This window comes from Ornithorhynchus anatinus, chromosome 16, assembly GCF_004115215.2.
Source record: "Ornithorhynchus anatinus isolate Pmale09 chromosome 16, mOrnAna1.pri.v4, whole genome shotgun sequence".
In the NCBI taxonomy this organism is placed as follows: domain Eukaryota; kingdom Metazoa; phylum Chordata; class Mammalia; order Monotremata; family Ornithorhynchidae; genus Ornithorhynchus; species Ornithorhynchus anatinus.
Window position 1 is genome coordinate 44,652,942 of NC_041743.1, and position 67,870 is coordinate 44,720,811.

The 67,870-nt window shown below is 57.9% G+C and overlaps 3 protein-coding genes across 3 annotated transcripts in view; 1 reads left to right on the top strand and 2 right to left on the bottom strand.

Annotated features, from left to right (window-relative positions):
- KDF1 (keratinocyte differentiation factor 1) overlaps window positions 1-1,979 on the bottom strand; it is a gene marked incomplete at its 5' end in the record, with an annotated part of 3,503 nt that extends 1,524 nt beyond the window's left edge. Inside the window, one exon of the mRNA XM_029080300.2 lies at window positions 1,052-1,979. Within this exon, the coding sequence (XP_028936133.2) occupies window positions 1,052-1,979 (928 nt within the window). The remainder of the gene's footprint in view (window positions 1-1,051) is intronic.
- A 23,852-nt stretch (window positions 1,980-25,831) lies between these two features.
- Window positions 25,832-27,993, top strand: TRNP1 (TMF1 regulated nuclear protein 1). Its single transcript, XM_029080301.2, has one exon. It carries the CDS (start codon window positions 25,832-25,834, stop codon window positions 26,495-26,497), a length of 666 nt encoding a protein of 221 aa, XP_028936134.1. The 3' UTR covers window positions 26,498-27,993.
- Window positions 27,994-48,193: 20,200 nt separating this feature from the next.
- On the bottom strand, window positions 48,194-51,421 carry TENT5B (terminal nucleotidyltransferase 5B). Its single transcript, XM_029080855.2, has 2 exons — window positions 51,073-51,421; window positions 48,194-49,504 (listed from the first exon to the last, which is right to left on the bottom strand). The coding sequence occupies exons 1-2, from the start codon at window positions 51,265-51,267 to the stop codon at window positions 48,485-48,487; spliced, it is 1,215 nt and encodes a 404-aa protein (XP_028936688.1). The 5' UTR covers window positions 51,268-51,421; the 3' UTR covers window positions 48,194-48,484.
- Window positions 51,422-67,870: the final 16,449 nt, after the last annotated feature.

The window sequence follows — 67,870 nt, forward strand, 5'->3', positions numbered from 1 at the left end:
AGGGGGTCAAGGGCCGAGGACGGCTCGGGGAACTGCTCCGGCCCTAGCAGATCCCGGATGGAGAGCGTAAACCTATGGGGGGGAGGCACCCCGGAACAGGAAATGGCCTCTTTGGCTACAACGGTAAACCGAGAGCTACCAAGTAGTGACCAAGATGGTCGGGGGGATGGAAAACCATCCGTACGGGAAGAGGTTCAGCGTGTGTGGTCCGCACGGACGTATCCCACAGCTCCGGCGCACTGGAGCTGGAAAAGGTAGCGGATACAAAACGGGCCCGGGATTCCGAAGGAGCCGGGGTCCGGCTCCACCATCTGTCTGCCGTGTGACACCGAGGGCACGTCACCTCGCTTCTCTGGGCCTCGGGTCCCTCATCTGTAAAATGTCCCACGTGGGACAGAGACTGTGGTCGCCGATATTATCTCGTATCTACGGTTAGAACAGTGGCTGGCACAGAGTAAGCGCTTGACCAATACCATAGAAACATATAAAAAAGGGCCAGGATCAAAATGGGGGCTAGTCACTGGGGGAGAGGCAGGGGTGTGGGACGGGCCCATCCCTAGCCACGAGGGTGGGTGTCCAGGCGGGCAAGGAGGCCGTTAGCCCAGCATTGGGCAGGGATGGTGTCCCTGTTGCCGAATTGTCCACTCCAAGCGCTTAGTCCAGTGCTCTGCACATGGCAAGCGCTCAATAAATACGACTGAATGAATCAGGAAGCTCTTAGCCCAGCGAGGGGAGCGCGGGCAGAGCCAGCCACCATTTCCACAGCGAGCTCGTTCTGGGCCAGGAACGTCTCTCGTAGTGTACTCTCCCAAGTGGTCAGTACAGCCCTCAGCGCATAGGAAGCGCTCAACTGACTGAATCCTCTAGGGCTGGACGGGCGGAGGCTGACACCAGCTGCTGGGGTCCAAGGCGACAGCCTGGCACGCCCCCGCAGCGGGCACGGCGAGGCGGCCCCGGCCCGGGGAGAGCCGGAGGACGAGGACCCCGGGGGGCCTGCCCGGGCCCGGGACACCGTGCCCACTCCCCTCCGCCCCTCCGGGGGACCGCCTACCATCCTGGCTGACGACCGAGCCCACCATGGTCTCGTGGCCGCTGTCGGGGGCGGCGCCGCGGCCGCCCCGGGGGTCGTGGGCGGGCGGGCGGGCGCGGCTCTTGCGGGTGCTGATGCGGATGATGCCCCGCACCAGGCGGCACTCGGCGTCCTGCTCGTCCAGGCGGTAGTCCTGCGTGATGCTGCTGATCAGGTCCGAGATCTTGTTGGTCTTCTCCAGGAAGACGGTGTCGGAGGTGCACTTGGCCAGCTCGTCGATCTGGTGGACGCTGAACAGCTCCGTCAGCTTCTTGAAGATGAGCACGTCGATCTCGCGGCTGGACATGGAGCCGCCGCCCAGCTCGTGCAGGTCCAGGTCGGACTCGTGGAAGGAGTAGTACTCCTCCGAGCTGCGGTGGCTGTCGCCCCCGGGTCCCCCGGCCCCCCAGCCCCCGCCGGCCGGGGAGCAGGGCAGGCTGCGGCGGGCCGGCGGCTCGGGCTCGGCCCGGGGGCTGCCCCGCTCGGGGTACACGGGGATGCCCTTCAGCTTCACGTCCGGGTAGCTGAAGCTGCTGCCCACGGCCGACTTCTTGGGGCGCTCCCCGTCCCGCTGGCGGGGGGAGGCGCGGGCGGGGCTGCGGGGCGGCGGCCCCCCGTTGGGCTCCTTGTCCCAGGCCCCCTGGCCCGGCCCGCCCTCGGGGGCGCCGGCCAAGGGCAGGCAGGCCCCGCAGCTGCGCAGGCAACCCCCGCAGCGCCGGTAACAGCCCCGGCAGCGGCGGAAGCAGAAGACGGTCTTGCAGAAGCGCCAGAGCCAGGGCCGGGAGAAGCAGCAGGCCGGCGGGTCCGCGCCCGCGGCCTCCGCCGAGCCCGAGATGAAGGTGATGGTCTCCGCCTCGCCGCCCGCCGGGCAGTCTCCGGGGCGGGCCCGGCGGGGGCCGGGGGGCGGCCCCGGCCGGACCTCGGGGGAAGCCTCCCCGGGGGATCCCGGGGCCGGGCCCCGGCCCGGGCGGCCCCACGGGGTGGCCCGGGCGGCCCCGGGCGCCGGGCGCGGGGGTCCTGGCCGCCTGCCCTGCATCCCTCACTGCATCGCGGGCGCCCGTCGGGGGACCTGCGGGGGTAAGGGAGGCCTGAGCCCCGGGACCGGCCCGCCCCCCTCGCCCCCACCCCGCCCCCCTCGGGCAGTTCGGCCTACCGGCGGCCTCGGGACGGGACCCGGACCCCGGCCTCCCTCCCTCCGTCTCTGATAATCGTCATAACTGTGGTCCGTGTTAAGCGCTTATTACGTGCCGGGCACTAGGCGAACCGTCGGGGTCGATACAGACGGATCGGGTTGGACGCGGTCCCCGTCCCACGTGGGGCTCACGCTCTCCATCCCCGTTTTCCAGACGAGGGGACTGAGGCCCAGAGGAGGGAAATGACTAGCCCGAGGTCACGCAGCAGACTAATGGTGGAGCCGGGATTAGAACCCACGACCTTCAGGCCCCGGGCTCCATCCACTCTGCTGTGCTGCTTTTCTGTCCCTCCCTCCACCGAGCAGGAGGCTCCTTCTGGGTCTGGCCACAGGCTTGCCCGGTTTGGGGGATGAGAAGGGGACATTCGTTCGTTCATTCGTTCAATCCTATTTATTGAGCGCTTACTGTGTGGAGAGCACTGTACTAAGCGCTTGGGAGAGGACAATACAACAATAAACAGACACATTCCCTCCCCACAACGAGCTTACAGTCTAGAGGGGGACGGGCAGGAGAGAGCCCCAAGTGGGACATGGACTGTGACCAACCTGATTAGCTTCTATCTACCCCAGTGCTTAGTCCAGTGCCCGGCACATAATAAGCGCTTAACACACAGCACAATTACGATCGTTATTATTATTAGAGACAGAGGGAGGTGGGCCGGGGGGGGCACGTAGTAAGGGCTTAAATACCATAAAAAACAAATGAATACGTAAATACAGTTGACGGACTCACGTACATAATCCCCTTTTGTCCTCCTCTCTGGAAATTATTTTAGTTTTCCTCTCTCCCACTAAAGTCTCTGAGGGACCGTAAGCTCCTCGAGCTCAAAGACCACCACCGGTCGACTGATTCCGTTTGGGGCGCGGCTGGGGAAAGGGGGATTTAGAAAGGAGCACTTGCCTGGCCCCTCGCCCTTCGCCCCCTCTGGAACCCAAGCCCTGAACACTGTACTGAGCGCTTGGGAGAATACGATACAACAATAAATAAGCTTTCAGGACCCCAGGCTCCCAGAGCAGTGGGTCTTCGCCTCTGAACTGAAGGCACCGACTCCTCCCTCAAAATCTTAGCCTTTTCTGCTCCTGACTCTTCCCCCTGGGCAGGATGAAGGTTCCCACCCCGCACGTCGCTTCACCTCTCGGGGCCATAGTTTCTTCATTTCTTACAGTCCTCTAGACTGTTATGGGCAGGCGGCGTCCCTGCTAATTCCGTTGTACCGTACTCTCCCAAACGGTTAGTACAGTGTCCTGCACCACAGACTAAGTGCTCATTAAATACCGCTGACTGGTCGACTGATCCGTAAAATGGGAATACGTTTCCTGTCCTCCCTCCCTCTTAGATTGGGGCTGGGTCTGATAAAATTATTTTGTACCTATGCCACTGCTTAGCACAGGGTATCGCGCCCAAAAGGGGCACAATAAATGCTACCGCTACTCGATCGATCATTATTATTTAGCGCTGACTGTGCGCAGAGCATTGTACTAAGTTCTTGGGAGAGAACGACATAACAGAATTGTACAATTCAACGTTCCCTGTCCATAACGGGGTTTCGGTCTGGAGGGGGAGACATAAATATGAATCAATAATATATAACATATATAATAATATAAAAGTTAAACATATGTACATAAGTGCCGCGGGTTTGGAGGTGGGGCAGATATCAAAAGTAATGTACTGCCGCCCCATAAAATGCTCAATAGCATCATTTTTATGGCTAAGTGCCGTGGGATCTATAGACCGGAAGCTCGTTAGGGGCAGGAAACGTTTCTGCTAATCTGGCGGCACGGTACTCTCTCGTGTGCTTAGTACAGTGCTCCGCACACGGTAAGCGCTCAGTAAATACCACTGATTGATTGACTGGGTCCAGGGGATCTCCAAACCATTTTTCCCAGGGGCTAAACCCCGGAGTGGCCCTGGAAGACTTGCGGAGAGAGTGGAGAGGAGAGAGGAGAAAACAATCCTTTCTCTGTGGATCTACCAGTTTACTTGTATTGGACTCTCTCAAACGTTTAGTACAGCGCTCTGCACCCAGGAAGCACTCGACACCATTGACTGATCATCCGTGAGGTTTGCAATAGGCCCAGACTGTTCCCTCATGGTCAATCAATCGATGGGTGGTGTCTGAGCGCTTACTGTGTGCAGAGCGCTGTACTGAGCACTTGGGAGACTACAATAAAACGGAAGTGGGAGACGTGGTCCTTTGGGCTTTACGCCCCACCCTGTCACCCGGCTCATCGTCCTGAAACACCGACAGTCACTCCGCTCCTCAAAGCCCTGCAGTGGTTTTATATATACACCCCCTCACGCATATATATATTATATATATTATATATATTATATATATATAATTTAAGCGCTTAGCACGTGCCAGGCACTGTACTCAGCGCTGGGGTAGATACAAGCTAATCAGTTTGGACCCAGTCCACGTTCCACATGGGGCTCACAGTCCTGTTCCCCATTTTACGGATGAGGTAACTGAGGCCCAGTGAAGTGACTTGCCCAAGGTCACACAGCAGTGGCGGAGCCGGGATTAGAACCCAGTTCCTTCTAGCGGCCCGGTCCGGGCGCTATCCATTAGACGATGCTGCTTCCCGTTACCCGTGGTTACCCATCTTCCTCTACAGCAAACGGAAACCTTTACCCACTGGTTTTGGGGTTTTCCAGAAACCCCAGAAACCTCCGATTTTCACATCTGCTTTCTTCCCCCACCCTTCCTAGCTCGAATTCTTTGCCTCCGCCCCCTTGCTCACGTTCCTTCTCTAGAAGCAAAATTCAGCAGGGGCCTACTCTCCCCATCTTCAAAGAGCTGCTTAAATCCCACCTCGGGAAGGAAGCCTTCCCAAATTTACCGCATCCCAGCTCCCATCAAACCAACAGCGCTTAATGTCTTTTATAATAATAATAATAATAACGTTGGTATTTGTTAAGCGCTTACTATGTGCAGAGCACTGTTCTAAGCGCTGGGGTAGATACAGGGTAGTCAGGCTGTCCCTCGTGAGGCTCACAGTCTTAATCCCCATTTTACAGATGAGGTAACTGAGGCACAGATAAGTTAAGTGACCTGCCCACAGTCACCCAGCTGACAAATGGCAGAACGGGGATTCAAACCCATGACCTCTGACTCCCAACCCTGGGCTCTTTCACTGAGCCACGCTGCTTTTCGCCTCTCCTCTTACATATATTCAGGTATTTAATCCAGCTCTTTCAACCCGATCCTTAGGAGAAGCAGCGTGGCCTAGTGGAAAGAGCGTGGGTCTGGGAGTCAGAGGACCTGGGTTCTAATTCCAGCTTTGCTCCTGCTTGCCGTGAGACCTTCTCACTTCTAAGGCTAGCCTTCTCACTGCACTCTCATCTGTCTCGCTGCCGACCCCCGGCCCACGTCCTGCCTCGGGCCCGGAACGCCCTCCCTCGAATGCCACAACCGATGACTCTCTCTTCCCCCTCCTTCAAAGCCTTATCGAAGGCCCACCTCCTCCAAGAGGCCTTCCCTGCCTAAGCCCTCCTTTCCTCTTTTCCCAATCCCTTCTGCGTCACCCTAGCTCCCTCCATTCATCCCCCCTCCCGGCCCCACAGCCCTTAATGTCCATATCTGTCATTTATTTCTATTAATGTCTGTCTCCCCCTCTAAACTCTAAGCACACTGTGGGGAGGGAATATGTTTATTGCTCTACCGTCCTCTCCCAAGCGCTTAGTACAGTAGTCCGCACACGGTAAGCGCTCAATAAATACGACCGAATGAACCTCGAGCCCGTCGCGTCACGTCTCTGTGCCTCAGTCTCCTCTTCTGCGAACCGGGGATTCGATACCTGTTCTCCCTCCTACTCAGACTGTGAGCCCCATGTGGGACTTGACGATCTTGTGCCCGCCCCAGCGCTTATTACATAATAAGTGCTTCACAAATACAATTACTACCCTAATGCCCCAACCCTTTATAACCCAGCGCTTAGTACAGTGCCTGGCACGTAGTAAGCGCTCAAGCAATCCCGTAACTGTTATTATCTTTACTCTTCCTCCTGTTCTCATAATCTGTGTCTGACTGCCCCATTAGACGGAGCGAACTCCTTGAGGACGGGGGATGTGTTAGGGACGTCTATTGTACTCACCCAAGGACGAGTAGAGGGGTTTGCCCTCAAAAGGTAGCCCTGAACGGCCGGCCAAATAAACGTCTGTCCGTCACCCCCCACCCCATGGCCGAGACCCTGGGTGGTGACCAGGTAGGGAAAGCTGGGTGCAAGTCCGAAGGCGGGCGCTTTCTCCGTTCCCTCGAAGCCCCCTCTCGAAGCCTCATCGAAGGCCCGTCTCCTCCTCCAAGAGGCCTTCCCTAAGTCCCCGCTTTCCTCTTCTCCCCACTCCCTTCTGCGTCGCCCTCGCTCGCTCCCCTTATTCATTTCCCCATCCCGGCCCCCCAGCACTTCTGTCCATAGCTTTAATTTATTTCTTTATATTAGTATCCGTCTCCCCCTCTAGACTGTCAGCTCGTTGAGGGCGGGGAATGTGCCTGTTTGATGTTGTAGTGTCCTCTCCTAAGGGCTTAGTCCAGTGCTCTGCGGAGAGTAAGCGCGCAGTAAATACGAGTGAGGGATTGACCGAGGGATGGCCAAGGCTGGCGGGCGCTGGCCGGCTTCGGGGCCGAGTCTTGGCCACTTGGGCCCTGCCCTGGGTACTTTCCCGTTACTCTCGGGCGAGGCCCAGCCCCGGGCAAAGCAGCGGGGAGACCCCCGGCCCCCTCCCCAAATCTCGAACCCAGAGCCCCCAGCCCTGGTTCTCCCCTCCGGCCCCACAGGGAACAACTCACCCCAGGTGGCCGCCCTCCTGGGAGCAAGGCACCACCAACGCCAACGCCGCCGCCTACGGTCCGGCTCTGCAGGGGACAGAGAGGGGAGGAAGGGGAAGGGGAAGGAGGGGAGGGAAAGGAGGAAACCAGGGAGGAAGGGGAGGAGGCAGGGAGGGAGGGAAGGAAGGAGGAAAGAAGGAAAGGGAGAGGAGGAAAGGAAGGAGGAAAGGGGGGAAGGGACAAAGGAAAGAGGGAAGGAAGGAGGAAAGGGAGGGAAGGAAAGGAGGAAGGGAGAAAGGAAAGAGGGAAGAAAGGAGCAAAGAGGAGAAGAAGGAGGGAAGGGAGAGGAGGGAAATGAAGGAAGGAGAGAAGGAAAGGAAGGAGGAAAGGGAGGAGAAAGGGAGGAGAAGGGAGGGAAGGAAGGAGGGAGGGGAGGAAAGGAAGGAGAAAGGGAGGGAAGGAAGGGGGAAGGAAGGAGGAAAGAGAGAGAAGGGAAATGAAGGAAGGAGAGAAGGAAAGGAAGGAGGAAAGGGAGGGGAGGAAAGGGGGGAGAAGGGAGGGAAGGAAGGGGGAAGGAAGGAGGTAGGGGAGGAAAGGGAAGGGAGAAAGGAAAGAGGGAAGGAAGGCGGAAAGAGAGGGGAGGAAGGAGGGAAGGGAGAAGAGGGAAATGAAGGGAGGAGGGAGGAAAGGAAAGAGGGAAGGGAGAGGAGGGAAAGGAAGGAAGGAGAGAAGGAAGGAGGAAAGGGAGGGAAAGAAAGGAGGGGGGGAGAAGGGAGGAAAGGAAAGGAAAGAAGGAAGGAGGGGAGAGAGGGAGAGAGGGAGGGAGGGAGGGAGGGTAGGCGGGCCCGAGGTCCGGTCGAGCGTCGGTGTGTTTGGGGTGCGGTGTCCCCCGAGCCCCCCGGCCCCGACAACCCCCTCCCTCCCTCCTTCCCAACCGGCCTGGCCCGGGCCGGGGCCGGGGCCCCCCGCCCCCGGGCGGCCCGCCGGGATTACCTGGTGCGTCCGGGGCAGCGGAGAGCGGCCTCCGGGCCCCGCCCCGCGCCCCGCCCCCCCCCCCCCCCGCCTCACCTGGCCCAGGTGAACCTCTCGCGCGACTTCGCTACGGGCCCCCGCCCCCGCCCCCCTCGGCCCCGCCTCCAGGAGGGCTCCCGGGGTGCACACTCTCTGCGGAGCGCTGCGCCGAGCCCTTGGGGAGGGACCCCGCCGCAATGAAGAGCCACGGTCCCTGCCCCGGACCAGCTCACAGTCTGGGGGGCGGGGAGGGGGGGGGAGACACACCATCACAACCATAAGAACCACGGTACTTGCTGAGCGCTCCCTAGGCGCCAAGCACTGTCCTAAGCGCTGGGGTAGGCCCCAGGTCATCAGGTGGTCCCCCCGCGGGGCTCCCGGTCTCCGTCCCCTTTTGACAGATGAGGGAACCGAGGCCCAGAGAAGGGAAGCGGCTTTACGGATAAACGCATCCATACAGACGGACAAAAGTAGAAATAAAATTTCACACGGATATCCATTCGTTCGACAGTCCTGATTGAGCGCTCACTATGTGCTGAGCGCCGGACCGACCGCTCGGAACGGACGATCGGGCACCAGACAGAGACCGTCCCCGCCCGACGACGGGCTCGCGGTCTAAAAGGTGTGATGACCCAAATAATGTTGGTACGTGTGAAGCGCTTACTATGTACTGTTCTAAGCCCTGGGAGAGATGAAAGGTCATCGGGTTGTCCCTCGTGAGGCTCACGGTCTTCATCCCCGTTTTACAGATGAAGGAACTGAGGCCCAGAGAAATGAAGTGACTTGCCCACAGTCACCCAGCTGACAAATGGAAGAGCCGGGTTTCGAACCCACGTAAATGTGCCGGGGAACTGGGAGACGGGGGAAGAGCAAAGGGAGCGAGTCAGGAAGACGCAGAAGGGAGCGGGAGAGGAGGAGAAGTGAGGAAAAGCGGGACCCTCGCCCGGGATGAGCCACCTGGGGGACAAGGCCCGGCCGGCAGGTCCGCCCTCCGGACACGTCACCGTGGGTCATCGGGTCTTCGGCGACGGCCCCGTGACGTCACCCCGCACCCTGCCACCAAGATGCCCCAGGGGTCGGTCCCGTCGGGCTGGGACTCATCGGTTATGATGATGAATAATGATGAAACGGTAATTGTAGTACGTGTTAAGGGCTTATTATGTGCCAGGCACTGAACTCAGCGCCGGGGTGGATACAGGCAAATCGGGTTGGTCCCAGTCCCTGTCCCCCATGGGGCTCACGGTCTCGCTCCCCATTTTCACAGATGACTCAACTGAGGCTCAGTGAAGAGAAGTGACTTTCCCAAGGTCAAACACAAGATAGGCGGCAAAGCCGGGATTGGAACCCATGGCCTTCTGAGTCCCGGGCCCGTGCTCTATCCACTATGCTATGCTGCTGCTCTGATAATCATAACAATTACAATAATTGTGGTATTTCTTAAGCGCTTACTAGGTGTCTGTCACTGTACTGAGCGCTGGGGTAGATCGAAGCTAATCCATTCATTCAATCGTATTTATTGAGTGCTTACTGTGCGCAGAGCACTGTACTAAGCGCTTGGGAAAATACAACACAGCAGTAAAAGAGAGACAATCCCCGCCCACAACGAGCTCACAGTCTAGAGGGGGGAGACAGACATCAATACAAGTAAACAGACATCAATATAAATAAATATAATCAAATTGGACCCAGTCCCTGTCCCTCATGGGGCTCCCAGTCTGAAACCCCATTTCACTTCTCTGAGGCACAGAGAAGCCAAGTGACTTGCCCATTCATTCAATAGTATTTATTGAGCGCTTACTATGTGCAGAGCACTGTACTAAGCGCTTGGAATGAACAAGTCGGCAACAGAGAGAGACAGTCCCTGCCGTTTGACGGGCTTACGGTCTAATCGGGGGAGACGGACAGACGAGAACAATGGCAATAAATAGAGTCAAGGGGAAGAACATCTCGTAAAAACAATGGCAACTAAATAGAATCAAGGCGATGTACATTTCATTAACAAAATAATGCCCAGGGTCACAGAGTAGAGAAGAGGCGGAGCTGGGATTAGAACCCAGGTCCTTCCTTCCCAGGCCCAGGCTCTATCCACTAGGCCAAGTCTGAGGTAGTTAATTGTATTTATGGAGCACTTACTGTGTACTAAGCGCTTGGGAGAGAGTACAAGAGTTGGTAGACGCATTCCCTGCCCGCAACGAGCTTACAGTCTAGGGGAGGAGAGGGCGTTAATAAGATTCTCAGTCCATTTTCGTGACTTTTACCTGAGAAGGGGTGGCTATTAACTTTTTCCCAATCCTGTTTTCTGTCCTCTGACCTTTCCCCCAGTGCCCTGGGTCCTTTTCTGCTATTTCCCCTCAGGAGCAACTCTTTGCTTGCCCGGGGGGCTGTTCCCGCTGTAGGCTTCTGGAGGATAGTGGCCAGGGTGGACAGCCGAGCAGAGACAGCCCTAAGGAGGAGGAAGCAGGGCAGACCGCTCCGCCGTCCCCGACGCGGTAGCAGGCCAGACCCTGGGCAGCAGGGAGAGAGAGCGGAGTATGTATCTGTGCAGGCGTAATCGCTATTGTTATATTTAACTCTCCCGAGCGCTTAGTACGGTGCTGTGCACGCAGTAAGTGCTCAGTAAATACCATGGACTGACTGACCGTCAACAACCTTGGCTCCCTGGCCACACTGACAAGGCTCTGAGGCCCTGACCGATGGGGGGTGTGGAAAAGCGAGAGAAAAGAGAGACATTATTGTTCCCGTAAGGAGTAAAATCTCTGCTGTGCTATGGAGCTGAAGGTTCTCCTCAGCATTTTTTTCTTATAATAATCATAATAATGTTGGTATTAAGTGCTTACTATGTGCAGAGCACTGTTCTAAGCGCTGGGGGAGATACAGGGTCATCAGGTTGTCCCACGTGAGGCTCACAGTCTTAATCCCCAGTTTACAGGTGAGGGAACTGAGGCCAGAGAAGTGAAGTGACTTGCCCACAGTCACACAGCTGTCAAGTGGCAGAGTCGGAATTCAAACCCATGAACTCTGACTCCCAAGCCCGGGCTCTGTCCACCAAGCCACACTGCTATGGCATTTAAGTGCTTACTAGGTGCTAAGCACTAGACTAAGTGCTGGAGTAGATACAAGCTAATCAGGTTGGACCTAGTCCACGTCCCCCAGGGGGCTCAGTCTTAATCTCCATTTGACAGATGAGGTAACTGAGGCACAGAGAAGGGAAGTGACTTGCGTACAGCAGAGAAGCGGCAGGGCCGGGATTGGAACCCAGGTCCTCCTGACTCCCAGGCCCGGATTCGATCCAGTAGGCCACGCTGCTTCTCAAGCTGGGAAGGAGAGAGAGCAGCAGGACTGGAGGTAGACGGAGCCGACCGCTCTTCCTTTCACGATTCGGGTCCTCTGGATCCAAGAGGTCCAGCTTGGCATCATCGCGGCGGCCACCGTGTCCTGATCCAGTTCAACGTCCGGGAGAGGGGAGAGTCAGAGGAGCCGGCTGGTCCGTGCTCCATCACTGGGGGAGAAGCAGGGAGGGAGTTAGTGGTGTGGGGTGGTATTTATTGAGCACTTACTGTATGAAGTGCTTGGAGGAGCACTTAATAGATTACTATTAAATCAAAGGTAAATTGGGGAATTAGACCACAGAAAAAGAACACAGAATTTAAAAGATACCAAACACAAGCAGTTCTACTAAGCTACAGCGCCAGAACCAAAGGGTATAAACTCCAGAACTCCACCATTTTTCCTTTTTCTAGGCTTGAGGCATATGAGTTGATCTCAGGATTCCAGAAAAATTACTTGGCCCAACTCCCTCCTACTTAGACTGTGAGCCCTATGCGGGTCAGGGGCTGTGCTGACCCCATTTTAATCCCCATTTTACAGAGGAAGTAACTGAAGCCCAGAGAAGTAAAGCGACTTGCCCAAGGCCACGGAGCAGACAAGTGGAGGAGCCGGGAGTAGAAACTGTGATCTTCTGACTCTCAGCAACGTGGCTCAATGGAAAGAGCCCGGGCTTGGGAGTCAGAGGTCACGGATTCGAATCCCGGCTCTGCCACTGGTCAGCTGTGTGACTGTGGGAAAGTCGCTTATCTTCTCTGTGCCTCAGTGACCTCATCTGTCAAATGGGGATGAAGACTGTGAGCCTCACGTGGGACAACCTGATTACCCTGTATCTCCCCCAGCGCTGAGAACAGTGCTCTGCACATAGTAAGCGCTTAACAAATACCAACATTATTATTATTATTATTATTACTATATCGTGCTGCTTCCCACAGCTCCTTCCCACAGCTGGCTGGATTCCCCCACCCTCCCTATCCTCTGACTTCCCCCACCCCTTCTCTTCCTTTTTTTTCCTCTCCATTCTCCTGGCGCAGTGGCTAGAGGCCGGGCCTGGGAGTCGGAAGATCTCGGGTTCTAATCCCGGCTCCGCCACTTGTCTGTTGTGTGACCTTGGCCGAGTCACATCACTTCTCTGGGCCTCCACGACCTCATCTGTAAACGGGGATCGAGACCGTTAGCCCCACCTGGGACGGGGACCGCGTCCGACCCGATCTGCTCGTGTGCACCCGGACCCTCAGTACATTCCCCCGGCCCTCAGTGAGCACTTCAAAAATACCACAGTCGTCGTCATTAGCCTCCCCTTCTCTAACTTGGCAGGGGACAGGGCTTGAAGCGGGCCTTGGTTCCGCCCTTGACCTCAGTTTCCCCTCCCTCGCCTCCGTCCCGCATCTCTACCTCATAAAGGACACCCTCACCCCCTTCCTCCCCGCACCTCCATCGTTGACCCGACTGATGAAGGGGATGGGTAGGACTGGAGAGGAATGGAATGCTACCTTCCGACTCATCCGATTAGGCCAGATGGGCCAGGATTGGCTAGGCAGGCGCTCAAAATTCCCAAGCCCCCTCCCTCATTGGCCGGCAGCAATTTGATTTAAGGAGAGGTGCGCCCATTCCTCTGCCATGAGTGAGCCAGAGGCCGGGGACCTGCTCATCAGGTTTACCCAGGGGAGGGAGGAACCCAGGCGCCCTGGCTTCCAGATTCCAGACGAGAAGCAGCGCGGAGGCTGGGGAGGCAGAGGTCGTGGGTTCTAATCCCGGCTCCGCCGCTGGGCAGCTGGGTGACCGGGGGCAAGTCACTTCACTGCTCTGGGCCTCAGTGACCTCATCTGGAAAATGGGGGTGAAGACTGGGAGCCCCACGGGGGACAACCTGATGACCCTGTATCTCCCCCAGCGCTTAGAACAGTGCTTGGCACATAGTAAGCGCTTAACAAATACCAAGATTCTTAATTCCCTGGTGCCGAGGTGGGGTCCTGGCATCCCCAGGCTCCCCCTGCTGGTCATGGACGGCATCGCCCCGAGCCGGGTGGTCATTCATTCATTCATTCATTCATAATAATAATGTTGGTATTTGTTAAGCGCTTACTATGTGCCGAGCACTGTTCTAAGCGCTGGGGTAGACACAGGGGAATCAGGTTGTCCCACGTGGGGCTCCCAGTCTTAATCCCCATTTTACAGATGAGGTAACTGAGGCACCGAGAAGTTAAGTGACTTGCCCAAAGTCACCCAGCTGACAAGTGGCCGAGCCGGGTTTCGAACCCATGACCTCTGACTCCAAAGCCCGTGCTCTTCCCACTGAGCCACGCTGCTTCCCTTCATTCATCCATTCATCCATCCATTCATTCATCCATTCATTCGAATCCTCTTTATTGAGTGCTTACTTTGTGCATTCATTCATTCAGTAGTATTTCTTGAGCGCTTACTAGATGCAGCGCACTGGACTAAGCGCTTGGAATGGACAATTCGGCAACAGACAATCCCCGCCCATTGACAGGCTTACAGTCTTGCAGAGCACCGTACTAAGCGCTTAGGAGAGTATAATAATAATAATGAATAGCTATGGTACTGGTGAAGCGTGCAGTATGTGCTCAACACTGTTCTAAGCCCTGGAATAACAAGAATTGCGATATACGTTAGTAATAATAATAACTGCGACACTTGTTAAGCGTTTACTAGGTAATAATAATAATGCTGGTATTTGTTAAGCGCTTAAGCAGTGTAGCTCAGTGGAAAGAGCACGGGCTTGGGAGTCAGAGGTCATGGGTTCGAATCCCCACTCTGCCATTTGTCAGCTGTGTGACTGTCACTTAACTTCTCTGTGCCTCAGTTCCCTCATCTGTAAAGTGGGGATTAGGACTGTGAGCCTCACGTGGGACAACCTGATTACCCTGTGTCTACCCCAGCGCTTAGAACAGTGCCCTGCACATAGTAAGCACTTAACAAATACCAACATTATTATTATTATGTGCAAAGCACTGTTCTAAGCGCTGGGGGATACAAGGTCAGGTACCAGGCACTGTACTAAACGCTGGGGTGGGTTCAAGCAAATAGGGTTGGACTCAGTCCCTGTCCCACAGGGGGCTCAGGGTCTTCATCCCCATTTTACAGATGAGGTAACGGAGGCACAGGGAAATAATAATAATGATGGTATTTGTTAAGCGCTTACTATGTGCCAAGCACTGTTCTAAGTACTGGGGGAGATACAGGGTAATCAGGTTGCCCCATGTGAGGCTCACAGTCTTCATCCCCATTTTACAGATGAGGTAACTGAGGCAGCGAGAAGGGAAGTGACTTGACCAAAGTCACACAGCTGACAGGCGGCGGATCCGGGATTAGAACCCATGACCTCTGACTCCTAAGCCCGTGCTCTTTCCACTGAGCCACGCTGCTTCTCTAGGGAAGTTAAGTGACTTGCCCAAGGGCACACCGCAGACGAATGGCGGAGCCGGGGATTAGAACCCAGGTCCTTCCGATTCCCAAACCCGGGCTCTATCCACTAGGCCTACCACATACCGGGGGAGTGGCTGGCAGAGCGAATAAGCCAGTCGTAATTCACATCTCGGCAAATGTGTGTAGCAGCTGAGAAATAATGTTGCGCTGTCTGAGATGTAGCGTACGGCGAGGAATTAGCCTGTGAGGCTTTGAATAATATGGCGTATCCCTCGGAGGGAGCCAAAATTGCATCACGACGAAATGTTAGATGGGGCGGGTAGGTCAGCGAAGGAATGGTTGACGATTTTAATGGGTTTTTCGTAGACTGTTCATTAGCTTTTGTAGTTGAATAACACTGATGGTTTTTCATGTATCATAGGTAAATCCAAGCAGGAACTATGATGTATTTTGTTTACTTATTAAGCCCTGTTTTTAGATCTAGGTTTTATAGCTTTGGCTCCTGAGCCTTTCTCCGGTTTATGGAGGTTAATATTTAATTCTGAGTGGTGATGAGGGATGTGGAATTACCTTCCCTCTGTCCCTTCCAAGCCAAATCAGCTCCACCCCAGCCCGGGCCAGCCCTTGCGTGGGGGAGAGGTCACCATTCCGTTTTCCAAACCGGGTAAGCCGGAGCCTCTGCCCTGTTTCTCCCTGCCAGGATTCCTCCCTGACTCAGCAGCCGGAGGAGGTGGAGGTAGCCGCTGTCCACTGCTCCTTTCCTTTCCCATTCCCCGAGAAGGCGGATCCGCTACGATGTGTTCGGGAAGGACGGGCGACGGAAAGGATTCCGGAAGGACTTGCAGGGAATGGGGTCAGGCCGCATGCCCCGCCTCTGGTCTGGGCCTCCTTCCCCGTTCATATCTGACAGCCTTTCATTCTCCCCCCCCTTCAAAGCCTTATTCAAACTGCATCTCCTCCATTTCCCCTGGCCTGGAACGACACCCTCCCTCCTCATATCCGAGAGGCAAATAATAATAATGTTGGTATTTGCTAAGCGCTTACTATGTGCACAGCACTGTTCTAAGCGCTGGGGTAGAGACAGGGTAATCAGGTTGTCCCACGTGAGGCTCGCAGTCTTCATCCCCATTTAGCAGATGAGGTAACTGAGGCACAGAGAAGTGTAGTGACTTGCCCACAGTCACAGAGCTGACAAGCGGCAGAGCGGGATTCGAACCCATGACCTCTGACTCCCAAGCCCGGGCTCTTTCCACCGAGCCACGCTGCTTCTCGAATCCTCTCCCCCAACCTTCAAAGCCTTATTGAAGACCCACCTCCTCCAAGAGGCCTTCCTTGGCTAAACCCTCCTTTCCTCTTCTCCCACTTCCTCTGCATCGCCCTGACTTGTTCCCTTTATTCATCCCCCACTCCCAGCCCCACACGGCTCATGTCCATATCTGTCATTTATTTAATTATTTGTTCAGATTAATGTCTGTCTCCCCTTCTATTAATTCAATCACATTTATTGAGCACTTGCAAAGCACTGTACTAAATGCTTGGGGGATTACAATAGAGCAACAAACAGATACATTCCCTGCTCACAGTGAGCTCACAGTCTAGAGTAAGCTCATTGTGGGCCGGGAATGTGTCTATTGTTCTCTTGTACTCTCCCCAGCGCTTAGCATACAGTAAGTGCTCAATAAATACTACTGAATGAATGAATGAGGCTTCTGCATCGCCTTTGCACTTGAATTTGCGCCCTTTATTCACCCCACCCTCAGCACCACAGCACTTCTGTACACAGCCAGCATTTATCTGAATATCTGTCTCCCCCTCAAAACTGTAAGGTCTCTGTGGGCCGAGAACGCATCTATCACCTCTGTGATATTGTACTCTCCCAGGCACTTAGTACAGTCCTCTGCCTAGAGTAAGTGCTCACTAAATACAGTCAACTGGCTGACACAAAACCTTAGACAGGAGCTCTCCCTAGCCCCCGTTGAAGCGGGGGTGTGGGGGAGGGTGGTAGGATTCTGGAGAATATCTCAAGAAGCCGGGAAAGGAATTGACTCTTTTTTTCTTACCTGGTATTTGGCTCCTTTAAGAGTAGCAGCCACCGGGAAGGAGGGAGCAACCGGAGGAGGATCGGGGAGGGAAATAATAAATAATGATGGTACTTGTTAAGTGCTCCCTAGGTGCCAAGCACTGTTCTAAGGGCTGAGGTACAGGTTGGACACAGTCCCTGTCCCACATGGGGCTCAAAGTGTTAATCCCCATCTTACAGATGAGGTAACTGAGGCCCAGGGAAGAGAAATGACTTGCCCGAGGTCACACAGCTGACAAGTGGCGGGGCTTGGGATCTGACTCCCAGGCCCGTGTTCTAGCCACCAGGCCATGCCCGGGGAGGGGCGGGGGAACTCCTGCAGGGGTCGAGGCAGCCTGTCCTACCCCCTCAACCCCATACTCCCCATCCCACCTGCCGTGCGGTTCAGTACTAGTGGTCGCTGGTGGCCCAGGGTGAGGAGCCGGACGCTGGAGGCTGGGCAGGCTGGCCAGGAGGTGTGAGCTAATTTTAGCTTTTGCCGCGTTCACTGCAGCAGATTTTAGAAGCAACTCTGGGTCCCGGCGGGGTCCTAAAGGGAAAGGTTGGAAGAGCAAGTGGCCCTGCAGCCCTGAGAGAGAGGTGGGGCCTGGGCCTCTATGGGCTGGCAATGGCCCGGGGGGAGACAGCCCTTACCGGGGACCCCCACAGGATTCGGGGAGGCTGGAGAGTTCTGAGAAGCCAATCCAAGCCTGAGCCCCTTCTCGGTCAAAGTCACTCCAAAATAACGGCCGGGAAGGGGAGGGTTTCCGGCATCGAGGGAAGGAGATGAGGGAGAGAAGCAGCGTGGCATAATAATAATAATGTTGGTATTGGTTATGTGCTTACTATGTGCCAAGCACTGTTCTAAGCGCTGGGGTAGATACAAGGTAATCGGGTTGTCCCACGTAGGGCTCACAGTCTTCATCCCCATTTTACAGATGCGGTCACTGAGGCACAGAAAAGTTAAGTAACTTGCCCAAGGTCACACAGCTGCCAAGCAGCGGAGCCGGGATTAGCACCCATGACCTCTGACTCCCAAGCCCGGGCTCTTTCCACTGAGCCCCGCTGCTTTTCAGCGACGCTGAGCAACCACTCTGCCTTTCTAGCCATTAGGGTAATGGCTAGAGTATAGGCCTGGGAGTAAGAAAGACCTGAGTTCTAATCCTGACTCCTCCACTTATCCGCTGTGTGACTGTGGGCAAGTCACTTCGCTTCTCTGTGCCTCAGTTACCTCACCTGTAAAATGGGGATTAAGACCGTGAGCCCCATGTGGTTCTTTCCCTCTTCAAAACCTTACTTAAAAATCACCTCCTCCAAGAGGCCTTCCCAGACTGAGCTCCTCTTCCCCCTCTACTCCCTCTGCCATCCCCCCTTTACCTCTCCGCAGCTAAAGCCTCATTTTCCCCTTTTCCCTCTGCTCCTCCACCTCTCCCTTCCCATCCCCACAGCACTGTACTCGTCCGCTCAACTGTATATATTTTCATTACCCTATTTATTTTGTTAATGAATCGTACATCGCCTTGATTCTATTTAGTTGCCATCGGTTTTTACGAGATGTTCTTCCCCTTGACGCTGTTTAGTGCCATTGTTCTCGTCTGTCCGTCTCCCCCGATTAGACCGTAAGCCCGTCAAACGGCAGGGACTGTCTCTATCTGTTGCCGACTTGTTCATCCCAAGCGCTTAGTACAGTGCTCTGCACATAGTAAGCGCTCAATAAATACTATTGAATGAATGTGGGACACGGACTGTCTCTACCCAAGCACTTAGTGCAGTATCTGGCACACAGTAAGCGCTTAACAGATGCCATTAAAACAAAAATGTGCAGTGCGGATGACTGGAGGAGGGCGTAGAGTGTGTGAGTGAGTGTGCGTCTGTGGGGGGAGTGTGGCGTGTGTAGGTAGGCAGGAGCTGCTCTACCCAAAGGTTCCACTGAGGGGTTGCTGAATCATCCGTGTCCCTCGCCTGTCCTTCCTCGGCGGCCGCGCCAGGGGTCCGGATGGCACAGTTGGAGGGGGAGAAGCCGGACGTGGCAGACATGACTTGGCATGGCGGACATGGCAGAGGGGGAGAGGAGGCTATCCCGGCTATCGACGAGGGCGAGGGACAGGCCTGACGAGTTCATGTGTGTGGTAGTTAGTGAGCGCTTACTGTGGGCAGAGCACTGTACTAAACGCTGGGAGAGAATACACGTGCGTGCGCACGAGTGCGTGACTCCCATGTTCCCATCCTTCGGTCTCTTCCTTTTTCCCTCTCCCCACCTGGCTTGGCACCCTTCCCGCCTTTCCTGACAAAGTCTGGTCACATATTAATAACATTCATTCATTCAGTAGAATTTATTAAGCGCTTACCGTGTGCAGAGCACTGTCGTAAGAAGAGTACAATATAACAACAAACAGGTACATTCCCTGCCCACATTGAGCATAATAATGATAATTGTGGTATTTGTTAAGCATTTCCTATGTGCCAGGCACTCTGGTAAGTGCTGCAGCGGATATAAGGAAATCTGGTTTGACATAGTCCCTGTCCCACTTGGGGCTCACAGTCTTAATCCTCATTTTCCAGATGCGGTCACTGCGGCACATAAAAGCGAAGTGACTTGCTCAAGGTGACCCAGCAGACAAGTGGTGGAGCTGGGATTAGAACCCAAGTCCTCCTGACTCCCAGGAGGCCCCCAGGCCACAATGACACCTGGTCACGTTAACCCAGGCGGACCCCGCGGCCTTCCACCCTCCCCGCCGGCAGCTGCGTCCCGAGCCCCCGGGCTGGCTCGGCCCGTCCTACGGGTCACGGACCCATCTTCCGGCAGGGGCAGACTGAGCGATGGGGAGGCTGTCCCTCCCCCTCCTCCAGTCAGTCGGTCAATCGATTGTATTTATTAAGCACTTAAGTGTGCAGAGCTCTGTACTAAGCGCTTGGGAGACTACAATAGGGCAATTTAACAGACATATTTCCTGCCCACAACCAAACGTACGGCCTAAAGGGAGAGACACATGACTATAACTGGCCTGGAATGCCCTCCCTCCTCAAATCAGACAGGCAAGGACTCTCCCCCACGCACTTCTAAGCTTTAATTAAGGCATATCTCCTCCGAGAGGTCTTCCCTGACTAAACTCCCCCTTTCCTCTTCTCCCACTCTCGTCTGCGTCGCCCTGACTTGCTCCCTTGGTTCTTCCCCGCTCCCAGCCCCACAGCACTTAACGTTCGTATCTGTCATTTATTTATTTGATGTCGGCCTCCCCCTCTCTAGACTGTAAGCTCCTTGTGAGCAGGGAATGAACTTCTTTATTGTTCTATTGCATTCATTCATTCATTGAATAGTATCTACTGAGCACTTACTGTGTGCAGAGCACTGTACTAAGCGCTTGGGAAAGCACAATACCACAATCACCAGTGACATTCCCTACCCACAGTGAACTTACGGTCTAGTACGGTGCTCCCCACGCAGTAAGTTTTCAATAAATTCGACTGAATGACTATAAATAAATAAATCATAGATTTTGGACAAAAGTGCTGTGGGGCTGGGAGGGGGGATGAATAAAAGGAGTAAGTCAGGGCTGCAGCCTCCGGCAGGGAAGGGGAAGAAGAAAGGAGCAGGCTCAGAGCCGCAGGGGCGGATCCGATTACGGGCAGCGGAGCGAGAGGGTCACCTTCCCGCCGGCCGCGAGCCGAGCAGACCACCGGGCTGCGGCCGAGAGCCCCTGCCCGGGCATGGCAAGGTGCCCTAGGCACCACTAGGGCATTCTAGACCAACTCTACCCCGGTGTGAGTTCTCACGGCTGCCAGGGCTTGCAAATTGTAGGAGAGTGGGTGTGGGTCGAGGGGTACCACCCGTCTTGCCAAAGACAGAAGGAAATTGCCGAATTGTCCATTCCAAGCGCTTAGTACAGTGCTCTGCACATAGTAAGCGCTCAATAAATGCGATTGAATGAATGAAATTAGTTTTAGCTGCAGTGGGAAGGATTTAGATGAGAGAGGAGGACGCATTTCCCAGGAGGTAGGGTGGTGAGGGACCGGACTGGATCAGGTGTTGAAGAGCTTTTTCAGTCACTCTCCCCATCCCTGGATTGGGTAGATGTGGTTTGGCCTGCTCAGGCCTGGGTTTCCTTACTTCGTGTTTCTGGACTGTCAGCTCCTCCTCTAAACTCTAAGCTCCTTGTGAGCAGAGAATGTATCTGTTATACTGTTCCATTATATTCTCCCAAGGGCTGAGTACAGTGCTCTGCCTGCACTAAGTGCTCAATAAATAGGATTAACTGACCAAATTGTGGTGTGTGCGTGAGTGCGTTCGAGCATCTTCCCTCTCTCCTCAGCAGTCACAAATGGCTGTGAGGCCCTCAAATGGGAAAGGTTCAATAAGGACATCAATAATAGATGAACAAAGTCCATTTCTCTCTCCTCTCCTGAGCAGGGCTTGGCTGGGATTTAGCTGCTGACCTGTTAGCAGGGGTCTCCTCTCCCTTTCTCCTCCTCCTCCTCTTCCCCTTCTCACAGAACCTCCCGAGGCAAGGCGAGGCTTAGGGGGGCAGGGGGCAGATCAGAGGGGAAAACGGGCAAAGAAAGGGGGCTGCGGCAACATGAGTCGGAGCAGCTAGGACTGGATGGGTTGTGTGAGGGACGGTGTGGGCCCGATTTGTGGATGAGCCTCTGGGTGTGTGTGTGTGTGAGAGAGAGAGAGAGAAAGAGACTGGGGTGTGAGCAGAGAATGTGTCTGTTTATTGCTTTACTGTACTCTCCCAAGTGCTTAGTACAGGGCTTTGCACATAGTAAGTGCTCAATAAATATGACTGAATGAATGACACACGTGTTTATGTGTGTGTAGGTGAGAGAGACAGAGAGAGCCCTCCCTTCCTCCAACCCCTACTGCACAGGAGAGAGTACCAGGCCAGTGCCCAGCCTCGGAAACACTACATTCCATCTGGACACCCATGGGAATATCTGTCTGGGAGGATGGCTCGGGATGGACCGGGATGGACAGGAATGGCCTCCGCAAACCTCTTGTTTCCGGCTGGGCCTCCCGGACCACGATAGTGCGTCGTGCAACCCCACGAGGGTCCCCGAGGCCTGAGGTAGCAGGGTGGAGGGAAGCGTGAAGCCAGGTGACTGGGGGAGGGGGATGAAGGCAGGGCACGTGTCATGTGGAAGGAAGAGTGAGCCCCGTTGTTGTCCCAGCAGGTTATTTTCAGGGCTGCTATATTCGTCTCCGCAGCTCAGTGATGACGCCAGCTCTGTCGGCAACCGACTCTGCGCTCACCACAGTGCTCTGCACACCTTAAACGCTCAATAAATACTACTGACCGACTGTGTGGCCTGTCCTGGGGCCGGTGGGTGAGGGCTATTCTGCCAATGCCCATCTCTCTGCGCCCGGCCGGTAGGGTGACCGGAAGCCGGAGGGAGAGGAGGGGGAGGACAGGGGAGGGGGTTACTGACCTCTTTCTTATGTGTGGGGTCCCTCTCTTCCACCTCCTGCTCTACCGCTGGGCCTTCTCGCCCCCTCTTGGCTCTTGTCCGGTCCAGGCCGCTGGTCAGGAAGGCCCCTTCCCCCAGTCGCCCCAGCCGGAGACCCTTCCCCAGGGCTGACCCTCCGGGACCACCATCCCCCTCCTCCGGCCACAAGGGAGCATTTTAAAGGGGGCAACATCAGGCTGGGACCCCCCCCATCTCCCAGTCCGGGGGGGGCGGGAGGGAGAGGGAAAGGGACGAAAGAGGAGAGAAGGCTCCCTGGGCAGGGGGAGGAGGGAAGAGGGAGGAGAGAAGCCTCGATGGGGAGGGGGAGGAGGGAGGAGAGGTTGAGAAGCTTCACTGGGGAGGGGGAGGAGGGAGGAGAGCAGACTCTCTGGAGAGGAGGAGGAGGAAGGGAAGGGAGGGCTTACTGGGGAGGGGGAGGAGGAGGGAGGGAGGGCTCCCTGGGGAGGGGGAGGAGGAGGGAGGGAGGACTCTCTTGGGGAGGGGGAGGAGGGAGGGAAAGGGGGGCTTACTGGGGAGGAGGAGGAGGGAAGAGGGAGGGAGGGCTCACTGGGGAGGAAGGCAGGCTCATTCATTCATTCAATCGTATTTATCGAGCGCTTACTGTGTGCGGAGCCCTGGACTAAGGGCTCGCTGGGGAGCAGGGAGGACTCACGGTGGAAAAGGATGCTTCTTTGTCACCCCAAGGGAGGGAGGTGGGAAGAGGTGTGGGGGTGGGCAACTGGCAAAGGCCTGTCCACCCTGTGGGGTTGTAAACTCCCCGAGGCAGCAACCAGATCCAAGCCGAGAAGCAGTGTGGCCTAGTGGATAGAGCTCGGGCCTGGGAGTCTAGGATTCTAATTCCAGCTCCGCCACTTGTCTGCCGTGCAAGCTTAGGCAAGTCACTTCACTTCTCTGTGCCTCAGTTACCTCAACTTGTAAAATGGGGATTGAGACTGTGAGCCCCACAAGGGACAGGGACTGCGTCCGACCTGATGACCTTGTATCTACCCCAGTGCTAGTTCAGTGCCTGGCACGTAGTAAGCGCCTAACAAATATCATCATTATCATTATTTTTAAACTTTCTCCAGGCCCTGTGCGGTCTCTGGCCTCAGGAGGTCTCAGAGATGGCAACAAGTCTATCAGCTCCCCCTCCACCCCACCCCAACCCCGCGCTGGGGCAGGGGCTGGGCCTTGGGGCCAGAGCTTGTGTTTTTCCCTGCCTCGCTTTCCCCGGGGAAGGTGCCCTCCTGGCCTCACCCGGGAGACAGGAGGCAGAAGCCCCGGCAACCAGATTGAACCGGAAAGTATGTCTTCTTTATTCTGCAACCAGAGGAGCCGGAGACGCACCTGCCTCCCAGATCCTGAAGCTGCAGAGAAAACTGGGACCACCCACCTAAACTATCTTCACCCCTTCCAGGCCAGGCCGGATGCCCCCCTCTCACCCTACCCTGCCCGAAGCAGTCCCCACCCCACGTTTTTTTGGGCGGGGATAGAGGAGGGTCCTTCCCCGACCTCTTAAATTGTGATCCCCTTGTGGGACCGAGACTGTGTCCGACCTACCCTGCATCTACCCCGGCACTTAGCACATAGTAAATGCTTATTATTATTATTATTGATAACAGCATTATATCGGTGATGTTTACTATTAATAATCGATGTAATGTTAACAGAATAATAATATAACCAACATTATCGATAATATCCCACAGGCGGTTCAAAGTCCAACAGGCAGGGACAACGGGCATTTAATTCCCATTTTACAGGGGCAGAAACTGAGGCACAGAGACGTTAACTTGCCCAAGGTCACGCAGTAGACGAGTGGCCAAGCAGGGATTAGAATGCAGGTCCTTATTAAATATTCATTATTATTTAATCACAGCAGCCCCTGGGTAAAACCGTGGAGCTGGGATCATTAATCCATCCCCCGACCCCTAGATTTATTTTTTCAGATTCTCCCCCTCCCAGGCTATTGTCCCGAGGGGGCCTCCACCCTAACGGCTTTCGCCAGGCCTTCCATTCAGTTCATTCATTCATTCAATCGTATTTACTGAGCGCTTACTGTGAGCTGAGCACTATACTAAGCGCTTGGAGAGGAAAGTAGAACAGACACACATTCCCTGCCCCTCTACCGTCGGGGAGGGGGGGAAGGCATTAATATAAATAAGTTAATTACAGATATATACATAATAATAATCATAATGATGGTATTTGTTAAGCGTTTATGATGAGCAAAGCACTGTTCTAAGCGCTGGGGGGAGGATACAAGGTGATCAGCTTGTCCCACGTGGAGCTCTCAGACTTAATCCCCATTTTACAGAGGAGGTAACTGAGGCCCAAGAGAAATTAAGTGGCTTGTCCAAGGTCACACAGCAGACAAACGGCCGAGTGGGTATTAGAACCCACGTCCTCTGACTCCCAAGCCCGTATTCATTCCTGCATTCATTTGTTCAGTCTTATTTACTGAGCACTTAATGCGGGCAAAGCATGGTGCTAAGCGCTGGGGAGAGTAGAGTAGAACAAGCAGCGTGGCTTAGTGGAAAGAGCAGGGGCTTGGCAGTCAGAGGACGCGGGTTCTAATCTCGACTCTGTGGCTTGTCCGCTGTGGGATTTGGGGCACTTCTCCGTGCCTCAGTTCTCTCATCTGTCAAATGGGGATTGAGACTGTGAGCCCCACGTGGGACAGGCTCTCCCCCGGCGCTCGGCACCTAGTAAGGGCTGAACAAAGACCCTCGTTATTACGCTCATTTGCTCATCTGTATATATCTTTATTACCCTATTTATTTGGTTAATGAGGTGTCCATCCCCTTGATTCTATTTATTGCTATTGGATTAGACCGTGAGCCCGTCAATGGGCAGGGATGGTCTCTCTCTGTTGCCGAATTGTCCATTCCACAGAAGCAGCGTGGCTCAGTGGAAAGAGCCCGGCCTTTGGAGTCAGAGATGGTGAGTTCGAATCCCAGCTCTGCCACTTGTCAGCTGTGTGGCCGTGGGCAAGTCACTTCACTTCTCGGTGCCTCAGTTCCCTCGTCTGTAAAATGGGGATTGAGACTGTGAGCCCCACGTTGGACAACCTGATTCCCCTGTGTCTACCCCAGCGCTTAGAACAGTGCTCCGCACATAGTAAGCGCTTAACAAATACCAACATTATTCCAAGCGCTTAGTCCAGTGCTCTGCCCATAAATACTATAGAATGAATGAATTATTCTCACTAGCCACACACAGACGCCTTCCGGCCCCCAACGAGCTCTCCCGGGCGGAGAGCAGTGAGGGGGTTAAGAGTGCTTTCGGAAAGAGGGGGCGGGCCCCCCGAGCCCCCCGCGGGATCTCTGACTGGCTCAGCCGCCCGTCGCTCCGCCCCGGGCCGCTATAAAGACCCGCAGCCGGGGCCGGCCCGCTGGGCTAGCGGGCTGGGAGCGGGGCTGGCCCGGCCCCCGTCCGTCAATCATCCATCCGTCCGTCAATCATCCATCCATCCATCCATCCATCCTCGCCTGCATCCCCGCAGCATCCTTCCGGGGAGGGACCGGCCTTGCCAGGCTCGGGGAGGCTCGCTCTTCCCTCCCGGCGGGGATGCCCGGCTGCCGGCTGAGCTCCTGCGGGCCGGCCCCCCGAGCCGGGGACCCCCCGGCCCCTCGGGGCCCCACCCCGCCGGGGTCCCCGCCGCCCCCAGCCCCGCAGCCCCAGGGGCCGGACCCCGGCGCGGCGGAGGCGGCGGCGGCCAGGCCGGGGCCGGGGATTTCGCCTTCGACCTCGACTTCGACGGCGGGGCCGGGGCCTAGGCCGGCGGCGGGGGTGTTGGAGGGGCCGGGGGTCGGCGGGCGGGCCCTGGAGCTGGCGGAGGCCCGGCGGCGGCTGCTGGAGGTGGAGGGCCGCCGGCGGGTGGTGTCGGAGCTGGAGGGCCGCGTCCTGCACCTGCACCGCGTCTTCCTGGCGGCCGAGCTGGGCCTGGCGCACCGGGCCGAGGGCCTGGGCCGCCTGAGGGGGGGCGTGGGCCAGGCCGACCTCCACCTGGCCGCCCACGGCCAGCGCCTCAAGAAGGGCCTCCGCCGCCGAAAGCCGGCCCGCTCGCCCGCCCTGCTGGCCTCGGCCCTGGGGCTGGGCAGCTGCGTGCCCTGGGCGGCCGCCAAGCTGCGCCGGGGGGGCCGGGCCGAGCCCGGGACCTCCCCCGACCCCCAGACCCCCTTCCAGCGCGGCCTGCAGGGCTCCCCCCGCGCCCCGGGGGCCCAGCAGCGCTGACCGCCGCCCCCCTCCTCCCAGAGGCCTTCCCGGACTCCGGCCCCCCGCTCTTCCTCGCCCCTCCACCCCTCGGCTCTTAGCTCTCTCGTTCTGCCCCTTTCCCTGTTTCTATCGATGGCCCGCTCCTCCTTTTGACGCCTCTCTCCCCCCGACTGCGAGCTCGGGGTGGGGAGGGAGCGGCCCCCTCCGCTGCCGCCTTGCACTTCTCCAAGCGCTCGGTACGGTGCTCCCGCACGCGGTAGGCGCCCAGTCGGGACGACGGAAAGAAGAAGGCGGGACGACGCCACCCCACCGCAGCTGGAAGCCGTCGTGCCCGGAGGAGGAGGAGGAGGAGGAGGCCCGGACGGATGGAGAGACGGAGGGGCCCGGGGGCCGCCCCGCTGCGAGCTACATCGTCACTCCCGGGGGCTCTAATAAATGGTTCCCTGAAAGAGCATTTCGAGCCTCTACCCCTCACCCCTCTGGCCTGGGCTCCACGCTGCTCCGGGGGGAGACTGAGGCCTGGGGGAGGGGGACGCTGATGCTTTTCCCTTAAGGTATCGCAATCTCTCTCTCTCTCTCCCTCTCTCTTCTGTCCGGCCCCCCCCGCCTAGAGAAGGCCAGGAGCCCCCAGCTTCTACTCCCCGCCCTCAGGCCCCCTCCCCTGCGTGGGAAGGGGGCAGAAATCCCAGTTGGATCCCACGTCCTCCAACCCCCAGGCCGCCCTGGGCCATCCCCGGCCCCAGGGCCCTTGCCGGGTTAGGGATGCGGGGAGGGTGGGGGGACCTTCTACTTCTTTAAAACCACTTACCGTCCTGTCCTCTCTCCTCATTTTGATGGAGTGCAGAAAGGGACCTCTACTTTCCTTTCTTAGCACCCACTCAGTCCTTTTCCAACCTCAGTTTCCTTGCTCTGGGGAATGGACACAGAGAGGCCGGAGGCAGTTCTGCAGGGCACAGAGAGAGCCTGAATGTTTGCGTGCGTGCCGGGGGGAGAGGGCAGACAGGCGGACAGCTCTGAGTAGCAGCAGCTGGGCTTCTCAAACGACCGAGCTGTCTTGCGTGTACCTTCGGCAGAGACCTCCTAGAATGAGGAAAACACCCTTCCACACGCACACGACCGGATAGGAGAAGATACACCCTCTCCGTACTGCACAGGGGACCGCAGCCCAGCAGATTTGAACTTGCCCCCCTCCAAAATAAAGAATAAAACCGGGCTATGCCTCTCCCTTTCTTAACGAGGCCTTTGCTCTCTGCAGGAAAACAGGCTCAGATCCCCCATCCCCTCCCCTTACACCCCCCGCCCCCCGCAACACACCCACCTCAGCCTCCCGGGAGAACCCGACCTGAGACATCAGTCTGGAGAGTCGTTTCACTGGGCCCGTTGCCTGATTTCCTTTGCGCCCGTTGCCTGATTTCCTTTGCACCCGCTGCCTGATTTCCATTAGGGCACTCTCCCTAAATCTCTTACGAAACGATGGAGCCAGAAGTCTGTTATTCACTGGGCCCGTTGCCTGATTTCCATTAGACCACTCTCCCTAAATCTCTTACGAAACGATGGAGTCTTTTACCGTCCCGGTTCTCTCCTCCCCTCTTCCCCCAACCACCCCGCAGCTGCACAAACCAGTTCAGGGAGGTCAATCCAGGAGCAGAGCTGGCAACGGGCCCTGGTGTTCCCACCTACCATCCAGAGTCCTAGCCCCCAGATAATAATGATTGTGGTATTTGCTGAGTGCTTACCATGTGCCAAACATTATTCTAAGCCCTGGGGTAGATTGGAGCTAATCGGGATGGACACAGTTCCTGTCCCACATGGGACTCACAGTCTTAGTCCCCATTTTACAAGATGAGATAACTGAGGTCCAGTCTTTTGTATCGTTGTCTTCCCCCTCCCCCACCTTCTAGACTGTGAGCTCGCTGTGGGCAGGGAATGTCACTGTATATTGCTGCATCGTACTTTCCCAAGTGCTTAGTCCAGTGCTCTGTACACAGTAAGCGCTCAATAAATTCAACTGAATGAATGAAGCGACTTGCCTTGGGTCACACAGCGGACATGTGGCAGAGCCAGAATTAGAAGCCATGTCTTCTGACTCCCAACCCGGGCTCTTTCCACTAGCCCACGCTGCTTCCCAGATTCATTCATTCGTTCATTCAGTCGTATTTATAGTGCAGAGCACTGTACTAAGCGCTTGGAAAGTATAAATTGGCAACAGCTCGAGACAAGCCCTACCCAACAGTGGGCTCACAGTCTAGAAGGGGGGAGACAGGCAACAAAACAAGTAGACAGGCATCAGTAGCATCAAAATAGATTTTTTAAAAATTATAGATATATGTACATTAATAAAATAGAATAATAAATATGTACAAATATACACAATTTGCTGTGGGGTGGGGAGGGGGGTAGAGTAGAGGGAGGGAGTAGGGGCGATGGGAGGGAGGAGGAGCAGAGGAGAAGGGGGGCTCGGTGTGGGAAGGCCTCCTGGAAGGGGTGAGCTTTTAGGAGGGGTGGGTAAACTGAGGCACGGAGGCTCTGTCTCCAGACACCAAGGGGAGGGGCCGGTGGTCTGGGACTATCTCCCAGGGTCGCCCCGGACCCCACAAAAAAGCTGAACGGCTCTAGGTGGAGGGAGTGGGGAAGGGGCCCTGGCCCTCGGCTAAGCCCACGAGAGAGCCGGGGGACCGGTGATGATAGCGGATTAGAGGTTTCATGAAGCCACCGCCTCTCCCGGGGCTTCAATTAATCAGTTGAAGAGCTCAGTTTGACTCCCAATCCGCTTTCTCAACTGTGCTATTTCAAAGCGTCTTGGGGTGGGATTAGGGACGGGAAGCCTCAGGTGCATGATCTGGAGGCGGGCCACTCTTAGAAGAGAGGCCAATCAGTGAATCGATCAATCGATAGCCTTTAGCGGGCGCCTGCCGTCTGCAGAATACCGGGAGAACCCAATAAAACTAGTAAACATAATCCATCCCCTCCGGGAGTTTGCAGTCTATGGATCGTTCGTATTTATTGAGGATTTAGTGTGAGCAGAGCACTGTACTAAGCGCTTGAGAGAGTGCAGCAGAGATGGTAGACATTCCCAGCCAATGAGGAATTTAGGGGCTAGCAGGGGAGACAGACGTGAAATTACGGTTTCCCTGTGCTTAGTGCAGTACTTGGCACATAGTAAGTGCTTAATAGATACTTGCACTCAATCATATTTATTGAACACTTCCCATATGCCGTGCTTTGGAGAAAGCGATATAACGGAGTTGGTAGACCCATTCCTTGCTCACAGCGAGCTCGCAGTCTAGAGGGGGAGACAGATGTTCATGTAAATAAATCAATTCCAGGTACATACATTTGTGCTGTGGGGCTGAGAGGGTATAATGAATAAAGGGAGTAAATCAGGGCGCTGCAGAAGGGAGTGGGAGAAGAGGAAAGGAGGGCTTAGTCAGGGAAGGCCTCTTGGAGGAGATGGGCCTTCAATAAGACTTTGAAGATGGGGAGAGTCATTGTCGGATTTGAAGAGGGAGGGCAAGAGGTCGGCGGCGAGCTAGACGAGATGGAGGTAAATTAGAGGAACAGAGTGTGCTGGCTGGGTTGTAGCAGATGAATGGAGAGGTAAGATAGGAGGGGGAAAGACGATTGAGTGCTTTAAAGCACTATTAAAGTGCTATTAACTTCTACTACTAGACTGTGAGCCCGTCTTGTAGACTGTGAGCCCGTTGCTGGGTAGGGATTGCTGCCAGATTTTACTTTTCAAGCACTTAGTACAGTCGCTCTGCACAAGGTCCCCGGTTCAAATCCGGGTGCCCCCTCGTCTCCCCTTTTTTTTTTTAAGAGAAGCAGCGTGGCTCAGTGGAAAGAGCACGGGCTTTGGAGTCGGGGCTCATGAGTTCGAATCCCAGCTCTGCCACTTGTCGGCTGTGTGACTGTGGGCAAGTCACTTAACTTCTCTGTGCCTCAGTTCCCTCATCTGTAAAATGGGGATTAAGAGTGTGAGCCCCACGGGGGACAACCTGATTCCCCTATGTCTACCCCAGCGCTTAGAACAGTGCTCGGCACATAGTAAACGCTTAACAAATACCAACATTATTATTACTGCAAGCCCTCGATAAATACGATTGAATGAAGACTGCTACCACTCCAGAAGGGTTAAAGCCTCAAACTGGCTCACTGGGATTATCATTTCCTCCTCTACGGTCACATTTTCTGTCTTTCCTTCAAGCCTCCTTCCAGATCCGGGGCCCAGGGGAGATGAATTGCAGAATTCTGCTGCTTTGTGTGAGCAGGGGATTGGATGCCACGACCTTACTTTGTATCTATCCCAGCGCTTAAAATTGTGCTTGACACCTAGTAAGCGCTTAACTAAAAACCTCAGTTATTATTATTATTACCCTCAAATTTCAAGGTTCTTCCCTTGGAAGGTTATTTGGAAGTTAATGCTTCGAATGACCACCAGGTGGCAGTGCGGCTTTTTGAGGCGCAGACGGAACCGCTCATTTTATTTTATTTATTATTACTATAATTATTATTATTGTTGTTCTTATATATTTGTAGGGCTCCGAGCGCCTAATTTGTGCCCGTTACTGAACTAGGCGCCTGGGACTATACCAGAAGAGTATAAATTCAAGAGAGTCCTTGCCCTTGTGGAGTTTACAAAGAGGAAGACAACCAGAAAAAGAATATTACTTTTAGATATCTAAACTAACACGTTTCTCTCTTTCCCCGCCCCAGGGTAGAAACGGCAAAGACCCGGAGAATTGAGAGTGACTGTGGTGTTGATTAGAGGCTTCGGCACTGTGCTAAGCGCTTATAAAGACTGGGGAACGGCTTTCCCCCCCCCCGATCTGGTCGTGAGAAGGGCTGGGGCTGGTCGTTCAAATTCACATACTGAGGACTCGGTCTCTATCAGCACTTATGCCCATATCTTTAATTTATTTCTCTGTATATTTATATATTTATATTTCCTTCTTTCTCTATATCTGTCTCCCCCCTAGACTGTCAGCTCGCTGCGGGCAGGGACGGCGTCTGTTGTATTGTTCTACTTTATTCTCCCAAGAGCTTAGCACAGCGCTCTGCACACCGTAGGTGCTCAATAAATACTACTGACTGACTGATACAAGTGGGGGCCGGCAGGCAGAAAGGCACGTGAAGGCTGGGAGGAGGTAATGGGTGGTGTGAAGGGGGTGAGAGGTCGATCACGGAAGGCTTCCTGGAGGAGGTGGCCTAGTGAATAGAGCACAGGCTTGGGAGGCAGAAGGACCTGGGTTCTACTCCCAGCTCTGCCACGTGTCTGATGTGTGACCTTGGGCCAGTAAACTAACTTCCCCGTGCTCGGTATCCTCATCTGTAAAATGGGGATTAAAATTGTCAGCCCCATGTGGGACAGACACCGTGTCCGACCTGATTACCTTGGATCGACCTCATTGCTTAGAAGGGACTGTCTCTCTTCGTTGCTGAATTGTACTTTCCAAGCGCTTAGTACAGTAAGCGCTCAATAAATACGCTCGAATGAACGAATAAATGAATGAACAGTGCCTGGCGCACACTAAGCGCTTAAAAAATCCCACAATTATTATTACTATTGAAAGAAGGAAAGGAATGTGGTGTGGAGAATGCCTGGGGGTGTGTGTGGTGGGGAATAGGTCATCAAGCCCCTCCCTCCCCAGGTCTTCCCTCCTCTGTCACCACCTCCGCCCTCCCCGGCCTCCAGCCTGTGACCATCTGGCTGTCTCCAGTAACTCCTGCCTCCCCTTGGCTCCTCACCACCCCCTCCCTGCCCTCCTCCGGGAAGCCCTCCAGCTCCTCCACAGCCTCAGTTGCCTTCCCACTTCCCTTCTCCCTTGTGGGCAGAGCAGTCTACTTCAGTCAATTAATCCAACAATGATATTTATTGGGCACTTACTGAGGGCAGAGCACCGTACCAGGGGCTTGGGAGAGGACAATACAACAGAGGCGGTAGACACGTCCCCTGCCCACCTCCTCCTCCAAGAGGCCTTCCCAGACTGAGCTTCCCCTTTTCCCTCTGCTGCCTCTCTGCCCCCCCTTCACCTCCCCTCAGCTAAGCCCCCTTTCCCCCCTTTCCTTCTGCTCCTCCCCCCTCCCTTCCCCTCCCCTCAGCACTGTGCTCATTTGCTCATTTGTATATATCTTTATTACCCTATTTATTTTGTTCATGAGGTGTCCATCCCCTTGATTCTATTTATTGCTACTGTTTCTGTCTGTCTCCCCCGATTAGACCGTGAGCCCGTCAGTGGGCAGGGATCGACTCTATCTGTTGCCGAATTGTCCATTCCAAGGGCTTAGTCCAGTGCTCTGCACATAGTAAGCGCTCAATAAATACTACTGAATGAATGAATGCCCCCAAGGAGCTTAGAGCGCAGCCTCGGGGTTTCTGGCGTTTGCCTCTGGTCTTTGGAGAAAACCTTGTTTGGTAAGAAGAGCCTTGCTGAAGTCAGAGTCACGGCTATTAACTCCTTTCCGAGGAAGAGGGTTCCCTGGGACCCAGAGACTCTGGGGACCCCTCCAGGTAATAAGGGGTCCAGGCCCGGGGGTCCATGCCCCCCTCTCCCCCCTGCCCCAAGGGACAGGGAGATGCCTCCTCCAGGCCGAAAGGGATCGGCTTGACTTGGGAGGTCACCGACTGGCAAATTCTGGAACCGGCGTGCAGGGTTTAGAAAGCCACCAACGCACATGCTCCCTCTCCGGGCCGCACCTCCACGTTTGCTGACAAGGGCAGATGTGCGCCCAGGGCTAAGGGGCACAGCGCAGAGACTTGCCCCGCGTCTTCGGCCCCGCCCGCCGTGGCCCCGGCCAACACCCCCCTCTCCTTAGAGACGGACTATTTCGTCTCAGTTACCACTCGGGGATAAAGCGAAGAGGCGTAAAGTCGGCCAGGCCCCGGAGACGGGCTTCCCCTGTGGCAGCGCTGGGCAGGGGTCTGCCTCGCCCTCAGCCTTGCCCTCTTCCCACCGTCATGCCCACACGACTTGGCTCTGGCTCACAACTGAATGATAATTACAATAATAATAAAGGTACTCGGTAAGCGAATACTACGTGCCAAGCACTACTCTATGCGCCGGGGTAGACAGGAGGAAATCAGGTGGGATACAGTCCGTGTCCCTCATGGGGCTCACAGTCTTGAACTTTACAGATGAGGTCACAGGCACACAGACAAGTGAAGTGACTTGCCCCAGGTCACACAGCAGACGCGTAGCAGAGCCGGGATTCGAATCCACGACCCCTGACTCCCAGACCCGGGCTCTTTCCACTAGGCCGTGCAGTGTGGTTCAGTGGAAAGAGCCCAGGCTTGGGAGTCGGAGGTCGTGGGTTCGAACCCCGGCTCTGCCACTTGTCAGCTGTGTGACTGTGGGCAAGTCACTTCACTTCTCTGTACCTCAGTTTCCTCATCTGTCAAATGGGGATGAAGACTGTGAGCCTCACGTGGGACAGTCTGATGACCCTGTATCTCCCCCAGCGCTTAGAACGGTGCTCTGCACCTAGTAAGCGCTTAACAAATACCAACATTATTATTATTATGCTCAAGTGTCTTGTAATTACCCCAGCGCTTAGTACAGTCCCTGGTCCAGAGTAACGCTGAACAAATACCTCAATTACATATGCATCCTTAGCACTTGAGAGTATATGTATATTTCAATTGAGCATTTGATTTATTTATTATTATTATTATTATATTTTTAATGGTGTTTGCTAACCATTTACTATGTGCCAGGCATTGCACTAATTGCCAGGGTGGATACAAGCTAATCGGGTTGGATACAGTCGCTGCCCCACATGGGGCTCACAGTCTTCAACCCCATTTTACAGATGAGGTTACTGAGGCCCGAAGAAGTGAAGTGACTTGCCCAAGTTCACACAGGAGACATATGGCAGAGCCGGGATTAGAACCCAGGCTCAGGCTTTGGCCATTAGGCCACGTTGCTTCCTGATTATTCTAATGTCACAGTTGGAAAAGGTTTTTATGTCTATCCTTGTGGACAGGGAACGTGTCTTGTGCTGCGGTTGTACTTTCCCAAGCGCTTAGTACAGGGCATTGAGAGGGAAGCAGCATGGCGTGGTGGGTAGAGCACAGGCCTGGGAGTCAGAAGGACTGCAGTGCTAATCCTGCCTCCTCCACTTGTCTGCTGTGTGACCTTAGGCAAGTCACTTCACTTCTCGGTGCCTCAGTTACTTCATTTGTAAAATGGGGAATAAGACTGTGAGTCCCATGTGGGACAGGGGCTGTGTCCAACCCGATTAGCTTGTATCCACCCCAGTGCGTAGTACAGGGCCTGGCACATAATAAGCGCTTAACAAATACCATTATTATTTTTATTATTATGGGCTCTCAACATATATATATATTCATTTGTTCATGCAATCATATTTATTGAGCGCTTACTGTGTGCAGAGCACTATACTGAGCGTTTGAAAAATACATTTCGGCAACAGATAGAGACAATCCCTACCCAAAAATGGGCTACCACTTGAAGGGGGGAGACAGACAACCAAACAAAACAGACAGGCATCAAAAGCATCAATATAAATAAATAGAATTATAGATATATATACATCAATTTATGTATATATACACAGTACACATATATACACAGTATATATATATATATGTATATACCATCACAGCTATTGCTATTAAAGCTTGGTTTACCCCTCAGGGGCAGGTAAGGAAGGGGCTGGGAAGAAGGGAGCCGGGCAACGTCGACCACAGGCCTGGAGAGCCCCACTCTGGGGGGCCAGAAGTGGGTCGACTTCCCGGAACCCCCCTCATTCATTCAATCATATTTATTGACCACTTACTGTGTGCAGAGCACTGTACTAAGCGCTTGGAACATACAATTAGGCAACAGATAGAGATGATCCCTACCCAACAACGGGTCAGTCTAGAAGGGGGGAGACAGATAACAAAACAAAACAAGTAGACAGGCAACAATAGCATCAAAATAGATACCTAGAAGTATAGATATATATGCATCGTTAATAAAATAAATAGAATAATAAATATGTTCAAATATACACAAGGGCTGTGGGTCTCTGTGTGTCCCCCGCCCCTGGGTGTCGGCAGCTTGGGAGGACGATAAAAGGGGAGGCCCGGCAGGCCGGGGAGCCCGGAGCCCAGGGAGAGGACCTGGTACCCAGTGGAAAGAGACCGGGCTTTGGAGCCAGAGGTCACGGGTTCTAATCCCACCTCTGCCACCTGTCAGCTGTGAGACCTTGGGCAAGCCACTTTACTTCTCTGGGCCTCAGTTCTCTCATCTGTCAAATGGGGATTAAGACTGTGAGCCCCACGTGGGACAACCTGCTTACCTTGTATCTACCCCAGGGCTTAGAACAGTGCTTGACACATAATAAGCACTTAACAAATACCATTTTTATTATTTATTATTATTAGAGGCAGGGGAGGCCCGGGAGGCCGGGGCAGGGGGTGGGGGAGACGAGGACCCAGCACCTGGAGGCCGGGGAGGTGAGAAGAGAGCAAGCAGAGGATCAGGAGACAGAGGTCCCCACACACATACTCAAACACACAGGCTCACATCACACCCACAGAGGGCCACACAACCCACTCATGCGCACATACACACATGTATGACATAGAGATGGATACCCACACAGGGCCACGCATCACAGGCTCACACACACTCACACGTATGACATAAAAATCTTCTAAACTGTGAGCCCGTTGTTGGGTAGGGATTGTCTCCGTCTCTTGCCGAATTGTACTTTCCAAGCGCTTAGAATAGTGCTCTGCACACAGCAAGTGGTCAATAAATACGATTGAATGAATGAATGAATGAATGGACACCCTCATAGGGCCAAATATTACAAACACATAAGCGCGCGCACACACACACTCACAAAGCCACGTCCTATAGATGGACACCCATAAGGGGTCAAACATTAAACATATAAAATCACACACACACACTCACACATACATACATCTATGACATATAGGTGGACAGTCACACAGGGACAAACATTACACATACACACACACTCACAAAGCCACGTCAAATAGACACCCACAAAGGGTCAAACATTACACACACACATACACACACACTGAATAGGCCTACCCACTTATACCAGGTAATAATAATGTTGGTATTTGTTAAGTGCTTACTACGTTCTAAGCGCTGGGGTAGATACAGGGAAATCAGGTTGTCCCACGTGAGGCTCACAGTGAATCCCCATTTTCCAGATGAGGTCACTGAGGTCCAGAGAAGCGAAGTGACTTGCCCACAGTCACACAGCTGACAAGAGGCAGAGCCGGGATTCGAACCCATGACCTCTGACTCCCAAGCCCGGGCTCTTTCCACTGAGTAACAAAACGCCGTCCCAAGGCAGAACAGATAATAACACTAATGTGATTACTATTGGGGTTCCTAATAACCATTTGCACACCAGAGTGCTTAATAAGGAGAATAATTTTCCTCCGTGTTTCCGAGTCTTTCCCTGGAGGATCACAAAGCACCTCACACCCAGGACCATCTGATGGCCCTAAACCCAAATTAAAGGGGAGGAGCTTCAGCCTGGGTGGGGCCTGGGGGAGTGGGAAGCGGGGGACGGTCTCAGTAATAAATAACGATGCTACTTGTTAAGCGCTTATCGTGTGTCAAGCACCCTTCTAAGCGCTGGGATAGATACAATCTAATCAGGTTGGACACCGTCCCTGTCCTACATGGGGCTCGCCGTCTTAGTCCCCATTTTCCAGATGAGGTAACTGAGGCCCAGAGAAGTGAAGCGACTTGTCCAAGGTCACACAGCAGATGATAATAATAATAATAATGATGTTGGTATTTGTTAAGCGCTTACTATGTGCAGAGCACTGTTCTAAGCGCTGGGGGAGATACAGGGTGATCAGGTTGCCCCACGTGAGGCTCACAGTCTTAATCCCCATTTTACAGATGAGGGAACTGAGGCACAGAGAAGTTAAGTGACTTGCCCACGGCAGAGGTAGGATTAGAACCCAGGTCCTTCTGACTCCCAGGCCCGGGCTCTAGCCACTAGGCCGTGCTGCTTCTCATGCTGGGCTGTTCCAGTCTTTCTGGAGGTCCTTCACATCCGGCCCCACTCCCACTCAGTGGGCCGCCCGTGGATGGAGAAACTGAGGCTGGGGCAAGGTGGAGGCTGGAGGGCGGAGGAAATGGCAGCTAGTGTCACCCGGTGAGTAAGGGACAGACTGGTCGCCTCCCTCATCCCCACACTGCCCTGCCTCTCCTCCTCTCTTCTGCACCGCCCTGCCTCTGGACAGTAAGCTCGTCGTGCGCACGGAATGTGTCAGTTAAATCGGACTAGTGTACTCTTCCAAGCGCTAAGGACAGTGCTCCGCACACAGTAAGCGCTCAATAAATGCGACTGACTTCTGACTGATTGCCGCTCCTGCTCACTCCAGCCCTGCCCTGCCACTCCTATCCAGAAGGACAGGAGTCTCGGGAGCTCCATGAGACTGCACAAACTCTGCACTCCTCTTCCTCCTGTTTACCTCCCCTCACCCCGGCGACTGGGGATGATCTGTGAGTTCTTCGCAAACAACAATTACAGCAATTACCACCCAACACTCATTACCCCATTTCCTTGATGGAGAAACTGAGTTCTGAAAATGCTTGGCCAGCAGCAAGACAGAGGGAAAGAGAAGGGAGGTGACCTCACCCAAGAGCTCCATCTGTCTCTCCGCCTCACCCCGACCCCTGCCATCCTCCTCCTTGCAAATGGGCCCAGACCGGCACAGATCCGAGGGAAGGGGGTCTAGGGAGGAGGGGATGGGGCAGGATCGCCCACCACGGCTCTCCTAATCGATCGATTCATCGGTAGTATTTACCGAGGACTTCTGGCTTGTTAAAAGTCCGATAAGGCCAGTCGACACGATTCCCGCCCCGGAGAAGTCTGCCGTCTGGCAACGGAGAGAACACCCAAATAATTTACAGGCGGGAGAGAAACGGAAAGGGAGAATACGTATACGAGTTAGTGATTGAATAATAGGATGCTATGCACGGTGAGCGCTCAATAAGTGGCACCGATTGATCGCTATGTACATGAATTCGAGAAGAGGTCAGGAGCAGTCAGGTTCTCAGGTGGCGCAGAAGTGCTGAAGCGGCAGTCGGGGAGGTATAGAAAGGGAGATTAGAAATTCATCGGGGAAGACCTCCTGGAAGAGACGTGATATCCGAAGGGCTTTGAAAATGCGGAGTGGAGGTCTCTCGGATGTGAAGAGAGAGAGAGGTTCAGGCGGGGGAGAGTCGTAAAGGAGTGGTCACGGGGGGCGGGGGGAGAGACCAGGGTGAGGCATGGTGAGTAGCTTAGCTCCGGAGAAACAAAGAAGGTGAGCTGGAGTGTAATGGGAGAAGAGAGGGGATGAGTAAGAGTGCATTCCTCTCTGGGCACTCTTCCTCTTCCTCCTTCTTGTCCTCCTCCTCTTCCTCCTCATTATCAGTGGTATTTACTGAATGCTTGCTGCTGGGGACAGACTACTGAAGTACTTGGAAAAATCCCACTGGAAGTAAAGCAGGTGACTTACTCCACAGGCCACTCGACGACTGCTATTTGTGTCCCTCCACCCTCTGACCCTATCCCCCCAGTCCAGCCCGCTCCCCAACGTGGAGACCTTCCCCTCTCCCCGCCGAGGCCCGTCCCGGGCCCAGATGTCTCCAAGGCAGGGGAGGCTCTTCCCCAGACCCCTCTTCCAGTCTCTGCCTCCCACGGGCCCCGGCCCCCGACTCGGATCTCCCTCGGTGGCCGCAGCCCCCCAGCTCCTCGGAGGCAGGGGGCGGGGGTAGGGGGTGTTGGCGCTTCTGCTGGTGCGCTGCGCACGACCCCCCCTCCCCGAAGTAGCCTGGACCGAAGGCCTCAGGAGACAGGGCCTGCCACGCAGCCGGCTCTGGGGTGGAGCCTCGAGGCAACTGTCTCCCAGGAACACCGCCACCGAGGAAGAGATCTGGGGACGGGAGGCGGGGGTGTCTCAGTCAATCAGTCGTATTTATTAGAACTCAGTCAATCGTATTTATTGAGTGCTTACCGTATGCACAGCACTGTGCTAGACACTTGGGAGAGTACACTATAACAATAAACAGACACGTTCCCTGCCTAAAATGACTAATTGGGTACAGGGCACCGTACTAAACCCTCGGGAGAGTATAATAGGACGATGAAACAGACACAGTCCTGGCCCACCGTGAGCTTACTCTCCCTTCGCATCCAAGGGGCCTCAAGGGGTTTGCAGGGCTAACCTCTGGCCCAGCCCGGCAACCCCCGGGGCCGAGTTCGAATCCTCCCACCTCGGGAGGGGGGCCCTACCCGGATGTGGCAAAGTGCTTGGAGATCCCACCACATGGTGCCAGCGAAGGGCAGAGCGTCCTTACTCAGCCTGACTCAGTGCCCCGGGGCGGTTCCTCCGCTGCCAGCCAGCCAAGCAGCCAGCCCACCGATCAACCAGCACCCCCAACCCCCGACCCGACCTGGCCCCGGTTTTCCCCTGGGAGTGTCAGCGGGGCCCGGCTACCTCCGCCATCATCCCACCCGCTCCACGCCGACGACCTGGGCAACCGGGCCCGGGCCCCCATCCAGCCCCCCCCCCGCCCTGGGCGCCTCCTTTTCCCCCCTCTCCCCCTCCTCACTCCGTGCCCTGACCCCAGCCCCTGCTGTACCCACCCAACCCCCGCTGCATCGTGCTGTGCAGGATCTTCCACGGCCTCTAGACTGTAAAACTCAGCGCGGGCAGGAAAATATCTGTCATATTTTTCTATTGTACTCTCCCGGGCTCTTAGTACAGTGCTCTGCACACAGTAAGCGCTCAATAAATACCATTGACTGGCTGAAATCCCTCTAGACTGTAAGCTCCTCCTGGGCAGGGAGTGTGTTATATGGTTCTATTGTATTGTCCCAAGTGCTTAGTACAGTGCTCTGCACACAGTAAGCGCTCAATAAATACCATTGACTGACTGAATGAATCCCTCGAGGCTGTAAGCTTCTTGCAGGCAGGAAACGTGTCTATTGTTCTATTGTTCTATTGTACTCTTCCAAGCGCTTAGTACAGTGCACTGCACACATGTGATTGGCTGACAACTCGAGGGGCAAGGGGCAGGGGAACCCGATCACACGCAGAATCAGAGCTCTGGGGACTGTGCACGGATGCGTGCGTGCATGTGGGTATGCATGTGTGTGTCCATGCATGTATGTGTCCGCACGCCCCCGCGGATGCAGTGCGCGTCGGGTGGGGGTATGTGACGGGTTTGCAGCCGAGTGGGGGGGTTTTTTGTGTGTACCCAGGTGCGGGCCTGACGTTCGCGTGCAGGTGCAGGGGTGTCTGCGGGCGTGTTGGCGTCTCCTCTCCGTAGTTTTATCCCCTCAACTGCCGCCTCAGCAAGGGGGAGTCCCGGCGCTTCCTGCAGCTGGCCGCCCTCGGCCTGGCCCCGATCCAACGCTGAGGCTTGCAGCGGCTGCCGGGAGCTCCGGGAGCCTTAATCCCAGATGGCCGGCCCTCTCCCGAGAGACCCCCAACAGAGGGGCCCGGGCCTCGACCCCCCTTGCCCGGCCCCCACGCTTTGCTCCTCTAGTGCCATCCTTCTCACCGAGCCTCGGTCTCGCCTGCCTCCCCGCCGACCCCTGGCCCACGTCCCGCCTCTGGCCTGGGACCCCCTCCCTCCTCAAATCCGACAGACGATGACCCTCCCCCCGCTTCGAAGCTTTAGTGAAGTGACATCTCCTCCAAGGGGCCTTCCCCGACTAACCCGCCCCCTTCTTCTTCTCCCACTCCCTTCTAGGTCGCCCCGTCTTGCTCCCTTCATTCCTCCCCCTCCCACAGCACTTAGGTCCGTATCTGTCATTTATTGATCTCTATTGATGTCTGTCTCCCCCCCACCCCAGACTGCAAGCTCACTGTGGGCAGGGAATGTCTCGGTTTATTGTCGTATTACGCTCTCCCGGGCAGTGCAGTGCTCTGCACACGGTAGGCGCTCAATAAATACAATTGAATGAATGAATGGTTGGAAGTGAGCAGAGATCAGAAGGGGGTCCCCGGCTGTTGGGGGGCTCGGGGGCTGCGGGTGACCTCCCCCAGGCTGCCCCGCTCCCCAGGCTGCCCTTTTCAGAGCCAAAATGGACCCATGACAGCACGGGGCTTCGTGCCCTTAAAGCCCCGTCAATGACTTCGGCCCCTCCGGCACCCACATGCCTGGGACCGGGACCCCCCCCCCCCGGGACACACGCCGGACGCCGGCTCGAGGACGCCGGCTCACGGTCCCGGCCTGGCTCCGAGGCCGCAGCCCCCAGCTTTGAGAATTGAGAGGGCCCCTCCCCTACTTCCATTTATTTATTTATAAATATTTCTATTAACGTCTGTTCCCCCCGCCCCGCCAGACTGTTAGCTCGCTGTGGGCAGGGAATATCTCTCTTTCTTCCTAGATTGTACTCTTCCAAGCACTTAGTACAGTACTCTGCACACAGTGAGCGCTCAATAAGTACAATTGAATGAATGAATGAATGATAATGTCCTCATCCCAAGCATTCAGTACGGAGCTCTGCACGCAGTAAGCACTCAGTAGATAATAATAACAATTATTGTACTTCTTAAGCACTTACTATGTGCCAAGCACTGTTCTAAGCACTGGGGTAGATACAGTAAATCAGGCTGGCATAGTCCCGGTCCCACATGAGGCTCAGGCTCTTAATCCCCGTTTTACAGATGAGGGAACCGAAGCCCCGAGGTCAGTCATTCATTTATTCACTCATTCGATCCTATTTATCGAGCACTTACTGGGTGCACAGCACTGAACGAAGCACTCGAGAGAGTACTACACAACAGTAAACAGACAAATTCTCTGCCCACAACGAGTTTCCGGTCTAGAGGTGCGGAGACGGACATCGATACCGACAGATAAACTGTAGATAGGTCACCCAGCAGACACGTGGCAGAGTCGGGACTAGAACCCAGGTCCTTCCGTCTCCCAGGCCCATGCTCTCTACCCATTCAGCCACACTGATCGATTGATGGGTTGACTGGGGACTCCTCCCTGCAGGCCCCAGAAATGGAGAAGCTGGCGCTGCCCAAGGTCCCGGGTCAGGTACCCTCCATGCAGGGCGAGTTGGGGCTCAGGGCGGATGGCTCAGTGGGATCGGGGCCTCTCCGCCCTGCCCCCGTGCCTCGGTTTCCCCGCGAGCCCGTGATCGCCCACTGCTCCGGCCCGGACCCCCGGAGAGGTCACTGGCCATCCAGCGAGGCAGGGCCGGCCCAGGCCGGGCCTCTGTTGGTGAAGCCCGCCGTCCCGCCCCTGCCCCGAGGGCAGCCTCGTTACCCCAATTATAGTTGTTCTCCCGATGGACCCAGCCGGTGACGGTGGCTCAAGGAATTGTCAGCGATAAGGCAGGGCCTGAGGGGGTGCCCAGCTCCTCGCCCTCCTGGTACGTGCCCACGTCCGGCCTCGTGTGCTCACTCCGAGACAGGCGCTCACCTCCACCCATTTTCACCCCAGAGAGGTACCCGGACACATTCGACGGTGTACGCTCCCTCAAGTAAACTCTTACGCGGATAGACGCCCGCATCCGTAGAAGTACGTTCCCTCGGGTACACCTGGAAGTGGTATACATATCCCTCCACCCGTGAACACTCGCAAGTACGTTCCTAGACAGGATCAACCCCACATATCCTCCTGTGTGCACTCATTTACATGTCAGAGAGGTACACACGACCGACCCACTGTGAACTTTCACTCGGGTACCCTCCCCAGAAAGGTATACACACCTAACAGACCACACACCCATTTCCACACCCACCTATGTAGACACTCACACAAATACTCATATTCAACCCGACACTCGTACGCCCGCAAAACTTTCTGTACACGTGAAGTCTCGCAGATATGTACATTCCTAAGGAGGCAGCATGGTGCTGTGGCTAGAGCACAGGCCTAGGAGTCAGAAGGTCATGGGTTCTAATCCCGGCTCTACCACGTGTCTGCTGTGTGACCTCGGACAAGCGACCTCACTTTCCTGTGCCTCATCTGGAAAATGGGGATCGAGAGCGTGAGCCCCACACGGGACGGGGACTGTGTCCGACTCAATCCGCTTGCATCCGCCCCAGCGCTTGGTAGAGTACCTGGCACATAATAAAAGCTTACGATATGCCATCGTTATTCTATTCACACATAAATGTAGCGCCTGGATACCCTCTCCCAAGAGCATAGCCTCACGTCCACACATTCACACAGACACGCAAGCCTGTGCCGTGAGGGTGCCTGCCCCCACCCCCCCGAAGTTGCATACTTGCTGTCCCTGGTGTCCGTCCCATCCTCCACCGGTCAAGGGCCCTTTCCTCACCGCTGGGTCGTTCTGTCCCCGTGGCCGGGGACTTGGCGTGCGCCCGTCCTGCCTCCCTGGACAGCCGGGAGACCCTCGAGGGCGGGGACGGCGGGCGCTCTCCGCCGGGGCCCCCGGGTGCCGGGCCCGGGCCCTCACCCCTGGCGGAGAATCACCGTGGGTCTGCCCGGCGGACCGCCCGGGCCCCCCCCGGGGCCCGGCCCCTGCCCGCCACCCTGCCTCCCTCTCCGCTCCCTCGTCTCAGCAAGCTGCACTCTTGACTCCTCCCTCTTTTCGACCTCCACGTTCAGTCGGTCGCCAAACCCCGTCGGTCCTTCCTCCGCGTTTTCGGACCCCGCCCCAACTCCCTCATCCGAATGACCACTCCGCTGTTGGGCGTACGTCTCGGACCCCGGGTTGACCCCCCGCATCGGCCTCAAGGATCTCCCCCGCCACCAGACTCCCGCCTCTTCGGTCCATTCTTGGCTTTGCTGCCCGAACCGTTTTTCTAAAACATCGCTCTGGGCACGTGTCCCCCAACGCCTCAGAAGCCTCCAGGGGTTGCCCATCCATTTCCGCACGGAGCAGAAGCTCCTCTCCATCGGCTTTAAGGCAACGGGCTCTTTCCCTTCCGCTCGTTCCTTCGTTCAATCGTTTTTATCGAGCGCTTACTGAATGCGGAGCACTGTCCCCAGCGCTCGGTGCTCCTCTCCCCCTACCGCCCAGCTGGCCCGCCTCCTTCCCCCCAAGCCGACCGACTCTCGGTGCCTCGTTCTTGTCCCTCCCACCGCCCACCCCTGGCTCAGACCCACCCGCCCGCCGGGAACCTCCTCCCGCTTCCTATCTGTCAGACCTCCGGTCTCCCCCGCTTCAGAGCCCTTCGGAAATCACATCTCCTCCCGAGGACCTTCCCCGATGGATCTCCCATCGTGTCAGATTATACCCTCCCAACTGCCCCCTCGGCCCTTTCGTGCTGCCTAAGCACCGGCGAACTCAATCTCTCACATGAACTCGATCTCCCATACCATTTCGGTACTTATCTTACCCACCCTTATACTTAAGCACAGACTCACACCGGTATTCCCTTCTTCCTCCTTCCGTCTCGGCGAATTCTTTGAAAGTCCGCCTCCCTCGCCGGATGGCGGATTCCTTAGAGGCGGGGATTGTCGTCGCCCTCCTTTCCCGAGCGCTTCGTACAGCGCTCCGCACACGGTGAGCGCTTGATCGATACGATCGAATGAACTGAACGAATAGCCTCTACTGGTTCTATCAAACTCTCCCACGCGCTCGGTACAATCTCTGCCATCAGCCCGGTGCTCGGTAAAATGCTACCGATCGATCGAGGCCTCCGGCCACGCTCATGGTCCGTTCTTTTCCGGGGTTGGCTGGTGTAACGCTAACAGTAATGACGGCGACTGTGGTATCCGTTGAGCACTTACTCTGTGCCAACCACTGCACTAAGCCCCGGGGTGGGTACAAGCAAATCGGGTCGGACGCAGTCCCCGTCCCACCCGGGGCTCACAGGTTCAAACCCCATTCTCCCGAGGAGGGAACTGAGGTCCGGAGAAGTGACTCGGCCTAGGTCACCCAGCAGACAAGTGGCGGAGCCGGGCCTCGAGAGAGAACGATCTCGCTCCCCGGAAGCCGGGTGGGAACCGAGGGGTGAGCCGGGGTTCCGTGGCGGGGGGCGCGGGCGGACGGGATGACGGGGTTCCGCCCCTGACTCAGCCCCGAGACGGGCCGAGGCCCCGGGGCCACGCGACCGCTCCACCGGCCGCTAATGAGCACGGATGAGTTCACCCGGGCCGGGGGCCGGGAGGGCCCACGATGAAAGGGCCCGGGGAGCGTCCGACCCGGCGTCCGGGTGACGGGGCACGGGGGCCCCGCCGTGACCGCTCCCCTCCCCGCCGCCCCGCACCCGGGGGCCGGGCGGGCCCGGCCGGGGGCCGTGCCCGGGGCCCGGCCGGGGGCCTCCGGCTGCTCGGGCGCCCCCGCTCCTCGCCCCCGCCCACCGCCCACCGCCTTGTGCCCCGTCCCAGGGCACAGCCTCCCCATTGTTCTCCGGCCCGGAGAGCGCGCCAGCCTGCCGAGGCCTAATCCCCGCCGTTCCGGGCGCCAGATGCCGGTGCTGACGCTGGCGCTGTCGACTGCCAAGTCCCGGGGGGCTGTGGGGGGGGGGGATGGCCGCCCCCGCCGTCCCGCGTGGGGGAGACTCGGACGGGGAGTCCCCCCGTCCCTCCGCCTGCGGCCACGGCCCGGGGTCCAGCGGACCCCGGGCCCGCCTTCCCCTCACCGGCCCTGGGCCTAGCCGGCCAGACCAGGCGAGCGGGGGAGCGGGGGCAGTCCCGGCCACACGGGACGGTCCGGTGGCAGAAGAGGCGAAGCCACGGGGTCACGGGGAGGGCGATTCAGACTCCTGGTCTGCTTTCCAGCCCCCCGCTCCTCCTCCCCCCAGCGAGAAGGCGAGGGGAGAAGAGACTGGCCAGAGGAGGTGGCCCCACTGGGCTCGGAGGAGATCTCCACAGAGAAGGGGCGTCTCCGAGGGCGAGACGGGACACCGCGCGTGTCGGGAAAACCTCCCTCCCCGGGCCAGCCCCGTCTCGCTCGGAGGCCGGCCCGGTCCGGCCGTGCTGAGATCACCGCGTCGGGGATTCCTCCCCGGTTACCGAGCGGACCGGTTCGGCGGCTGCTCGTGGGCCCCGGGGCCGGGCGGGAGCCGGGCCCCTGCACTGCCCCGGGGCCTGGACCCGCGCCCAACCCGCCCCGCCAAGCGGGGAGAGGGGCAGACACGGGGAGGCGCCGACGGCCCAAGCGGACCGGGGGGGGGGGGGGAGCCCAGCCCCGTCCCGAGCTGCAGCGCCGCCCCCCGCGCCCCCGATCCCCCGGGGTCAGGGGCGGGGGAGGGACTCGCCCCCCTCAACCCCGCGGAGCCTCAGCAGCAAGTTTATCCTGCACAAGGAACGGTAGCCCCGGGAACGGCAGTTGCTGCACCGGCAGCCTCCTTATTAGGAAATTTCGGGGAACGACCTCGATGGGGATGGGGGGGGGGGGGGAGGCGGGGGGCCCGCCCGCAGTCAGGGTTTCGATTCCATCTCCATCTCTCCCCCTGGGTAGGGGGAGGCGGGGGCCCGGCCCGGGGAAAGAGCACAGACACACGGGCTTAGAGAAAAATAGATTGTGTTTATTTGATCGTTAACAAAAGGAATCCAGAGCTTGGGCGGGTGGGGAAGGAGCTCATCCCACCTCAGCTGCTGCTGCCCTCTGAGGGCCCGAGCTCGGGTCGAGGGGGTGGGGGGCGAGGGGGCAGCAGGTATACACACACGCAACCCCCAACACGCACACGAACACCCCAGCCAGGGCCACCCACCAGTCATCGGGGGGGGCAGGGCCCGACCGTAGAGCCACACACACGCACACATAAAGTGACTTGCCCCATCCCCAGGGGGCAGAAATGGAAGAGTTTTACAGGGAGTAGAGGGGGCAAACTCCACTGGGGGGGGGGCAGATAAGCGGGCCTATTCTGCCCCTCGCTAAAGACCTCCCCCTCACATAGCGCAGGCCAGAGGGGTCGCCGGCCCGAGCAGGACAGCATCCCCCCCGGCGGGCAGCGGGCACGGGGGTGAGATCCTCCCCGCCCCACCGCGGGAGGGGGGGCGGCGACTGCTGCGGGCCCACACGCTCCCACCCCTCCACCCCACCCCGGGGCAGGGACGAGGCGGTCCAAGGATTGAGTCTTTATTAGCAGTTCAGCGGCACCCTGGTACAGGTGGGGTCCGACTCCCCCGTCAAACGCACGAGCACGCGGCCGGGCCCGCCCGGCCCGGGCGGCGGGGGGAGCCGCGCTCCGCCCTCCCCATCACGGCGGGCACGGCCGGACCGAACCGAAATCGCAGCCCCCGGCCTGGGGGAGGGGCGGAGCCCCGGTCGCCCCGGGGGGCTGGCGCCAACAGTATATTTTTTTCCTATTTTCTTTTTCCTTTCTTTTTTTTTTTTGTTTTTTTTAAGCGGCAGCCGTCTCCACTGCCACGAGTCTGAAACAAAGTCTCCGCTTCCCAGCCCCACCCCTTCCCAAACCTAGCGTGAGGGGGGCCCGGGCGGCCGCCCCCGTCGGGGAGGCCGGGAGCCGGCCGCCGTCCGGCTCGGCGGCGGCCCTCCGTCTTCTCCGGCGGCCGGGCCCGGCCCGTCGGAGCCCCGGGCGGCGAGGTGCGTGTGGATGGGGGCGGGCGGGGGGGGGGGGATGGCTTACCTGGCCTTGTGCCCCGCGGTGACCCGGCGCCGGCCTAGGCCTCGGGGGCCGGAGACGAGGCAGCGCGGGACGGTCCGACGCCCCAGGCCGGCCCCCGTCTCACCGGGCCCCGAGCGGGACGGCGGGGGGAGGGTCCCCCCCCCTCCCGACGCCCCGGCCGGCCCCCCGCCCCCCGGGACCGGGCGGCAGCCCCGGGAGCCCCGGGGGCGCAGACGGCTTCGCGGCGGCCGCACCCCAGCAAGCCCCTCGCCGCTCCGGGGAGCGACCGGCAGGCTCCCCGGCCGCTCCCCTCCCGCCCCGCACCCCGGTTTCCCCACCCCGACCCCCTCGGTAGACGGACCACGGCACAGCGGCGTCGCCGGGCGCGGCTGGGGAGGCCCAGCCCCCGGGAGGGCGGTCGGGGTCTCCGTCCGGCGAGGCCCCGGGGCCGGTCGGGGCGGGCGCGGCCCCTCCCCGGAACCCCCGCCGTCCCCTCAGTTGCAAGGCAGCCAGGTGGGGTAGGCGCGGCCGCAGGGCGGGAGCGGCTGGACCCGGGCCACGTAGTAGTTGACGTTGAGCTCGCCGGCGAAGGGGGCCGGCCGGTAGAAGCAGGCCACGTTGGCGACGGTGGGCAGCAGGCGCTGCTCGGCCAGGACGCGCAGGGCCAGCGCGGCGATGAGGTTGAGCGTCTGACGGCGCTCGTGGCCCATGAGGCAGACGGTGCTCTCGTCGACCACGCGGTAGAGGGTGAGCAGGCAGTCGTAGCGCCGGTCCTCCAGGCCGGCGAAGTGGTCCTGCAGGTAGCACTCCAGCTTGCGCTGCTGCTCCGCCAGCTCCGAGAAGTCGATGAAGAAGCGGGAACACATGTAGCGCTGCAGGGCCTTCATGTCCGTGCCCGGGGCCGGCCGGAAGCCCCGGGCCAGCAGGTTGCAGTACTTGAGCAGCCCCCCGCCCCGGATCTCCTCGGGGTGGTGGGTGGCGATCAGCCGGCGGCGCAGGTGGCCCAGGGCCTCGCCGAAGTCGCCGTACATGCTCTCGCCGGTCACGCTGGGGTGGAAGGCCTCGCTCATGGGCGCGTCCGAGCACTCGCCGAACAGCAGCAGGGAGTCCAGCACGATCTGGAACGAGTCGACGCTGAACTCGAACTGGCGGCGCAGCGTGTCGACGAACTTGAGCTCCACGTTCTTGCCGCGGTTGTTGGACAGCGAGATGAGGCTCCAGCGGTCGCCGTCGGCGCACACCTTGACCAGCTTCTGCACGTAGGCCTCCTTCAGGGTGAGCGGCGTGATCTTCTCCTTGCTGACCCCGGCCGGCAGGAAGTCCAGCAGGCAGTCCAGCACCACGTCGCGGACCAGCTGGAACGTGTCCTCGCCGGGGAGGTCCACGGCGAAGATCAGGTCCAGGTCCTTGTAGCCCAGGCCGCTGTCCTGGTGGAGGACGTGGCTGGCGGCTGAGCCGTTCAGCCGCACGTTGTGGACGGGGACCCCCCGCTGCTCCAGCCGGCTCCGGACCACCTGGACGGACAGAGGGCCGACGGCGGCTCAGGGGCGGGGCGGGGGCCGGGGGCCGGACCCTCGGACCCGGTCCCCCGAGAAGCCGCCGGCCGCGCCCGAGAAGGCGCCCCCCGCTCCGGTCCCCCCCGCCCCTCCCGTCGAGGGGCGCCGGGGCCCGCCGCGGGCGTGTCGGCGGCGGCGCCTCTCCCCCTCACGGCGACGGGACCCGGGTCCCGGAGCCGACCCGGCGCGCGGCTCGACGGGCCGCCCGGGTCGGGGCCGAAGTCCAGGGCCGCCCGCCCCCCCGTAGGACAAGCCTCCGGACCGTCGGCTCCCCGTGGGCCGGGAACGCGTCTGTGGTCCTACCTCACCCTCCCAAGAGCTCCGTACGGGGTGAGCGCTCGGTAAATACGACCGAACGAGCGCCCCCCACCTTCCCCGTCCCCCCTCCGTCGTGGCCTCCCGCTCCGAGCGCCCGCCCCGTCCCCGGGGGTGGAGGGCCGCGCCCCGGCCCGTCCTCGGGACCCCCGTAGCCCCGGCCGGCCGCGGGACGGCCCCTCCGCCGAGGCCGGGGCCGACCCCCGGGCTGGCGTCCGGCCACGGCGCCGCCCGGCCCCGTGGGCACCCGACCCGTCGCCCGCCTCTCGGGGCTCGGCGGGCACCGGGGGGGGGGGGATCTACGGTTCCTCGCCCGGTCGCGTCCGGCGCGGGCCCGGCGGACCCCCGGCCGGGGGGACGAGCTCCGCGAGCCGCCGGGAGTCGGGGAGACGGGCGGGCCGGGCTGGGGGTCCCCAGGGGGCTCCGTGCGCCCCCCCGGAAGCCGGACATCTGGCATCCCGGGGGGGACGGAACTGGTTTTCCTTGTGGGGGGGGAGGATGATGATGGTGGCGGCTCTTTAATTAGATGGGGAGCGGGTGACTTGAGCCTGGTGAGTCAGGGGGGAAGAATTGGGGGTGCGGTGCCCCGGGGGCAGCCCGGTGTCCGGCGGCCCCGCGGTCCCTTAGCTCGGTGGGGGGCCGGGGGGGGGGGGGAGGGGACAAAGGAGGGAGGGGGCGGGGCGGGAGGGGAGGAAGAGGAGGGGGATGGGCAGTACCGGACCCGCGGCCCCGGCCCGGGGGGTGGACGGAGGGCGGGGGAGGGGCGGGGCCGGGGGCCCTGGAGGGGACTGGGGAGGTGGGGGCGGGGCGGGACCGGCAGCCCCGGGTCTGGGGGTGGACGGGGGGGGGGGGGGGGGAGGGGCAGGGACCGGGGGGGGGAGGGGCAGGACCGGCAGCTCCAGGCCGGGACGGGGGAGGGGAAGGGGCCGACGGGGCAGGAAGGGGTGGGGGGGAAATAGAGGGAGGGGCGGGAGGAGCCGGACATTCGACGGCGAGGCCGGGGAGGAGGAGGAGGAGGAGGAGGAGGAGGAGGAGAAGGGGGCGCAACCGAGGGGCGGGAGCCGGGGGAGGACCGACCCCTCCTTGGCAGCCGGACTCCGGCCCGGTGCCACGAGGGGCGGGGGAGGCACGGGACGGGACGGGACGGGACGGGGACGGTATGGGAGGCGGAGGAAGAGGGAGGGCGGGGCGCGGGTCGCCCCCCGGCTCACCTGCACGACGTGTCGCGGCCTTACGGTGAGCGTGGGGAAGTTTCCGCGGCCGTGGATGGGCACGGGCTCGTTGAGGATGGCGTCCAGACGCCGCACCTGCGGCCAGCACAGCCCGCTGAAGCGGCCGCGGGGGCCGGGGGAGGCCGGCGGCGGGGCGGGGCCCGCGGGGCCCGCGGGGCCGCTCTTCGACAGCATCGCCGCCCTCCGACCCCGGGCGGGACCGGACACCACCGGACACCGGACCCCCGAAACCACCGAGGCGCCGCCGGCTCCGGCCGCGACCCCCGCTGCTGCGGCGGCCGGGACGGGACGGGAACGGGACGGGAACCGCACGGGGACCGGACGGGACGAGACGGGCCGGGCCAGCACGCTCCGCTCCCCGCCGACGCTTCATATAGAGCCCCCGGCCGCCCTCCCATTGGTCCGCCGCCTCCCCGCCCCCCGCTCCCCGCCCTCCCATTGGCCCGCCGCCCCGTCGCTCCGCCCGGGAGCCCGCCCCCCGTCCCCCCTCGCCGCGCCCCGCCCCCGCCCGGCCAACGCCGATTGGGCCGACGGGTCCCCCCTCATCTGCATGTGCGTCACCCCCGGCCGGCGACGAGGCCCGACTATTGGCCCGGAGACCCGCCCCGCCCCCTCCCGCTCCTCCCCTCCCCCCCCGCCGCGGGATCCCGAGCCCCGATTGGTCCGCCGCCCAGCGGGGGGATTTAAAGGGACAGGGACGAGGATCTCGGGGCGGGGGGGGAGGAGAAAGAAGAAAGAAGAAGAGAAAAAGAGAAAGAAGGAGAAGGAAGAAGAAAGAGAAGAAGAGGAGAGGAGGAGGAAGAAGGAGGAGGAGAAGGGGAAGAAGAAGAGAGGAGAAGGAGGAGGAGAAAGAAGGAGGAGGAAGAAGAAAGAGAAGAAGAGGAGAGGAGGAAGAAGGAGGAGGAGAAGGGGAAGAAGAAGAGAGGAGAAGGAGGAGGAGAAAGAAGGAGGAGGAAGAGGAGGGAGGAGGAGGGGAAGAAGAAGGAAGGAGGAGGAGAAGAAGAAGAGAGGAGGAGGGGAAGGAAGGAGAAGGAGAAGAAGAAGGGAGGAGGAGGAGGGGAAGAAGAAGGAAGGAGGAGAAGGAGAAGAAGAAGAGAGGAGGAGGGGAAGAAGGAAGGAGAAGGAGAAGAAGAAGGGGGAGGAGGAGGAGGAGGGGAAGAAGAAGGAAGGAGGAGAAGGAGGAGAAGAAGAGAGGAGGGAGGAGGAAGAGGAGGGGGAGGAGGGAGGAGGAAAAAGGGGGGAGGAGGAGAGGGGAAGAAGAAGAAAGGGGGAGGGAGGAGAAGGAGAAGAAGAGAGGAGGAGGGGGAGGAGGAGGAAGAGGATGGAAGAAGAGAAGAAGAAGAGGGGGGGAGGAGGGAGGAAGAGGAGTAGAAGGGGAAGAAGAAGAAAGGAGGAGGAGGAGGAAGAAGAAAGAAGAAGGGGAAAAGGAGTAAAATGGGTTGAGGTCCCCCAAGGAAGCTTAGAGGGTTTACAGCCCCTTCTAGACTATAATAATAATGGTGGTATTTGCTAAGCGCTTACTATGTGCCGAGCACTGTTCTAAGCGCTGGGGTAGACACAGGGGAATCAGGTTGTCCCCCGTGGGGCTCCCAGTCTTCATCCCCATTTGACAGATGAGGGAACTGAGGTCCAGAGAAGTGAAGCGACTTGCCCAAAGTCACACAGCTGACAAGTAGCTGAGCCGGGATTAGAACCCCTGACCTCTGACTCCAAAGCCCGGGCTCTTTCCACTGAGCCACGCTGCTTCGAGGTCCCCCCAAGGAGGCTTAGAGGGTTTACAGCCCCTTCTAGTCTATAATAACAATAATGGTGGCATTTGTTAAGCGCTTACAATGTGCCAAGCACTGTTCTAAGCACTGGGGGAGATACAGGCTACTCAGGTCATTCCCCCGTGGAGCTCCCAGTCTTCATCCCCATTGTACAGATGAGGGAACTGAGGCCCAGAGAAGTGAAGTGACTTGCCTAAAGTCACCCAGCAGACAGGTGGTGGAGCCGGGATTAGAACCCACGACCTCTGACTCCCAAGGCCGGGCTCTGCCCTTGCTGGGGGCAGGGAACGTGTCTGCTAATTCTAGTAATAATAATAATAATAATAACCGTGGCACTTCATTCATTCGATCGTATTTATTGAGCGCTTACTGTGGGCAGAGCGGTATTTGTTAAGCGCTTACTGTGTGCCGGGCACCGGGTGCTGGGGTGGATACAAGTAGAACATTCATTCACGTTCAGTCGTGTGTATTAGGCGCTTACCGTGTGCAGGGCACTGCAGTAAGCACTCGGGGAAAATACGACAATAAAGAATGGCAATCCCTACCCACGACGAGCTCAAAGTCTGGGGTTGGGCTCAGGTTGGATTCGGTCCAAATCAGGTTGGACTCGGTCCCCGTCCCATGTGGGGCTCACGGTCTCAATTCCCAGTTTACAGATGAGGTAACCGAGGCACAGAGAAGTGAACTGACTTGCCCAAGATCACACAGCAGAAAGTGGTGTACTCTCCCAAGTGTTTAATAACGGTGCTCCGCACAGAGTAAGCACTCGATAAATACTGTCCATTGATTGCTTGGTTTTCCGTGTCCCAGGCCGAATGCCCTGTTTCACCCCACCCTATATTTCTGTCCGGAGCGGGTGGGATTTTTTTTTACGGGACTCGGATCTTTTTTTTTTTTTTTATAACAGTGATGTAGTGAGTCTGACTGGGGGAGGAGAGGCTTATCTCTGGCCCGGGGGGACATTTATTTTCGTTTTTCGAGCGCTACCTTAGTCTCGCAGATTGGCACCAGCCTGGAGAAGGGAGCAGCACCAGGCCTGCTGGAAAAAATGTTGAAGACGAATGGCCCAAAGCACTCCCTACTCCCATTTCCTGGATTTCCTGTGGTCTAGCTTGGGATCCGGGTATGTTTGGAGGGAGGAGCAGAGGGAAGAGGGATGGGACCAGAGACACGTTGGGGGCTGGCCATAGGTCATTTGTCATTAGGGACCGTCTCCTCTGCTAGACTGCAAATTAGTAGGGAACGTGTCTACGTTAGGACAAGCGTGGCTCAGTGCAAAAAACCCCGGGCTTGGGAGTCGGAGATCATGGGTTCTAATCCCGGCTCCGCCACTTGTCAGCCGTGTGAATTTGGGCAAGTCACTTCACTTCTCTGGGCCTCAGTGACCTCATCTGGAAAATGGGGATGAAGACTGTAAACCCCATGTGGGACAACCTGATCACCTCGTATCCACCCCAGCGCTTCAAACACTGCTTGGCACATAGGAAGTGCTTAACAGGTACCATTATTCTATTGTTAACTATATTATTATTATATTATAATATTACATTATATTGTATTTATATTATTGTCATATTGTACTCTCCCAAGCCCTTAGTACAGTGCTCTGCACACAGTAAGCGCTCAATAAATACGATCGAATGAACTTCTGTTTAGAAATTATGAACTTGTGTTCAGCGTTTAGAGCAGTGCTCGGCACAGAGTAAGCGCTCAACAGATACCATAATTATTATTATGATCAGGTCAGTCTCTCTCCCATCTAGACTGTCGGCTCACGGTGGGGAGGAAACACGTCTACCAACTCTCCCCAGGACTTAGTACAGTGCTCTGCACACAGTAGGCCCTCAACAAATACCAGTGATTAATTGATCTACTGATCCCACTCCCCCTTATCCAGAGTTGTCCATCAAAGCAGTGGGTTATTGGGGTTTCTTCCTCCCAGGCCCCGGGTTTGTGACTTAGGGGGTCGGTTCCTGAATGCTGGCACCTCCGTTCTTCAAGGGTAGAAGAAGGGGGGAGAACTCCAAACCTGAGAAAGGTCAGCTGGGAGGAAGTGGAAGTCCAGGGAGGCTTTTGGCTCATCTGTGGATTTCCATGATCCGCTCCCTCCCCGGCCCTAGCTGTGTCCTAGGAGAGTGGGAAGCGAAGAGAGGGATGTCTTTCACAGTGATGGAATTTGTTAAGCGCTTACTGCGTGCAAAGCACTGTTCTAAGCGCTGGAGAGGATACAAGGGGATCAGGCTGTCCCACATGGGGCTCACGGTCTCCATCCCCTTTTCGCAGATGAGGTCACTGAGGCCCGGAGAAGTGAAGTGACTTGCCCAAAGTCACCCAGCTGACAAGCGGCTGAGCCAGGATTTGGACCCATGACCTTTGACTCCCCAGCCCGGGCTCTTTCCACTGAGCCACGCTGCCTTTCTTACTGTATAAGTGTGTGGGTTGGGGGGGGACACACACACACATTCTCCAGCTCTCCAAACCGTCCCTGCTGGCCTCCCCACCCCTGCCAGCTGCAAAGCAAGCTCCGTGTTCCGCCTCCACCCACCCGGCCTCGTTCTCCTTCCCCTCCCTGCTCCCGGGAAAGGCCCCGGGCGGCCCTTCTGTCCCTCCGGGCCTTCCTCTCCACCCTCCTCCACCGCTTCCATTCAGCTCTGATAACATCTCCCCTTGCCAGGCCGTTTGCCGACTCTGCCAGCTGCCAGCTGCCGCCTCCCGACCCGGTGGCTTCCGCCTCATGTGGGGCACGGCTGGCCCACGGCCCCGCCCTCCCTCCCCACCCCTCCTCGGTCCCGGGCCAGGGGACACTTTCAAGGCTCCGATCCTGGGACGTGAGGTCCCCGGGCCCCCCTCCCTGGAAGGCAGGGCTGCAGGGGAGGGCCAGGGAGCCTGGGCTCCGGGCCCGGCCTCTGCCGGGCTCAGAGAGGGAACGGAGCCGGCCCGGGGGTGACCAGCGGGCTTCCCCACCAGCTGCCCTGCCGGGGAGGCGGGGGAACGGGCCGGGGTTCCTGGCTCGGCTCTTTATAACGATAATCATAATAATTACGGTATTTGCGGAGCGCTTACTGTGTACCAGGCACTACGTTAGGCACTGGAGTGGATACAAGCAAATCGGATTGTATCCGGTGGGGCTCCCGGTCTCAATCCCCATTTTCCAGATGAGGGAACTGAGGCACAGAGAAGTGAAGCGACTTGCCCAAGGTCACAGCGGACAGGTGGCGGAGACGGGATTAGAACCCACGGCCTTCTGACTCCCAGGCCCGGGCTCTTTCCACTACACCACGCTGCTTCTCTTGTGGAAAATCTACTGCCGATCCCGAGCCATTTTTTTTTCAGGGTATTATTTGTTAAGTGCTTACTGATGTGCCAGGCAGTTTACTAAGCACCGGAATAGATACAAGGTAAGCAGGTTGGACGCAGTCCCTGTCCCACAATCTTAATCCCAATCTTAATGAGGGAACCGAGGCCCAGGGAAGTTAAGTGACTTGCCCAAGCTCACCCAGCAGACAAGTGGCGGAGCTGGGATCAGAACCGAGGTCCTTCTGCCTCCCAGGCTCGGGTTCTAATAAATAATAATTATAATAATGTTGGTATTTGTTAAGCGCTTACTATGTGCAGAGCACTGTTCTAAGCGCTGGGGTAGATACAGGGTCATCAGGTTGTCCCACGTGAGGCTCACAGTCATCTCCATTTTACAGATGAGATCAGAGGTCTAGAGAAGCGAAGTGACTTGTCCCCGGTCCCACAGCTGGCAAGTGGCGGAGCCGGGATTCGAACCCATGACCCCTGACTCCCAAGCCCGGGTTCTATCCACTAGGCCCCGCTGCTTCTCGGGGTCTCCGGACAGAATCAGGCCGGTGCGGCTTGGATGCCTCTTCCCTAGGGCCTGGCTTGTTCCTGGGGGTCCCTGCAAGTTGGGGTCCTCCCCAGAAGGTTGGGAAGCTGGGGGCCGAGCCGGGCTCCGGGGGAGCCCCCCGACCCTGAGTCTGCTCTGCCTGGAGGCCCGGCCGGAGGCCGCGACTCTCTGGGAGGGGGTTCGGGTAGGGCCAGCCCCTAGCCGGGACCCCAAAGCGCTTCAGCATGACATAGTGGAGAGAGCAAGGGCCTGGGACTCAAAAGGCTGTGGGTTCTAATCCCGACTCCACCACTTGTCTGCATCGCTTCTCTGGGCCTCGGTTACCTCATCTGTAAAATGGGGATTAAGACTTCGAGCCCTGTGTGGGACGGGGACCGTGTCCAACCCGATCAGCTGGCACCTATTCCTGCACTTACTATAGTGGTTGGCACACTGTAAGAGCTTAACAAATACCACAGGGATTATAATAATGTTGGTATTTGTTAAGTGCTTACTACGTGCAGAACACTGTTCCAAGCGCTGGGGTAGATACAGGGGAATGAGGTTGTCCCACATGAGGCTCACAGTCTTCATCCCCATTTTACAGATGAGGGAACTGAGGCACGGAGAAGTGAAGTGACTTGCCCACAGTCACACAGCTGACAAGGGGCAGAGGGGGGATTATTATTTAGCCCCCAGGTCTCCAGCTCCTAGCTGGGGGTGGGAGGTGGCAGGACAGTTTGGGGCTTGATGGGGACGGTTGCTGCTCATCCCCTCAGTGGCATCCGAAGAGCAGCGGGGTGGAAGCCGGAGGTCTCAAGGCCCCGGCTTGGCTGGCCCCAAGATGGCAGAGTCTGCAGACGGCTTTGGGGGGGGGGGGGTCATGGTGCCATCCTCTGACCCAGCTGGTCCCGCGACGCCCCCACAGAAAGCCTTGAGAGGCCTTAGAACCGGGTCTCAAGATTACGGGACCTGCAGGGAACCTTGGTAGGCCTGGGCCTGACCGGCCTCAAAATGGCGGAACCTTGGGAAAACCTGGCCCAGTGGTTTCACGGGTCGGTGGTTGGAATATCCTTGTCCTGGAATTTTTTTTTTAAGTGATACTTGCTAAGGACTCACTAGGTGCCAGGTATGTTCTAAGTGCTAGGTTAGAAACAAGCTAAATCGTGTTGGACGCAGTCCCTGTCCCGCATGGAGCTCACGGTCTTAATCTCCATTTTACAGATGAGGGAACTGAGGCTCAGGGAAGTGAAGTGACTTGTCCAGGGTCACCAGCGGACAAGTGGCAGAGCCGGGATGAGAACCGAGTCCTTTCGACTCCCGGGCCTGGGCTCTATCCACTAGGCCACGCTGCTTCTCATTGCTGTTGTGTGCTCGGCCCTGGGAGCGGTGAGCGAGGGGGCAAGGTGGATGGGGGTGGGGTTGGTGCTGAGATTCTGGGCCTTCAAGAAGAGCAGACTGTGACTTGGATTTAAAACAGATTTTATCATTTCTGCTCCCCAGCTGTTGTGGAGAGGGGGTTCCTTGAATCTGGGTATCCCGGTGCCAAAAATAATATGGCGTAGTGGATACAGCACGGGACCTGGGAGCCTGAAGGTCACGAATTCTAATCCCAGCTCTTCCCCTTGTCCGCTGTGTGACCTTGGGCAAGTCATTTCACTCCTCTGGGCCTCAGTTCCCTCATTTGTAAGATAGGGATTGAGACTGTGAGCCCCACGTGACACAGACACTGGGTCCAAACTGATCGCAATCCCCCGGTGCTCAGTACAGCGCCTGGCGTACAGTATAAAACACTTACCAAATATCATTATCATCATCATGATTATTATTAAGAAAAGGCAGCTGGAGAGGGCAACCAGGCCTGGCCCCTGCCTCCAAACTCCATTCTAGATGAGAGAGGAGGGAGGTGGGTCCCTCTGGTTCATAAAGGCCTTCCAGGATGAGATTTGGATCCCGTCCCACCCCGTTCCGTGGGGATCACCCTGACTTGGGAAGTTCTCCTTTCATTCATTCATTCAATAGTATTTATTGAGCGCTTACTACGTGGAGAGCGCCGTACTAAGCGCTTGGAATGGACAATTTGGCAACAGATAGAGACAATCCCTGCCCATTAAGGGGCTCACAGCTTCTAGACCGGCCCCCCTACTAGACTGTGAGCCCGTTTGGGGCAGGGATTGTCTCTATTTGTTGCTGAGTTGTACTTTCCAAGGGCTTAGTACAGTGCTCTGCACACAGCGAGTGTTCAATAAATACAATGGAATGAAATGAATGTCTAACCTCTAACCCTTGGGTGGCCGGGGAGCCCGGGAGGGGAGTACCTGGAGCGGCCTGGGTCACCTGTCACCTGTCACCTGGGCAAAACTCTGCCCCGCTACTCTGACGCCAGACTCGCACCGCCCCTGCTGTCGGGGGGAGTGACAGTGAGAATAACTGCGGTATTTGTTAGGCACTGTACTAAACGCTAGGGTGGATACAAACAAACGGGGCTGGACGCGGTCCCTGTCCCCCGTGGGGCTCACAGTCTTTGGCCCCGTTTTACGGATGAGGGAATTGAGGCATAAAGAAGCAAAGCGACTTGCCCGTGGTCCCACGGCAGACAAGGGGCGGAGCCGGGATTACGACACAGGTCCTTCTGTGTCCGAGGCCCACGCGCTCTCCATTAGGCCCCACTGGACGTAGTCAGCGCTTAATAAATACCATCATCATCATCATTCTTGTCAGTGGCCGCCCCGCCGTCCGTCCCGTCCGTCCCGTCCCCGTCAGCGCCCCTGGAATCTCGGCCGACACCCGCTCGGGCCCCGGAGGGCCGGCCCCTCCCTGGGCCCCAGCCCTGCTGCCGTGACGAGACTCTCTGGGCCGCAGCCAGGGGCGAGCCCTGGCAGGATTGACCCGGCAAAGCCAGCCGGGACCACCTGGTCCGTCGGACCTGGGCCGGCCCCGGCTGGGGGGTCGGTCCCCGGGCCCTGGGCCCGGGCCCTGGGCCCGGGAACCGGGACCCCCCGACGGGGCGGGGTGCGAGCCCGGCCCCCCACGGTGGGGGAGGCGGCGGAAGGAGGCCGGAAGCCTCCCGTGGACCCCGCGGCTCCGGAACCCGGGCGGCCTCCGACACGCCGGACCCAGCGAGGCCCGGCGTCCGACGGGTGGGCCGGGCGTGAACGGGGGCCCGGGGGGCAGCGGCCCCGGGCCGGACCCTTCCGGGAATGCGGAACGGCTGAGGGGGGCCCCCCCCCAGGATCCCCAAACCTGCCCTTCCCCTGCCCCGGGCCCGGCTGAGTCGTCCCGTGGGAACTGCTGCTGTGGCAAAGTGTTTCAAGCTGACTGCGGCCTACCTGTCCTGCCCCGCCGACGCCCGGCTGGGCCGGGCACCCGGGGCCACCTGCTCTGGCCTACACCCATTCACTCATTCGTTCATTCAGTCATTCAATCGGAGTTTTTGAGCGCTTACCGCGTGCGGAGCGCCGCACCGAGCGCTTGGGAGAGTTCTCCCCCTCTGGACCGTAAGCTCGTTGTGGGCAGGGCATATGTCTGTTTATTGTCCTATTGTCCTCTCCCAAGCACTACTAAGTGCTCTGCACACAGTAAGCGCTCAGTAAATACGACTGAATGAAACAGAGACATTCCCCGCCCACAGTGAGCTTACAGTCTAAAGGGGGGGACGGTAATATAAATAAATAAAATTACAGATATAGACCTAAGTGCTGTGGGGATGCAAAGGAGTAAATCGAGCAAGTCAGGGCGAAGCCGAAGGGAATGGGAGCCCCGGGGACCCTCCAGAGTGGGTGAGGGTGTGGCCCAGGGGCAGGGGGATGCCTAAAATGATTTTGGCCACTTCAGTCAATCAGGGGTATTTATGGATCACTTTTAGTATACGGCACCTAGGTACATATCTTTATATATTATAAATTACTTATTCATTCATAGTAACATCTATGTCCCGCTCTAGACGGCGAGCTGCTTATGGGCAGGAAATACATCTGCCAATTACGTCGTTTTGTACTCTCCCAAACGCTTAGCGCAGTGCTCTGCATACAATAAACGCTCAATAAATACTATTGTTCGATTGCAGATATTTAAATATACCTTTATTCTATATAATTAAATTATGTCTCATCAGTTACTCCTTTATTCCCATTCCTGTCTCCCCGCTGCGGGCGGAGGTTAGAGGTCAAGAGCCAAGGGGCACCGGGTTGGTAGGGGGAGTCGGTAGAGGAGGCCAGTGAGGCCGGACACTATGGTCAGTTCCTGGCTCCGGGACTATTTCCCTGGCAGGGGCGATGCCCGGAGGGGAAAAGGCAAGTCCGAGTGGAAAGTCTGGGGACCTGAGCTCTAATTCCAGCTCCCCTACCTGCCTGTGGTGCAGCCTGGCTCAGTGGAAAGAGCCCGGCCTTAGGAGCCAGGGGTCATGGGTTCTAATCCCCGCTCCGCCGCCCGTCAGCTGTGTGACTTTGGCCAAGTCACTTCACTTCTCGGTGCCTCAGTTCCCTCATCTGTAAAATGGGGATGAAGACTGTGAGCCTCACGTGGGACAGCCCGATGACCCTGTATCTCCCCCAGCGCTTAGAACAGTGCTCGGCACATAGGAGGCGCTTAACAAATACCAACGTTATTATTATTATTCAAATGGGGATTAAGACTGTGAACCTCACGTGGGACAGCCTGATGACCCCGTATCTACCCCAGCGCTTAGAACAGTGCTCGGCACATAGGAGGCGCTTAACCAATGCCGACGTTATTGTGTAACCCTGGGCAAGTCACTTAATTTCTCCAGGCTTCAGTTTCCTCATCCGTAAAATGGGGGCTCGATACCTGGTTTCTAGGCTAGTTAGACTGTGAGTCCCAGGTGGGACAGATACTGTGCCCGACCTGATGATCTTGTATCTATCCAAGCACTTACTACGGTGGGTGGCACAGAGTAAGCATTTAATAAACACGATGATTATTATTATTAGCTAGGTCCAGCTGCAGCCTGGACCTCCCCTCTGGCCTTGCTAATGAGTGCTCTGGCAGCCCAGAAGCTCCCAAGGGGTAGAGGGATGAGACTATCCAGCGTGGTCACCCCTGGGAGTTAATCCCACCAAGATGGGCATCACCTGCCCTCCCTCACTCCTCTTGCCCTCGGTCCGAGGCAGTGTGGCTTGATGGAAGGAGCACGGGCCCGGGAGCCAGAGGACCCGGCTTCCGATCCCGGCTCCGCCACTTGTCTTGCAATTGGGCAAATCACTTAACTGCTCTGGGCCTCAGTTTCCTCATCTGTAAAATGAGGATTAAGACTGTGAACCCCACGCGGAGCAAGGATTGCGTCTAACCCGATTGTCTCCTATCTACCCCAGTGCTCAGTGCAGTGGCCGGTGCAAAGTAAGCATTTAACAAATACCACAATGAATTATTATTATTATTATTACTAAAGCCTTGGGCTTTTGCAGACTTACCTTGGCTATGGCCCCTCCTCCTCGGCCATGGCTCCTCCCCCTCCCCAGTTTGGAGCAGGTGTTTGCCCGCTCCTAATAACTGCAGTGGTATTTGTTAAGCCTCTACTGTGCCGAGCACTGTACCGAACACTGGGGAGATACAAAACAATCAGGTCCCACATGTGGCCCACAGTCTAAGCTGGAGGGAGGACAGGTATTGAATAATCATTTTGCAGATGAGGGCCCTGAGGCCCAGAGAAGAAAAGCAACTTGCCCAAGGTCACACGGCAGGCACGTGGCGGAGCGAGGTTTAGAACCTCATTCCCCTACTTGCGGGGCCCGGGCTCTTTCCACTAGGCCACACTGCTCCTGGGCCTGTACCCCAGGCCCCGCCAGCAGCTCCTGACCTTCCCCTCCCACCCCCCCATCTCTAGAGACCCCCTTAGGGGGAGAGGTCTCTCCCTGGGGTCTTGGCTTCTAGACTGTAAACTCGTTGTGGGCGGGGATTGCTTCTGTTTATTGTTAAACTGTACTCTCCCAAGCGCTTAATACAGTGCTCTGCACCCAGTAAGCGCTTAATAAATACGTTGAATAAATGAATGAGTGAATGAATTCAGACCGCTGGACTGCCTCTCTGTGCCCTGTGCACAGAGTTCTAATCCCGGCTCTGCCAACTACGTGGTGTTGTCCTCGGACAGGTTTCTTAACTTCTCTATGCCTCAGTTTCCTCACCTGTAAAACGGGGACCAAGCACCCGTCCTTCCTCCTACTTAAGACTGTGAGCCCCATGTGGGACAGGGACTGTTTCCGACCTGAGTATCTCGTATCCACCCCGGTGCTCGGGAGAGTGCTTGCTACTGAAGCAGCGTGGTTCAATGGAAAGAGCCTGGGCTTTGGAGTCAGAGGTCGTGGGTTCGAATCCCGGCTCTGCCACTTGGCAGCTGTGTGACTGTGGGCGAGTCACTTCGCTTCTCTGTCCCTCAGTTACCTCATCTGGAAAATGGGGATTAACTGCGAGCCTCACGTGGGACAACCTGATTACCCTGGATATCCCCCAGCGCTTAGAACAGTGCTCTGCACATAGGAAGCGCTTAACAAATACCCACCTTATTATTGTTATTACTACGTAGTAAGATCGCAAAACCAATACCACGATTTTTTTCAGTTTTTCTGTGCCCAAAACGGTGGCAGGAAGCGTGGGGAGGGTTGGACCCCAGAGCTGGGCCTCCTGGTGCTTGGAGCGGAGTCCAGACAGTTCTCCCAAACTGGTGAGCTGGATGCCCAGCGGGTTGGGAGCCCGGGGCTGCTGTGGGCAGTGCCCACCCAGCTGCCCATGCTCTCCTCTCCTGTGGGCACAGCGGGGTCAGAAGGGAGAGGGGCAAGGCCAGGAGGAGGGAGAGGCAGGGCGCTGCTGGGCAGCAGGGCCAAACTGGCTGGAGGCCGGGGGTGGGCAGAGAGCCGAGGGCGTGGGGAGGGCCGGTCGGGGGAGAGAATGCTTCTCCTGTCTCCTCCCTAGCCCTGCCAAGGAAGGAGTAAGAGATTCCCGGGATCGAAGGGGCTCGCTCCGATTTGGGAAGCGATAAAGCGGGTAAGAAGCCCCGGGCCTCGCCGCCGGCTGCCGGGGCCTGGGCTGTCTGCCCAGTGCTGCCCAGCTCTGCCCCCTGACAGCACGGGTCCGGCGGGTGGGGAGGCCAGCCCCGGCCCAGTCCGGATGGGGCCTACCCAGCGCTTAGTAAGTGCTTAACCAATACCGTTATCATTACCTGCACCTGCCCTCCCGCCAAGTGCTTCTCGGGCCCTCAGGAAGTTGGTGCTAGGCCTGCCCCTGCCCTCCTCGCTATCCGCTCGGTCTGGTCATTAATAACAATAATAATACTAACGGCATTTGTTAAACACTTAGTATGTGTAAGGCAGCGTTCTAAGCGCAGGGGTGGACACGAGCAGATCAGGTTAGACCCAATCTCTGTCCCATGTGGGGCTCGGAATCTCAATCCCCATTTTACACATGAGGTAAAGAGGCACAGAGAGGTGAAGTGATCTGCCCAAGGTCACACAGCAGACGTGGCGGGGTCGGAATTAGAACCCACGATCTTCTGACTCCCAGGCCCGTGCTCTATGCGCCGCTTCTCGTGGTCGAGAGGGAGTCCTGGTCGGCCGTACCCACCTCCCCAGAAGCAAGAGGAGTTTGTCAGGTACCTCCTGGCACTGGCTCAGGGACAAAGCTTGCTCCCCCCTCCCTGTGCCCAGGCAGGAGCCCCTGGAGCTGGGGGAACGGGGTCTGCCCAGGGCATGACGGTGCCCGGGACAGATGCTGGGGTCGGAGCCTGCTTTGGGCAAACTTCCAGGCCCCGGAAGTTGGCACCGTTCTCCGGACTCCCCCCAGCCCCTCTCTCCCTCCCTCTCACCCCCTCCACTGCCTGGCAGCTCAGAAGCAAAGTCCCGCCAGAAGGGAGGAGGGAGAGACGCTTCCCCAGCGATCTCGAAGCACCAAGCGGGCACCTTCTTGGGTTCCAGAAGTCACTTCCCATCCCCGTGTGGTGGCCTACCCCCGTGGGCGGCAGCGGGATGGGCCCCGAGGACACAGTGACCTGCAGGAGGGCGAGAGAGAGGGCGCCCACTGTGGAGAACCACCTTGTGTGCCAACCCCCGTTTACGCTTTCCTTCCGGAGGGGCGGGGACCCCCTGGTTCCATTTTCTAATTCTCCGAGGAAGGCCTCGCTGCCTGGGCCGGGTGGCTGCCACTCTCCGAGCCCGCCCTCGCCTGGGTCAGCGCTCCGAGGCCTTCTAACTTCTCAAGTCCTGGGCACTGGGAGGCAGTGCCAGCCCGGCAGGGTGCCAGCCCAGGGCCTCCAGACAAGCACTTTAGGGCCTGGATCCTGGCCCGGGGGCACCGGGCAGCCCCGGGGGCCGTGCCTTGGCCTGCCAAGCAACGACGACAGACTGGAGTGGCGGCGAGTGGGCACGGTACCCCGAGGGGGCCGGGGGGGCTCTCCGCCCTGCCCTCCTCACCTCCTCCGGAGCTCTGACCCTCTCAGGCCTCAATCAAGGTAAACCTGGACCCTGAGGGGGCCGGTTGTAGATGGTGGGGGGCGAGGGCGGCTGCCCCCGAGAATCCGGGGGTTCCTGGCTCCGGGGTGGCATGGCGTGGGCAGGCCCGGACCGGTTCTTCTTCCCCTAGCAGGGTCCTGCAGGGAAGCGGGGGGGGGGGAGAGGGGGCTGGGTCGTAAGGTCAGAATCCCCATTCACTCGTCTACCTCCCCCATCCCACTCCCGAGATCTCAGATCTGGTGGCCAGAGAGGCCGGGGGGCTCTGTGGGGAGGCAGGAGCTTAGCTCAGCTGGGGACCACTTGGGAGCGCAGGGTCACGTCTTCGGGGGTCCCCACTATGGAGGTGGGTTTCCACGGTAACCCCCAGGCTGCCCCTTAGCGAGGCTCGGCTTGCTGGGCTGAGCTCGGGCCCGGTAACTGGGGGCTGTGGGGGTGAAGATCCTCTACTGGTGTGGGCCGAGCCCGGACGGGGGTGGTCTCCGGGCTGGGCTGTCCCCTGGCTCACGTTGGCCCCTGCCAGGGACTGCGGGCACCGTGCCAGGCTGGAATCTACACTCGGCTTGGGCGGCTGGCAGGAAGGCAGGGCATTAATTTGGGGCCGAGGCCTGTGGGGTCGGCCAGGGGGCACAGCTACCGTCATGGACTGCGGCGGATTCCTGGGAGGGCCTCTTGGGCCACGGGCACAGGGGAAGGGGGGCGGCCGTCACTGTCCTGCCAAGGTGATTTGCTTGGGTCCGGTGCCCGGCCCCCTCCCGGGCAGCCCCCCGCCTGGGCCGACTGACCTCCGATTCGTGAGTTAGCCCCCCTCCCTTCCAGCTGGGCTCCCCCGGGGTGGTACCAAGGGGAGGCCAAGCGATGCTCCAACAGCTGGTTGGGCTGGAGGTCGAGGGCGGGCGGGGGGCAAGGCTGAGCGGGCTGGCACATCTGGGCATCGTGTGGCAGTGCTGTGCGGGCCCCCGGTGTCCCTGGGCGAGGGGGAGCTGGTCTAGGTTGCCGAGTGGCGTTGCTGAACCCCACTCCCCCCACCCCCTTCTCCTACCTTTGTTTCAAGCAGGAGAAGGGGGTGGTGGGCGGGCAGGGCCGGGGCTCTGACCAACCGCCCCCCAGCCCAAGTGCTGTCCCACGTCCGGCTTCCAGCTCCTCCCTGGAGGAAGAACGGAGCTGTGGGTTCAAATTCTCCCTCCGAGAGTGACCCAAGGGACAGGAACCCTCCCCGTCACTTAAGGTGACGGGGGAAGAGTTTGGAGGAACGGGAAAGGGGGTGGGTACTTCCTTCTGCCATCCCCAGCTCTACAGACCCCCTAAGCCCCTTGCTTCTCTTCCCCTCTTGACTCTCCTAGACTTCGGGTGGGGTGGGCTCAGAGGGACAGGGGACGGGAGGGAGGGACCTGGGTTTGCCCAGTTGACTGGGGATGGGGAAGTAGGAGGGGATTGCGGAGGGTCTTAAGGTCAGGAAACCTCGGAAGTGACAGTGGGTTGTGCCGAAGCGATCGGTGGTGCTTACTGAGCGTCTGTTCTCTGCGGAGCACTGTGCTCGGCGCCCAGCTGAGAGGGGTCCCGGCTAGGTGGAGAGGGCACGAGCCTGGGAGTCAGAAGGTCACAGTTTCTAATCCTGGTTCCGCCACTCGTCTGCCGTGTGACCTCGAGCACTTCTCTGGGCCTCATCTATAAAACGGGGGTTCTGAGTGTGAGCCCGGGACGGTGTCCAACTCGATCAGCTTGTATCCACCCCAGGGCTCAGTACGGGGCCTGGCGCATAGCGTGCACTTAACAAATACCATCGTTATTGGCACTGTAGTCGGCCTGGTGATGCCCCTCCGGAAAGCAGGTGGCTGGGACCCTAAGCGTCCCCCCTTGGGCCCGGCCTACCCGGGACCCCCCGGCCGAACGGTTCGGTGGGTCGGAGGGGAGGGAGGAGAAAATAAGAGAGGGAGGGCTTCGGAACTGCGGGTGGGGAGCCTTTGCGTTTAGTAAAATACTCGCCCGCAACCGGATTTCTACTGGTCCCAGCCTAGTCAGCTGTGTGACCGTGGGCAAGTCACTTCACTTCTCTCTGCCTGTTCCCTCATCTGTAGAATGGGGATTAAGTGTGAGCCTCGCGTGGGACGACCTGATGACCCTGTCTCTCCCCCAGCGCTTAGAACAGTGCTCTGCACATAGTAAGCGCTTACCAGATACCCACATTATTATTATTATTAGTTTCTTGGAGGGGCGGGTCCAGGTTGGGGCCCCGCCCAGCGGCCGGCGAGTGGAGGCCGGGCCCGTTCTGCCACCTGGCGGCTACGACCCCGCGCTACACCCAGGACGTCTACAGGGTCCATCGGTGCGGGCGGGTAAACTGAGGCCAGGGGCAGGCAGGGCAGGCGACGAAAAGCCTCCCGCGCCACCCCCGTCGGCGGCCCCCGCCTCTCCCCCCGGTCATCGGTCGGCCCCGCCGGTCGATGCCCAGAGGCCCGACCCGAAGCCTACCAAAAATTCACATTAATTTATTGGAATATGAAAAAAGGTTCTTCCTCTCTGCTTTTTTTTTTTTTTTACACACGGCTCTGTACAAGGGTGTGTTTTCATTGCTTGATTATTCCTGCCAGAGACAGTGCGTTCACACAGACGGTGGGGGGGGGGGGAGAGGGGAGACGGACGGAGGACGGACGGAGGGGCACGGGCCGGGGCGGCCCCCGCCGGCTCACCGGCCCGGCCGCCCGCCGTGGGGGCGACGGGAT

Bases quoted from the DNA above. Each gene is read 5' to 3' on its own strand.
- TRNP1 (XM_029080301.2), top strand. From the start codon at position 25,832: ATGCCCGGCTGCCGGCTGAGCTCCTGCGGGCCGGCCCCCCGAGCCGGG.
- TENT5B (XM_029080855.2), bottom strand. From the start codon at position 51,267: ATGCTGTCGAAGAGCGGCCCCGCGGGCCCCGCGGGCCCCGCCCCGCCG. The intron at 49,505-51,072 runs GTGAGCCGGGGG...CTGTCCGTCCAG, and splicing joins GGCCGCGACACGTCGTGCAG to GTGGTCCGGAGCCGGCTGGA.